The following is a 72,089-nucleotide window of genomic DNA, read 5'->3' as shown; positions in this document are numbered from 1 at the left end:
TTGTGGAAGAAAATACTCAAATTTAGCTGAAAAATAAAGTTGAGTCCGAGATTTATCGGGCCATATGAGATTATCGAGTGAGTTAGACCAGTTTCTTATCGGCTAGCATTGCCGTCTGAGTTAGAAAAGATTCATAACGTGTTTCATGTATCGATGCTATGAAGGTACAGATCTGATCCTTCGCATGTTATTTCCCTGACAGAAGTGAGATTCAGTCAGATTTATCGTACAGTGAAGAACCGATCCAAATTCTAGCTCGTGAGATCAAATAGCTGAGAAATAAAAGAATAGCATTAGTAAAAGTGTTATGGCATCGACACAGGGCAGAAGAAGTTATGTGGGAACCCGAGGATGCTATGAGAAAGCAATATCCAAAACTATTCACTGGTAAGATTTTTAGGGATGAAAATCCTTAAGGGGGAGAGTTGTAACAGCCCGGTTTTAGCTAAATCAAAACAGTGGTTTCGAAACCAGAAATCCAAGGTTAGAAAATTATTTTAATATTTTTTAGTGCTTACAGCATGTGAATTTATATGTGTGAAAATTTCGTGAACTAATTTTATCGTTTAATAGCTCAATTTGAGAAAAATGACTTAATCGCGTAAAATGAAAAAGTTGCATTCTATATGATAAAGGTGTCTATTTACTATGGCTTATTAAATATGAAGTCCTTATGCTGTTAATAGACCATTGATAATGGGAATGGACATAAATTGTCTTATATTTGATGTTTTAAAAGGGCTTTAATCAAGATTAAATTAGTAATTTGGTTATTAATGTTATTATTAATAAAAGAAAACCAAAATTTGGCTTCATTATCAGCAGATTCCACCGAAAATCAAGAGAAAATAAAATATTAAGCCTCATTAGGGTTCGAAATTTGTGTGGCTTAATTGAGGTATGTTTTGAGCTCGGTTTTTTGATGATTTCTATGTTTCTGTGATCGTTGCTTCGGGTTCTAGCTAGCCCACTCCCAAATTTTTGACTTGGTTGATAATTTTGGAAGTTTCCATTGATGAATTCATGTGTTTTATGATGTTTGATGATGAATTATGAAAGGTTGGTGCTTTATATACATATTTTGTAAAGTTTCATGAGTAAAAATGCATATTAGGGATTAAAGTGAGAAAGTGTAAATTGAGGGGTTAAATTGTGAAATAAATGAATGTTTTGGGCAGCTAGGGGTCCCTAGGAAATTCGGCTAGCATGTAATTGGATTAAAATGTTAAAGTTTAGAAAGCACAAATTGGCTTAAAATATATGTTTATGGATGAAATTGAAAGATTATGTGATTAAACGAGTTGAATTCTTATAATATAGATCAAGAAAAGAGGAACCCAGACTTAGATTGAGGCAAGAACAAAGTACTCGACTAATCGACTAGTTTCATCATTTTTACGTCCAAGGTAAAGTCGTACGTGTTAAACATTGTTACAATTATGTTTTAATGCTTTAATATTGCAAAAATTATATATGTGAAACGATCATTGCGTACAATGACGAATCGACTATGTTTGACAATTAGTGTGCATTTCGAAATAGTTTTAGTTATATAAAGCACTTAGTTGCGTGTCAAAATAGTTTCGGCCATATAAAGCACTTAGTGTGCGAACTAAAATATCTTCGGCTATATGTGGCACTTAGTGTGGTAAATTGAAATAGCTTCAGCTATGAAAGGAACTTAGTGTGCGAGATTATAATAGCTTCGGTTATGCTTTGGCACTTTGTGTAACACCCCTTACCCGTATCCAAGGCCGAAACAGGGTACGAGGCATTACCAGACTTAACCATACACATAGACAAAAACCGTGCCATAAAATTTCATTTAATTCAAAACTTTTCGAACACATGCATAGACTCATATTTAAAGCCATATAACATGGCATAAATGAGCATTTACACATCCATAATCATGCAATAACATGTCATTCACTTTAAACATATTTGCTTACCATCCTGTATATAATATACATTCTTATATTAACTAGAACTAGACATGCTAAATCTTTTTCTCATTTTATACCATCATAATGTAGTTACCAATTTGTCCATTAAACATCCATATTCAAGGAAACATTACTCATTTTCCATTTAATTCATGATCCACTAGCCTGCATTTAACTTACCTGATGTATTACCAATCATGTATAACAAACAAAGCTAACTATATCATCACATCAAAACATAGGACATGGCATGATTAATTAAACTTATAAACCATAATGGATAAGGACCACATCTCATGATCATATATGATAACTCAATGCAGACTGATACGTATGGTCAAAGTCATAATAATAATACATATCACGAACCAACTTCCTATACATGCCACTCACTTGATATTTATAATATTTGAATTAATTCTCCCAAAAATGATAGTTTGATAGTGTGATTTTGACTCTGACGATCTCCAACCCTGAGCCGACCTACCAATACTAAAGAAATGGAAAGGATTGGTAAGCTTTACGCTTAGTAAGTCCATATGAAATTCATAAGCAATTACTAACATGCTTTTCAAGATAAAATACTATAATTGTACAATTACACATGTTCAGGTTAAGTTGTTTTATCGAGTTACAGTTACTAAATCATTCATATCTGGAGTTACAAAACTCCAAATTTAGTTTTGTTAATTTTTCTTGAACCTAGACTCATATACCTTTCTTCCATAAAATGTCCAGAATTTTTTGTTTATCCAATTAGTACAGTTTATTCATTAAAATTTCCCCTGTTTTGCTGTCTAACAGTTCTGACCTCTCTTCACTAAAAATTATTTATCTCATATTTCGGGACTCAAATGATGTTCCCGTCCATTCCTCCTGAAAATATACTAATTTAGTATTCTATTCATATAAACTATAACTCATAATTATTTGTTTACAATTTTTAACGATTTTTCCAAGTCAAAATAGGGGATCTCGAATTCATTCTGACACTGTCTCACAAAAATTAGAATATCATATAATATAGAACTCTTTTGTTCCCCTTGTTTCTTTTATATGAAAATAGACTCATTAATATTTAATTTCATAATTTGTTTGAAATTTAATTCAACTTACACAATTTTTGGTGAATTTTCAAATTCACGCAACTGCTGCTATCCAATACTATTTTACTACTAAAATTCACTCTTATATAATTTCACTTAATTCATTTTGTCTTGTCGAAGTTCACTCAAATATCGAGCACATTGCTCAAAATTTTCATAAACATATACCTGCACTTATTCATCATATAATCATGTTCACATGTATATTTACTTAGTCGATTTTCCCGTTGAACTCTTCGGAATATTAACTCATACTCAGTTGCCTGCACATGTTTTCACACTTGTAGACAAGGCTATCTGGTATGCATAGTAGCCTGCACTTAGTACTACACATGTGACCAATTATCCGGTACACGTAGTAGCCTGCACTTAGTACTACACACGTGACCTAACCATCTGATACACGTAGTAGCCTGCCCTTAGTACTACACACGTGATCGAAGTTATCGGGTACGCATAGTAGCCTGCACTTAGTACTACACATGCGACCAATTATCTGGTACACGTAGTAGCCTACACTTAGTGCTACACACGTGACCTCACAATAGATCATTCGTATCATTTCTATTCCGAAGGCTCAACCGGGAAATTCCTCACTTTCCAACATGTTACAAATTTATTCATAGTCCTTTTTCAATTTGCAATTTACAACAAATAATCATTCTATAGGCAGCCACATTTCATATGATAACAAAATATAATAAAATAAAAAGAATCGATAAATTATTTACGTACAAACTTTTCGAAATATCATTAGGTACAGCCCACGTAATAGTAATTTAACATTCAGTTCATGTAACAATAATTTGCCATTCAATTTCACATGACACAACAAGCATCACATTTTCCATATCATAAACACCATCCATCAACTTCTCCTAAACATATTAAATCATACAATTTATGCCATAAAAATAGAAAATTACAATTCAAGTATGGTATTGCATTATTATTAACACACGAACTTACCTCATATACGAAAATGACCATTTTTACCATTTTGTCCACAACTTGGTATTTTGCCAATTTTAGCCCGACTTTCAATTTTCCTTACTCTATTAGTACAAATATAGCCTAATTAGGACTCAAATTATTCAAATTGACCCAAAATCATATTTTGGAAAAATTATAATTTTGCCCCTAAACTTTGTCAAATTTACATTTTTGCCCCTAGGCTCGTTAATTAAACTTCATCCTATTTTCTTATGTTTTATGACATGTTGATCATTTTTCCCTTCTATAGAAACATCAAATTCACACTCTAACATGTACTTATGAACATTAGGTATTTTTACCGATTATGTCGTTCTACTCGTTTTCACGTAAAATTGCTTAGTAAAAGTTGTTGAACACAATTTCAAGCTTCATATTATACCATAAAATACCAAAATAGGCACATTTCACCTATGAGTATTTTTCCAAATATAAACCCTAGGTTAAATTATTGCTAGAATAAGCTTAACCAAGTTACCGGGATTGCAAAAATGTAAAGAACTTTAAAAAACGGGGCTAAGGAGTACTTACAATCGAGCTTGGGAGTTTGAACAAACCTTAACCATGGCTGCTACTGGTAGAAACAGTTGAATGAAGAAGATGATAGCTAATTTGGCTTATTTCCCTTTTTAATTCTTTTAATTATTAGTTTACCAAAATACCCCTAACTTAAAAATATTTTATTACACCCATTTCATGTCACCACCAATTAACCAATGGTCACCGTTTAAGGACACTCAATTTAAAATTTCATAACAATTGGATACCTCTAATATGTAGAACTCAACTTTTACACTTTTTATGATTTAGTCCTTTTAACTAAATTAAGTGCCTGAATGTCAAAATTTTCAAACGAAATTTTCACGAAATTATTCCATGAAATCGTAGACCATAAAAATATAATAAAAAAATAAAATTTTCATCATTGGATTTGTGGTCCTGAAACCACTGTTCCGACTAGGCCCAAAATCAGGGTGTTACACTCTGTGTGCGAGATATCGAGTATTCGACAATATCACGAGAAGGTATGAGTTCGATATGAATTTGTGCAGATATGTACATATAAAGCATGAATTTCAAAAAGAAGGAATCATAAATTTTACATATAGTATAAGAACAAGAATGTGAAAGGTTTGTTAATAATCATGAGTTATATGTTATTATGTTTGGATTGATGAATGATATATTTGTGATTAGATAAGTTTATATCATACGAACTTACTAAGCTTTAAAGATTACTTCGTGTGCTCTTTCCATGTTTTATAGATTATCAAAGCTATCTCAGACATCAGGGATCATAGGGAACCATCATCACACTATCGAGTACTTGTTGGTATATTTTGGATGCGTGTGTCTCAGCCGTGTGCAACACACAGTCATGGTACATGGCCGTGTGTCCCCTGGGGTGTCCTCTCGAATTAAGGTAGTATACCCTACAGTTTTGACATGGCCTAGACACACGGGTGTGTCTATTGGCCGTGTGTGGCACATAGGCTGGCATATGGGGGTGTGGTCGACCGTGTGACCCAAGTCAGTAACCTCTCTAATTTTCCCACGGCCATGGCACACGGGTGTGTCTCCGTGTAACACCCCTCACTCGTATCTGTTATCAGGATAGGGTTAAAGGTATTACCGAAACTTTACATTTAAAACATACTGAGTTGACTCACCAGGTTTAGCTCAGATCTGAAACTTTCAGGCATTCACATCTTTCCCTTAAATGGGCCTTCAAGGCCTTAAATATACATAGAGATAGTTTGGGATAGGACCGGGAATATTTAATAACTTTAATTTTTTTTCCTTATTTAGAAGTGTCACACGCCCGTGTATGAGCGGCCGTGTGGTCACCCACGCCCATGTGGACTAGGTCACATCCATGCCTTTAACCCGTGGGCAACACTGACTTTTAGGCATGGCCAAGACACATGCCCGTGGGATCACTCCGTGTCCAAAACTTGGGCATTCTATTAAGTTAACACGGCCCAGACAGATGCCTCAGTGTCTTACCCGTGTGCTAATTTGACTTAAAGTTTTAGGTGTAGGGGACACACAGTCATACCACATGCCCATGGGGATGGACCATGTGTCACACACATCTAACCATGTGGACCTTAATAGGCTATTTTCCAAGCCTTTAGTCACCCCTTTCTACTTATTTTTCTTAGTAGATACCAAATTCAAAGTAAAACATGATTAATACACTTGTAAATGATCTTCATGAAGTTAGTTGTATGGAAACCTCATATCATTGGTTTCATACAAAAAGTTTATTTCCCATCTAGTATTTATGGGTTCTTATGTTATTGTAGCACATTTAAAATTTGCCTCGTTTTTGAACTCATTGCCAATTGTAGCAACCCATAAAATAAGAACATAAACATGCATATAAAGGCAGGTCATAGCCTACTTCCAAATATGCCAATTTTCATGGCCTTATACAAAAAGATGAATACATCTTTACATGCCTTTATTTGGCAATTCAAATGACACATATGACAAAATACTGAAGCCCTATACATGCCATTAACAAAGTAGAAGTGTCTTTATACCAAAGCTTGACTAGTTGATAGTGTGTTGCTTCTCCAACCGTCTTCCAATCCTTATGAGTCCTCGAGCTCTGTAAAACGGGGAAAAGATAGGGGATAAGGATTTTCATGCTTAGTAAGCTCGAATAACCAGGAAGTAAACCTACCGAGTAATTAGCATACATCCAACTTAAATCAGGAAACAATCAATTATGAAATGATTTCATGATTTCCTATCACATGCACTCAATCCATAAGTTAGTCACATAACAAAACATCATGTAATTTATATAGATGAGCTCATCATTCATCATCTTATTGACATACATCATATTAATCTTGTTGAGTTTCTAGGAAATCTCGATGGAATATCCATTATTCGTCAATTCTTACGAATGATCATTTCACATTTATGCACTCCCGCGAACCTCACATCTCATGGCAGGATTACCAATCCAGGCTAAATCCCTCATATCATAAACTCATAAGGTGATGTCGGGATTACAGTCTAGGCTAAATCCCTTATAGCGACCTGAATTACCAGTCCAGGCTAAATTCAGACCCTAATAGGGTTACCCTTACGGGCTAAATCCTCAATGCACATATATTGTTTGGGAGGCTCGATCATTTAAGGAACACCCGTCTGGGCTAGATCCTTTCCATACTCGAGATCACAGATTACCCGTCCGGGCTAAATCCTTACTACAACACATGCAAGATCTCGTTACACATATCAATGAGGGTTTATCCATCGAATTCCCTTTGTCAACCTCATCCGAGACATTTTTCACATATTACCATCAAATATGCATTTCCATGATATTTCATGCTAATAATAAATGCAATCATAATGCATTCACAAATCATTCAATTATGCATATAAGAGTTTTACTTTAAGTTATCCGAACTTACCTGGTATTCTTTTCGGGATTGTGTTTCGATTATTCCGAAACCTTACGTTTACCACGATCGACCTCTGAAATTTGTTCCTTGGGGTCTAGAACATTTGAAGTTTAATATCTACCCCGGTCCAAATGACTGTTTTGCCCCTAACCTTTGACATTTTTACGATATAGTCCCTAGGCTCGTATAATGAAACACATGCACTTTCTATCTTACCCAAGTCTAGCTAAACACTTTTCCTTCTTATGGTAGCCCACATTACGCATTATTTTCTCATTTCTACCACACCTTTACAACTTTTGCAAAATAGTCCCTATACGGGTTTTTCATGAAAATCAACTAGGAAAAGATGTTTAATACACATTCATCTTCCATATTCCTCCATAATCCATCAAAATACAAGCAACTCATGCATGGGTAAATTTTTAAACATGAACCCTAGCATGAAATATGGGTAGAAATGGAGAGAGCAAGTTACAGGGATTTCAAAAATACATAGAGCATGAAAAATGGGTCTTGGGAGAACTTACTATTGAGCTTGGAAAGCTTGAAACCCTAGCTATGGAGAACCCCAAATTTTCGGCTGGATGAAGGAGAAAATGGTTGATTTTGGCTTGATTTTTCCCATTTTAATTCATTAAAATGACAAATAACCAAAATACCCTTATGCCCCTTTCTTTAAAATTTCATCCATACAAGCCCATTTTTGTCCAAAAATTTAGAATTTGGGCAAATTTTTCTCCAAAACCTTCTAATTTATAACCTAAAGCAATTTCATACAAATTGCTTCTAGAATCCAAGTTTTGAAATTTATTCAATTTAGTTCTTAATTTCCAATTGGACACCTTATACTTAGAATTTCTTCATAAAACTTTAACACATGCATATACTCATATTCTAGGCCTCATAATAATCATAAATTATATATTTTGATGTTAGATTTGTGGTCCCAAAACCATTATTCTAACTAGGCCCTATTTCAGGATGTTACATTTCTCCCCCCTTAGGGACTTTCGTCCTCGAAAGTCTTACCAGAAAACAGATTTGGATATTGACTTCTCATTGTTTATTCCGGCTCCTATGTGGCCTCTTCTACACCATGTCGATGGCATAAAACTTTTACAAGAGCCATATCTTTATTTCTCAACTGTTTAACTTCATGAGACAATATCTTAACCGGTTCCTCTCCATAAGTCATGTCTGGTCGAATTTCAATCTCAGTCGGTGAAATCACATGAGAGGGGTCTGACCGGTATCTTTTTAACAAGGATACATGGAACACGTCATGAATCTTTTCCAGTTTGGCTGGCAACGCCAAATGATAGGCTAATGGTCCAACTCTTTCAGTAATCTCGTACGGTCCGATAAATCATGGACTCAGTTTACCTTTCCGACCAAATCTCAATACTTTTTTCCATGGGGATACTTTCAAGAATACTCTATCTCCAACTTGAAATTCAATTTCCCTTCTTTTTAGATCAGTATAGTACTTTTGCCTACCTGATGCCGCTTTTAAACAATCGCGTATCACTTTAACTTTTTCTTCAGTTTCTTTGATCAGATCAACTCCATGAATTTGATTTTTCTTGAGTTCTGTCCAGTACAATAGAGTTCGACACTTCCTACCATACAAGGCCTCATAAAGTGCCATCGTCAAACTTGTTTGGAAACTATTATTGTAGGCAAATTCTACCAATGGCAGGTATTTTTCCCAAGTATCCTGAAATTCGAAGATGCAACAACGCAACATGTCCTCGAGAATCTGAATCATCCGCTCAGACTGACGATCGGTTTAAGGATGAAAAGCTGTGCTAAAACTCAACTTCTTACCTAAGGCTTTTTGTAACTTCTTCCAAAATCTTGAAGTGAACCTCGGGTTTCTATCTGAAATAATCAACAGTGGTACTCCATACAGTATTACTATCTCAGAAATGTACAAATCGGCCAATCTATCGAGAGAATAATCCATCCTTACTGGAATGAAATGAGCTGACTTTGTCAATTTATCCACTATAACCCATATGGTATCTTTCTTTTTTTGGGGTCATAGGTAATCCTGTCATGAAGTCCATGGTAACTCTCTCCCACTTCCATATGGGGACCATTACAGGCTGTAACAAACCTGAAGGCACTTGATGTTCAGCTTTAACTTGTAGACTTACCAGGCATTTTGATACAAATTCAGAAACATCTATTTTCATACCGTTCCACCAGTATATCTTCTTTAAATCGTTGTACATCTTGGTACTTCTGGGGTGAACAGACAAACAAATGTTATGTCCTTCTTACAAAATCTTCCGAATAAGTTCATTGTCTTTGGGTACACAAACCCTATCTCTGAACATCAAACATCCATCGGGACTGATTCAGAAATCTGACTCAACACCAGACTCGCATTGAGTCCTTTTTGCCTGCAAGTCGTCATCATTAAGCTAAGCATCATGAATTTCCTGCAGAAATGTCGGCCTAGCCTCCAGCTCAGTCAAAATTGAACCATCATCAAGCAATTTCAAACGAGTATCCATGGCTCTCATAGTAGACAGGGATTTTCTACTCAATGCATCAGCGACCACATTCGCCTTTCCCGGGTGATAGTCAATATTCAGATCATAATCCTTAATTAATTCTAGCCATCTCCTTTGTCTCAAATTTAATTCTTTCTGAGTCATCAAGTATTTCAAACTCTTGTGGTCCATGAATATATGGCAAGTCTCGCCATACAAATAATGCCCCCAAATTTTTAAGGCAAAAACAATAGCGGCAAGCTCTAGGTCGTGGGTTGGATAATTCTTCTCGTGGGGCTTCAATTGCCGTGAAGCATAGGCTATCACCTTGTCATCTTGTATAAACACACAACCCAATCCATTTAAGGATGCATCACTATAGACCACAAATTCCTTTCCCAATTCAGGTAGCACTAAAATAGGAGCTTCGGTCAGCAATGTCTTTAACTTCTCAAAACTTTGCTGGCACTTCTCTATCCATTCAAAAGTTAACGTCTTTCTGTAGTAGCTTCATCATCGGAGTCACTATCATGGAATATCCTTTTACAAATCTTCGATAGTAACCGGCTAAGCCCAAAAATCTTCTAACCTCGGTTACATTCTTAGGCGATTTCCATTCGATAATTGCAGAAATCTTACTTGGATCAACTCGGATGCCTTCACCCGAAACTATATGACCCAAAAATCTAACTTCCTGGAGCCAAAACTCACTCTTGCTAAACTTAGCATATAGTTGCTTTTCCCGTAAGGTCTGCATCACAATTCTCAGGTGTTTCGCATGCTCTGTCTCATCTTTAGAGTAGATCAAAATGTCGTCAATAAATACAATGACGAACTTGTCCAAATATGGCCGAAAGATCCAATTCATTAGATCCATAAACAAAGTCGGTGTATTTGTCAACCTAAAAGGCATGACAAGAAATTTATAATGGCCATACCTCGTTCTGAAAGCTGTCTTGGGTACATCTTAGTCTTTAACTCGTAGCTGCTAATAGCCAGACTTTAAGTCTATCTTAGAGAATACGATGGCTCCTCTCAACTGGTCAAACAAATCATCGATCCTTGGCAAAGGATACTTATTCTTGATAGTCACCTTGTTCAGTTGCTGATAATCAATACATAACCTCATCGAACCATCTTTCTTCTTTATGAACAACAAGAGGGCACCCCAAGGTGAAAAACTTGGCCTAGCAAATCCTTTATCCGTCAGCTCTTGCAACTGTGCTTTGAACTCCTTCAGCTCGGTGGGTGGCTTTCTATACGAGGCAATAGAAATGGGAGTCATCCCTGGCACCAATTCAATACCAAACTCTATCTCCTTTTCAGGAGGCGATCCGAGTAATTCCTCTGGAAACACATCTGAATACTTACATACTGTTGGCATAGATTCAATCTTCAATTTAGCTTCCTTAGTGTTCAACACAAATGCAAGGTAAGCTTCGTATCCTTTCCTCATATATCTTTAGGCAACCATTGCCGTGATTATAACCGGCGACGAACCCAAATCTCTTAATTCGACCTGTAGAATCTTACCATCTGGGCATTTCAATTTAATATACTTACTACCACAATTTACAATTACATCATGTAAGGCTAACCAATCCATGCCCAGTATCACATCGAACTCGTCAAATGGTAACAACATAAGGTTAGCCAGAAAAGAATGACCATGAATCGTTAAAGGACAATTCTTACAGGTTTTATCAACCAGGACTGATTTGCCTAATGGGTTCGACACTCTAATGATAAATTTCGTAAGTTCAACGGGTATGTTCATATTAGACACCAATCTCAAGTAGATATATGAATGCGTCGACCCTGGCTCAATTAAAGCAACAACACTTGTATCAAAAAGACAGAAAGTACACGTAATAACATCAGGAGCAGCGGCTTTCTCTCGAGCACATATCGCATAAGTTGTTGCCGGGGTCGAACCTCTAATTTTGCAGCGTCTTTAGTCACGACTCGACTGCCACTAGCACTCCCAGGGTATCTCGGAGGTCTATCTCGTAGAATGGGAGCACCCGACTTTGGAGCTATTTCCTCATCTTTTTTAGCTAGTTTTGGGCAGTCTCTAAGGAACTGATCAAGGGAACCACATCTGAAACACGCGCCGCTCTTCATTTGGCACTCTCCAAAGTGAAATTTGTTGCAGCTCTTACACTTCGATTTTTGATCATCTACACTCCCCACACTAGTCACCATCAGGGAGGAAGACTTTTGACCTCGTCGTGTAGAGCTTCTCGATCTACCCAAATATCCCACTGACAAAATGGTGCGTTCATGCAGGCTCCTGGCCTTCTTCATGGAGAACGAGAGTGTTTTACCACTAGACCTCTTGCTTGCAACTCCAGGCTCTCTCTTAGCTTGTTTTCTTTCATTATTAAGTTCCTCGGCCTTCTTGGCTCGATCGGCCAATGCGACAAACTCCCGTATTTATAAGATCCCAATTAACAATTTGATGTCCTCATTCAGGCCTTCCTCGAAGTGTTTACACATTTCCGATTCAGTTTGGACCATTCAGTCGCGTACTGACTTAGTCGTACGAACTCTCTCTCATATTCCGCTACAGTCTTGTTACCTTGTTTGAGTTCCAGGAACTGCTTTCGATTCGAGTCCAAAAAACGTTGGCTAATGTATTTCTTCTTAAATTCTGCTTGGAAGAAATCCCAAGTAATATTTTCTTTTGGCACTACCGAAATACGGTCTTCCACCAATTGTATGCAGTGTCCTTCAAAAGGAACACAACACACTTCAAACATTCTTCGGGTGTGCATGACAAATCGTCTAGCACCCGCGTAGTATTTTCGAGCCAGAACTCGGCTCTTTCAGCATCATCATCAACTTTTGCTCTAAATTCCTCAGCCCTATACTTTCTAAGCTTATCTACAGGGACCTTACTGACTCTTACCGGTGCCATACCTCGTGGCACATCCTCATCAGGTTGGTTAGGGGGCAGGGGAGGTCTTGTTATATTGGGGCGATTTCTTAGATAATCCCCAAACCATTCATCCATCATATAAAAAAAAAACCAGCTCGGGCCTCTTCTCGGCCTTCTGATATCAGCCTTCTACTACTACTAGATACAGCTTGTTGTACGAAAGCTGGAGCATGGCTCTCGGCTCCCTCAGACTCATCTTGTGCTTGATTGGAAGACATTCACTATATTCAAAATACTGTAAACAATTTGGAGACGTCACACTATCAACATTCAAATAATGGCATGTATAGCAAACTTTAACATCCTCTACGGTAGTCCTAGAACCGACTAAATCGTAGCTCTGATACCAATAAATGTAACACCACACACCCGTATCCATTATCAGGATAGGGTTCGAGATATTTCTGAAACTTTACATTTAAAACATACTGAATCGACACACCAGGTTTAGCTCAGATCTGAAACTTTCAGGCATTCACATCTTACCCCTTAAATGGGCCTTCAAGGCCCTAAATATTCATAGAGATAGTTTGGGATAGGACCGGAAACATTTAATAACTTTAAAAAAAATTCATTATTTAGAAGTGTCACAGGCTCGTGTATGAGGGGCCGTGTGGTCACCCACACCCGTGTGGCCTAGGGCACGTCCATGCCTTTAACCCGTGGGCAACACTGACTTTTAGGCATGGCCAAGACACACGCCCGTGGGATCACCCCGTGTCCAAAACTTGAGCATTCAGTTCAATTAACACGGCCCAGACACACGCCTGTGTGTCCTACCCTTGTGCTAACTTGACTTAAAGTTTTAGGTGCAGGGGACACATGGCCATACCACACGCCCATGGGGATGGACCGTGTGTCACACACGGCCTAGACACACGCCCGTGTATCTAACCATGTGGACCTTAATAGGATATTTCCCAAGCCTTAAGTCACCCCTTTCTACTTATTTTTCTTAGTAGATACCAAATTCAAAGTAAAACATGGTTAATACACTTGTAAATGATCTTCATGAAGTTAGTTGTATGGAAACCTCATATCATTGGTTTCATACAAAAAGTTTATTTCCCATCTAGTATTTATGGGTTCTTATGTTATTGTAGCACATTTAAAATTTGCCTCGTTTTTGAACTCATTGCCAATTGTAGCAACCCATAAAATAAGAACATAAACATGCATATAAAGGCAGGTCATAGCCTACTTCCAAATATGCCAATTTTCATGGCCTTATACAAAAAGATGAATACATCTTTACATGCCTTTATTTGGCAATTCAAATGACACATATGACAAAATACTGAAGCCCTATACATGCCATTAACAAAGTAGAAGTGTCTTTATACCAAAGCTTGACTAGTTGATAGAGTGTTGCTTCTCCAACCGTCTTCCAATCCTTATGAGTCCTCGAGCTCTGTAAAACGGGGAAAAGATAGGGGATAAGCATTTTCATGCTTAGTAAGCTCGAATAACCGGGAAGTAAACTTACCGAGTAATTAGCATACATCCAACTTAAATCAGGAAACAATCAATTATGAAATGATTTCATGATTTCCTATCACATGCACTCAATCCATAAGTTAGTCACATAACAAAACATCATGTAATTTATATAAATGAGCTCATCATTCATCATCTTATTGACATACATTATATTAATCCCGTTAAGTTTCTAGGAAATCTCGATGGAATATCCATTATCCGTCAATTCTTACGAATGATCATTTCACATATATGCACTCTCGTGAAACTCACATCTCATGGCAGGATTACCAATCCAAGCTAAATCCCCCATATCATAAACTCATAAGGTGATGTCGATATTACCAGTCTAGACTAAATCACTTATAGCGACAAACTCCCTTAATGAGCTTGGATCTGAATTACCAATCTAGGCTAAATTCAAACCCTAATAGGGATACCCGTCTGGGCTAAATCCTCAATGCACATATATTCTTCGGGAGGCTCGATCATTCAAGGAACACCCGTCTAGGCTAGATCCTTTCCAAACTCGAGCTCACGGATTACCCGTCCAGGCTAAATCCTTACTGCAACACATGCAGGATCTCTTTACACATATCAATGAGGGTTTATCCATCGAATTCCCTTTGTCAACCTCATCCGAGACATTTTCACATATTACCATCAAATATGCATTTCCATGATATTTCATGCTAATAATGAATGCAATCATCATGCATTCACAAATCAATCAATTATGCATATTAGGGGTTTACTTTAAGTTATCCGAACTTACCTGCTTTTCTTTTCGGGATTGTGTTTCGATTATTCTGAAACCTTGTGTTTACCACGATCGACCTCCAGAATTTGTTCCTCGGGGTCTATAACAAAAAAAATTAACTCATTAATACCCCACATTATACATTTCAAGTTTAATATCTACCCTCGATCCAAATGACCGTTTTGCCCCTAACCTTTGACATTTTTACGATATAGTCCCTAGGTTCGTATAATGAAACACATGCACTTTCTATCTTACACAAGTCTAGTCGAACACTTTTCCTTCTAATGGTAGCCCACATTACCCATTATTTTCTCATTTCTACCACACATTTACATCTTTTGCAAAATAGTCCCTATAAGTGTTTTTCATGAAAATCAACTAGGAAAAGATGTTTAATATGCATTCATCTTCCATATTCCTCCATAATCCATCAGAATACAAGCAACTCATGCATGGGTAAATTTTTAAAAATGAACCCTAGCATGAAATATGGGTAGAAATGGAGAGAGCAAGCTACTGAATTTCAAAAATACATAGAGCATGAAAAATGAGGCTTGGGAACACTTACTATTGAGCTTGGAAAGCTTGAAACCCTAGCTATGGAGAACCCCAAATTTTCGGCTAGATGAAGGAACAAATGACTAATTTTGGCTTGATTTTTCCCATTTTAATTAATTAAAATTATAAATTACCAAAATACCCTTATGCCCCTTTCTTTAAAATTTCATCCATTTAAGCCTATTGTTGTCCAAAAATTTAGAATTTGGGTAAATTGCTCTCCAAGACCTTCTAATTCATAATCTAAAGAAATTTCATACAAATCGCTTCTAGAATCCAAGTTTTGCAATTTATTCAATTTAGTCCCTAATTTCCAATTGGACACCTTGTACTTCGAATTTCTTCATAAAACTTTAACACATGCATATACTCATATTCTAGGCCTCATAATAATCATAAATTAAATATTTTGATGTCGAATTTGTGGTCCCGAAACCACTATTCTGACTAGGCCCTATTTCGGGATGTTACACTCTGACCGTGTGGTACAAGTCAGTATGTATCCCTATTTTCACACGGCCTATGACATGGGTGTGTCTAGTAGCAGTGTGAGGCACACGGCCTGTTCACGAGTGTGTGACCGTTGAATGTTTGAAAATTTTAAGTGTTTCCTAAAGTTTGCAAATGTTATCGGTTTAGTCCCGAACCACTTCTAAGCATGTTTTAAGGTTTCGTAAAGCCTTATAAGGGAAAATGTGAATAAGATGAATGGATTTTAATTATTATTGCACAAAAGTGGTTGATCGGTAATGCCTTGTACTCCTATTCTAGCAACGGATACAGGTTAAGGGTGTTACACAACATATGCAGTGGCAGCAACAATCTTACTAGAGATATTAAAAAGTACGAGATGACTCAATGAGAAGCGCTTTTACAAAAATATTCAATGACTTGTTTATTTTTGTACCTTAGTTTCCAAATTTTATATTTGAACCATGGAGTCCAATATCAAGGAGGGAACGAAGCGATTCATGCAAAAACAAAGACGATGGAGCAAAAGATGAGTCGGATTCTGAGGAATCTACAAATAAATAAAAAGATGGGATCTTTACTTTATTTTATTTTCTTTCCTACGTTATTTAATGTTTTAGGATTAGGTTCTATTAGTTTTTTATTCTCGCACAATAAAACAAGAGGTTCAAATCATAAATAAAAATGAATAAGTTGCAAAGTACGAAGTGTGGCAATAGATATGTACATGTCTTGGATTGGATCTGAGAGAGCTTGACACGTAAGCAGTCAAATTGACTCACCTTCTATTTCTAGAATCATACCTAGTGTATAGTATCTATTCACTTCTAACAGTGAGGACCTTGTTCATCTTAAGTAGGGGGACCGAAAAATTGAAATTATTTTGTCTCAGAATAAAATTTTCTTTTAATTATGGTTAGGCTATATTTTGTTCAAGAATTTGAAATTTTATTAAGTACGCTAAACTTCAGTATGAATAAAGTTCTATTATTTCAATAATTGTATGCTAGCTGAATTATGACATAAATGATCTCTTGATGAAGTATGTAAATCATAACATAAAATTTTTAGTTCCTTAAGAAAGCTAGGAATGCAGAAAAGTTTAAGTCTCTAGAATTGACTTAGTAATTTATGCCTTCATATGTTGACATAAATGCTTATAAAAAGCCAAAGGAGGAAGCCCTGGGTGTGGAGATCCGGAGGCAACAATAGATGGTAGCGGCTAAGTAGAGACGAAAAGAGGAGACCAAAGGCGGTCTTTGTTAGCCATCATAAGACACTGTGCTGCTGGATTACGGATTGGTTTTGCAACAACCATCTTCCTAAGTTCTTCCATTATTTCTTAATATGTTATCCCATAAATTGAATTGATTGAAACGATATTGAATGTTATTTTGAAATTGAATTTTAATCACCAACCCATGAGCTAAATCTCATAGGGTTTGGATTACAAAATGAAAACTTTTATTCTCTTTAATCATTGAAGCATATATTCGATTTAATCTACTGTTTCATTCAATTGTTTTTATTTCCCAACTTGATGCGTACATTCCCCAGAAATAAATGAGTGTGCAGTATGCCCCTAAACTGAATCTAATTCTAAAATGGTTTGATTAGTTAGACTAAAATTGAATGATGCAAGTCAGTATTCAATCAAATATTTGCAGCAAACTCTAGATATAGAGAAAATTTTGTATTGAATGAAGACAAAACATTGCAGGGTACCGTTCTAAGGCCTATAGACACATGCCAGGTGGAAATATGAAAATATATAGACTTTTTCATGCCCTTTTAAACTCGAATTCATGTAGTTTCGTAATAATTCTTGTTGAAAAATATATAATAATTATAAAATAATTAAATTGCACTCAAATTTTTAACATATTTAATTTTAATTAATTTATAATAAATTTTCATAAATTTGATTTATTTTCGACAGATTTGCACAAAGGGTGAAAATTAGCTCGGTAGATATTGCTAGAAGCACCAAACCATGAAGTGATTTCTGAAGCATTGAGGCGAATTAATTTGTTAGCCTAAAATGGTCCAAATGATTAATATTATAATATAATTAATATTAATTATATCCAATTTATTTTGGGTAAAAAATTATTATTAATTATATTATGAAAGGAGGCCCAGTTGTGCTAAAATCGAAAGCCTGATCCAGCCGAGCAAATGGGCTGCTCAAAATCGTCCAACATGCTGACCCAATCAGCTCAAATTAGTTGATTATTTGACTTGAAAATCAGCCCTTAAAGTTCCCTTGAAATTGCATTCAAACCTCTCCACTTTTTGTGCTTTTAAAGATTCACCCCAAGTTAAATTTTGCAAGTTTGAAACATTCAAACTTGCCACATGTGTGGTAGCCAAGGGGGTATATGGCTGCTGATGTTTTGTTATTTTTAGCAGCCAATCCCACCTATAAATTCCCCCTTCACCTATTCATTTCAACACACCTTCATTCCTTACTTCTCTCTCAATTTCACTCACTTTTTTTTCTTTGTTTTCCATTTTTCTTTCTTATCCCTTCCTTGCCAATTTCCCTCTTGGAAAAGAGCCCTTCAACCACCTTGGGTAGTAGCATTCAAGTGCTTGTAGAAGTCTCGATTCAACAAGAACTAGTAGAGAAGAAGGAGTGGAGCAAACTACTCAGGCTTCGAAGAAACACAGGATTTGATTCTAGTTCCATATCCTTTAACTTTTCTTCTTGTTGTTATGAACATGTCTATGAATATTTGTTATGTTTTTATTCTAAATTTAATTAACATGGCTTAAATTTAATTGGTGTTAGGTTGATTGCATTTCATCCACTTAAGTTATTAAAATTATGTTTGTGTTGTTATAAGTCGTGGTAAATTGTTTGATTAAGTAAAACCATGATTATGTTATTCTTGCGTTACAATTGGAAGGTAACTAACAAATTAATTATTAATCATATTAAAATTGTAATTAATTGACACAATACTTAATCAATGCATGTTTAATCTTCTAAGGTAGCTGAGGGTTAAATTAGCGATAGTATTAAATAGTACATTAGCCTTGCATAACTTGCAAGATTATTTTGGTTAAACTGTTTCAATGTAGGAATATATTGTTACTTCACTTAATATTAATTGTTTGAATTGGAATAGTAATATGTTCAAGAGGTTATTAAATTTGTAAGTCTGTATGTGCTATAGTTAACAAATTACCAAGTTGTTGTGACTTTATTCGTAACAACATGAACATTTTTTAGTGATATTAAGTTAAGAAATGTAATTGGTCTAACACAATTATGTCATATTGATTAAACTTGTTTTTCAAAAATCATGCTTTGGAACTTTTAGCTTTTTTATTTTCTTAGTTTAAATCTAGTTTTATAAAACCTTTTTTCAAAAAAATAGATATTTCTTCACCAAAGTGTTTTTAATTCCATTTCATAAATATTTTCTTTCATAGTCCCTGTGGGTACGATAACTCAAATTTTACTTGTCTCTTTATTACTTGTTGTGATTGTGTACACTTGCACAGTTCCATCGTTCCACCAGGTAACTTAAGATCTAGCTTTCAAAAGAAGCAGGTCACTTTAGGTCTCTTCTAAGCAGTAGATTGAGTACGATTATGGTGAGGCATTACTAAAAGTAAGGGCTATAACACCCTGAATTTGGGCCTAGAAGTTTTGGGCCTTGAGCATGGGAGCGGTTGAAGGCAGCTTATAATATTCTGTTGTGCGTGAAAATTTCGTAGTTGAAGGCTTGTTTTAGTGGTTAAGTGTCTTTGAGAAGTGTTGGAGAAGTCCCGGTTCAAACACGGTCTCTAGCAAAAATTTTGGTTTAAGGTGAATCAAACCACAGGTGTAGTAGGTAGGCCTTAAGAATATTGTTGGAGAAATTGTGACACAAAAGCCTTGTGGCTTAGTCGCAAGTAGCGTGTGGAGCATTTAAGGGAGGCATGGGTTCGAATCCCATGGCAAGCAAAGAGCATTTATTTTGCTAACAGGGGGCGGCAAGAGTTGGTGTTGAATTTAAACTCTGATAATGGAGGGATCCCACATCGAGGAGCTAACATAAGAGTGGATGCGAAGCTGGTCGGCTTTAAATAGAAAGAACCATGAGGAGAGTAAAGGTACCTTTCTTGGCTGATCCCTTTCGCTTTATGGCGTGCTCGTTTGGGTTGGGCGTCGGCTAAGAGTGCTCGGAGAGTGGATTAACTCCAGTCTCCAATCAAGTGTGTATTTCTCACTACTCTAGCTGTAGGATGGCTACTTCGGGCCGCGATAGGCCGAAAGAGGCCATGTGGGCTTAATGGGCTTACGGGCCCAATTGGATAGGTTGTTTGATTGTGTAGTAAATATTGGACTAGGCTAGGTGAATCTCATATCTGTGGCTAGATTTGGGCTTTAAGGGCCACACAAGCGTGTGGGCCCATTTGGGCCGAGAAAGGGCTTTAGGCCCATTCGTATTGTTATCCCTGTTTAGAATACTTTAGTTTACCAAATTACCAAAATACCATTAGTTTACAAAATTACCAAAATACCCCTGGTTTGTAAAATTACTAGAATACCCTTGGTTTATAAAATCACCAAAATACCCCTGGTTTGTAAAATTACCAAAATACCCTTGGTTTACAAAATCACCAAAATACCCTTAGTTTGTAAAATTACTAGAATACCCCTGGTTTATAAAATCATCAAAATACCCCTGGTTTGTAAAATTACCAAAATACCCTTGGTTTACAAAATCATCAAAATACCCCTGGTTTGTAAAATTACCAAAATACCCTTGGTTTACAAAATTACCAAAATACCCCTGGTTTGTAAATTTACTAGAATACCCTTGGTTTATAAAATCACCAAAATACCCGTAGTTTATAAAATTACCAAAATACCCTTGGTTTACAAAATCACCAAAATACCCTTAGTTTGTAAAATTATCAAAATACCCTTGGTTTATAAAATCACCAAAATACCCCTGGTTTGTAAAATTACCAAAATACCCTTAGTTTACAAAATCACCAAAATACCCCTGTTTTGTAAAATTACCAAAATACCCTTGGTTTACAAAATTACCAACATACCCCTGGTTTGTAAATTTACTAGAATACCCTTGGTTTATAAAATCACCAAAATACTCCTGGTTTGTAAAATTACCAAAATACCCTTGGTTTACAAAATTACCAAAATACCCTTGGTTTGTAAAATTACTAGAATACCCTTGGTTTATAAAATCACCAAAATACCCTTGGTTTGTAAAATTACCAAAATACCCTTAGTTTACAAAATTACCAAAATACCCCTAGTTTGTAAAATTACTAGAATACCCTTAGTTTATAAAATCACCAAAATACCCCTGGTTTGTAAAATTACCAAAATACCATTGGTTTACAAAATTACCAAAATACCCCTGGTTTGTAAAATTACTAAAATGCCTTTTGTTTATAAAATTACAAAAATACCATTGGTTTGTAAAATTACCAAAATACCCCTTGTTTGTAAAATTATCAAAATACCCCTAGTTTGTAAAATTACCAAAATACCCCTGATTTGTGAAATTACTCCTCGACCTGTAAAATTATTGAAATACCCTCGACTTGTAAAATTACCAAAGTACCCTTGATTTACAGAATTACCATTTTACCCTTGATTTATAAAATTACCGAAATACCCTTGTAGGGTAGAAATGCTGAAATACCCTTGTAGGGTAGAAATACTGAAATACCCCTATAGGGTAGAAATATCGAAATACCCCTGTAGCGTAGAAATATCGAAATACCCCTGTAGCGTAGAAATACCAAAATACCCCTGTAGGGTAGAATTACTAAAATACCCCTGTAGGGTAGAATTACCGAAATACCCTTGTAGGGTAGAAATACCTAAATACTCCTGTAAGGTAGAATTACTGAGATACCCTTGTGGGGTAAAATGGTAATTTTACCCCTAGGGTGTTAAATGGCTGTTTTGCCCTTGTGGGCAAGTGACTGACTTGGACTGTGTGGTTGACGGATTTGATTGTGAATATATGTTGGTGATATGAATGACTTGACTGTGATTGTTTGATTCAAATATGGACATGATATTCTGATTCTGTATGTTGTATGCAATGACATGTATATCATTGCATGGGATATGGGTTATATTGATGGAGGAAGCGTTCGGCGACCTCATTTGAATCTGGTGGCTTCACCAAGATATATATCTGTTCTGGTGACTTCGTCACAATATCTAACAGCCTCGCCGCAATTTCTGTGGTGTGTAGCGGTTGGGTGGGTGGGTTGGTACGAGGGTGTATACGGTTGGATTGGGTTGGGATTGCATTCAGATTCTGATTTTGATTTTGTTACCTGATACTAATTCTGATTCTGATTCTATCACCTAATTCTGATTCTGATTCTAATTTTGATTCTAGTTCTGGTAATGTTTCTTATTCTGTAATGGGTTAAAGCCCATCTGGTACTGTCTGTTATAGCGGGCTAAGGCCCAATTGATACTGAAACTGTAAGTAAGGCTAGGGCCAGAATTTTAATTCTTTTATATGGCTGACTGTTCCTTTTTATAGTAGGGGATTTCACACTGAGTTTTTGTAAACTCACCCCATTTATTAACCTTTTAGGTAATTTCCAGCCTTAGACGGATCGGAACTGTGAGGGGCTCGGAGGAAGCCACACACACTGTTTATTTTATAGTTTTGATTATTACTTTTAAATGTTTTATGTGGGTTGTAGTAAAGCCATTGTAATTTTTTGGATTTCAAATTTGAAATTTTACTTATTGTTCTTATAATTGCAAGTATTAGAACACGGTTTTCCAAAGCAACTACTGTTGTTCAAAACATCACGTATCCGCAATTGTTTATAAATCAAGCCTCAGCAACTGCCAAGATTTTTACAAAGTTGTTAAGAATGTTATTCAGCTGAGGTTTCTAACAAGGTTTAAAAAGGGTATAAGTTTTTAAAAGGTTTTTAATGGAAACATGGTTTTCGAAAAACACTTCAATGTGACATGCCAGATTCTAGCCAAACTTCCAGGCCGGGTTTGGGGTGTTACAAGGGCAGATTCTTAGTAATCCCATCTTGCCAAATCAACATTGTAAACCTTCAAATTGTTGCCGCAGCATCTTTGCCATATTTATTCACTCGTGTTTTATTCAAGTAAATGGTCTTGTAATTTCCATTGCATTTTTAATCTTGCTTTGCCTTAACATTTTCTAATATTAGTCGGTATATATTTCACACTCATCTTTATTATTTTAGTTTACAATACGTACTTAACTCGACTTTGCCATAACATTAATCATTATCATAACTTGACCTCTTCTATACCTAATCCAATCCATGTGGGGACGATCTCACTTATCACTTTATTACTTGATTCGACGTGTATACTTGCACAATTCACATATCATATACAACTAATACAAAATCTAACATCCAAGTGTAATTTCCTCTTCACCTTTTTCGGTCAATCCTTACTTAAGACGGACACAAAAGCCTTCCTTACCCACTTTGGACATGCAGCTTAGTATAACCATTGCTATGGGTTCTTCCGATGTGAACCTTGCTCTCCATTCGTAGGCTTAATAATGCCATCCTAGAGTTCCACACTTCTAAGAATCAAGCGGGGTTGTTTCTAATCCTTTTGAAAGACTAACCAAAATAAGGCATAGACACCTTTAAGGCTACAACTCACTTGGTGGATGCAATACTTTAATTTTTTTGTATCTCTTCTTTAATAATTTTTTTCCTTAGCACTTGTACTTTCAATCAACGCATCTACTTATCCTTCCTTTATGTATCTTTTTCCTTATTTTTCTATGTTTATTCTTGTTTCTACCTGCCCATTTAGGTGAATACATCTACACCTATGACATAATAACTTAATTAAAAATAAGGACTTGAGGGACTAGGCCAAATCAACATCATGCACATAAAGGGTACTCCTTCCAATTTCTACATCCATAGGATCGACTAAATCGTGCTATAATACCACTAAATTTTTAACACCCTTACCTGACCCAATCATCAAATCTAAGTATAGAGTGCCACAATTAAATTGGGTTGGTGTACAAGTTTAGAACTCACTATTTTAAAATTAGACGGTATTACTTATTTATTTAAAAACTTTCACAACAGATACAATAATTTAAAATAAAAGTTCACTATCTCAATTTTGGATTCTTAGGGAACTAAATAATTAGTTAAATACATTTGAGCCCTAGGCAAAGTCTCCAAAGATACTCTTTTCTTATGTGCATGAAACCATAATAACTTTGATCTCAACCCAACACGAACTAACTTGGTCCCTCCTCATGTTCCTTAATCACTCGCGAGTCCTGCAAGTATAAGCCAAAGTTCTATAAGTTTAAGAGAACTTAGTGAGTTTCTTCACTAAATTGCTCCAAAAATAGTCCCACTTTGTAGTGGTGGTAAACGAAAATAAACGAATTGTAATTAACTCCCTGATTGTTTCGGGAAAATCATGAAGTGGAGGTTTTTGATTCTTTCCTTGAACTTATCTATGGGTGAATAGATCATTAAGCGACCTTCCCCCGGTTAATCCTAGTAGCATTTGACTAGCTTGTGTCGTTTCTTAGATGTCTCGTCATTTCTGCAGACTCTGTCCTTACTTGACATATATTCATTCTTTCATTTATTCCAGGTGTGGATTCTTCTTTCCACCACTTACTTAATAGGTAGTCCTCAAGCCTACCCTCCTAATGATCCATTCGATTATGACCACTGCCTTGGCAAAAATTCCATGGCTGATTAGTCCTTGGTGGACTCATTTTTCTTACCGTACTCCTGGAGGACTTGCTAACATTCCATCTACCGGTTATTTAATGAGACCCATGACTCTCTGGTGGACGAAGTCAACTTGGTTTGACTTGTGGTTGGATTCCTTCCTTGTAACCCACCTTGTTTACGATACTTTGCCTTCAACTGTAACATGCCCATCAACTGTGGAACACTTTGACCTACAATACCCAATAAATTGTCATATGTGTTCATGATTTCTCTTATATGTTGGCTCCCTATGGAATAAGCCATTTGGTTGGTACCTCTTCAATAGTTTCCCCTTAAAGAGGAATAATCTTAACAGACATATCTATAACTTGAAGGGTCCCTTTTCGCAACTCTCTCTCTTTTAATGGTTCTAACTAACCCCTATTTTCTTTATAAACTAACCAGTGTACTTTTGATAATTCTTCAGCCTATAGGGTTTCTCTGAGTGCCCTCTAGCATTTCTTAATGACAGATCCCTATATGAAATTCTAGGGTAAACCTTCTTTTGTTTGTCTGAAAACTAGAAACCATGGGCACGCCATTTCCCACGATTGAGTCTTGCAAGATTACTACCTATATGGCCTACCATCTTTCATGATTACTGTTTTGGCGGACTACTTCCTTTCCTATTTATTTTTCCTCGTTCAGCAGATTCATTACTAATCTGCTAGCTAACCATTGTTTCGTCAACACTTACACTTTTCTTTCACTTCCCTTTTTCCTTTATCTCTGTGATTACCCCTAGTTATTATCTTGGTGCACTATCTCATTTTTATTGTCTTGGCGGACTACCCCGTGTTTATTGTCTCGGCAGACTACCCCGTTTTTACTTTATCAATGGACCACCCTGTGTTTACTATCTTAGTAGATTATAGAGGTGGTCATATTTGCGCTATGGTCTTACACGTTACACATATTTTGAGGTGCCGCCCCATAAGACCTTACCGCTATTGTGGTGTTGCCCTATAGAGCCTATTAACAACCATCGCGGTGTTACTCTATGGAACCTTATAACTGTCAATATCGATTCATCTCATATCTACCTTGATGTATAAACATAGAACCCTCTCCTTCCTGTGCAAGGCCCGGAGCTTCGTACATCATAATTTCCACTTAACAACACTGTATTACAACATCTATAAGGAATTCCATTTTCCCTATTCCTCTGTCCATTCCTCTATTTCACCATTTGTAACCTTAATGATCAAACACTGCAGTGTCCCCTCCGTAGGGCCTGAAGCTTCGTACATCACGGTTTACTCATAGCAATATTTTTTTCGGTATCTAACAGAAATTCACTTTCCTAAATCCTAACTTCATCTATCCCGTCAATACTTTCCCTTCGCACCCCACAATTTATAAGCATAACCACGCAAGCACATACATACGAGCACAAAAACTTAATAACTAGAGTACACTAGACACAAATATGTGTGACCACAACTATTTTATGCATATCAATATACTTACGAATACTCAATTACCTACTTGACCATGTACAAACATATCACTCACAAACAACAGAGATCATGCATCATCAAAGAACTCATTCTGGATTCAAATTAGATTTATGTCAATCATACCACATTGTAGATATGGAGTATAAAAACTTATCTGGTGCTTATAAAAACTTATCTGATACTTCTTTCCCTTTTTAGCTTAGCTTTTTCGAATGCCATAGTTTCCATTATCATGACAACTAAGCATGACAACAAAATTCATGAGTTGAAATTTTGTATTTTCAACTTAAAACTTATTTTTTCTGAAACATGCAAAACCTCTATAGTGGTTTCTAGAAATTGTTAACTTCATTCTCTCAGTTTTATATATATAGAAGGACTAAGTACCTTACCATACCAGATTCTCCACTTTTCCAACTTAAACCTCTTAATCATCACCCCATGCAGAGCTTCCATAGTTATATCTATAATACCCCAAACCCAACAGAGTTGGTTCAACTTGAATTTGGCATGTCACATTAGTCACCGGAGTGACTCTCCATTTACTCCTAACCTAACCTCTAACACACCACAGATTTACATAATGAAAATGTGCTAAGTTATCACAATGCACTTGCAATGTCATAATAACATGTACGAAACATAAGACATGTGAGCACATAAAATCTGTGTAAAGAGAAAGGGTTCACATGTTAACAAACAAAAAAGGCTTCAGGGTTCAAATGAAGTAATAAATAGATATTTTTAGGGTTCACATATTCGAACAAAAATACATAAGTACTTATAACTCAATATTAAGGCATACTAAAAAACATAGGTTTGTATACTTCATATAGCATAGGTTCACATGTAATATGGGCTTCACAACAATAAATGTCATACATTTACGCGTTTGCATACTTTAGTTGGGTTCACTAACAAGTAAGGTTTTCAATAATAAGGGTTCGCATGAAAATCAAGGTTGCAAACTCATAAGGGTCACATGCATAGATATCTTGCATAAATTTTGGCTCGTATAAAGGTGTTAATTCATACTTTGTCTGAATTTATGGAGCACAACAGGGCCTGAACAAAGGGAAGGATAAAAAAACTTTAGCTCTTTATTCATACTAAAGGAATTCAAAAAAATAAAAAAAATAAGTATTTAACTCTATGATGCATGAAAACAAAAATAAAAAATAAATAAACTTACGAAAAAATTGGGTCTAATAAAAATAGCAAAGTCATTGGGCACAATATCACTAATCCAAAGAAAATAACCACATCATCTTTTTCCAGTGTTTTTTGGTACCTATCCTGATTAGCCTTGCTTGGATCAATCACCTCGCAACTGCCTTTTGCAAACTACTTACCTCTGAAGTAAGAGAGGAGTGGGTGAGCTGTAACAGCCCGATTTAGACCCTAATCGAATTGGTGATTTCGGGACCACGAATACGAGTAAAAAAAATATATTTAAATATTATATTCTATGTTTATTTTTTGTGAATTTGTATTTGTGAAATTTTCGTGATTTAATTTTGTCGTTTAGGTATCCGATTAAATAAAAGGACTTAATCGCATAAATTGAAAACTTGATAGTTTAAAGCATAAGGACCAAATTGTTAGTGGCTTTCTAAGTTGGGGTATTTATGTTGTAAATATCCCATTAATACTTTGGTAGGATGGTATAGGACATATTATATGGTTTTTATATTATATCACTAAGGATATATATGTAATTAAACTTAAAAATATAATAAGTTATAATATAATAAAACAAGAAAGACATGTTCATATTTTATTCACCATTTCCGAAATTAAAACAAAAGAAAAGAGAAAATAAACCTAGGGTTCGACTCTTTCAAGCTTGATTCAAAGTAAGTTCTAGCTAGGTTTTTGAAAATTTTTACGTTTTAGAGATCGTTGCTTCGAGTACTACAAAACCCATGCTTGAATTTTTTATTTTGGTGAATATTTTGAGTTATGTCATTGTAGATATCTTGTGATTTTTTTTTGTTTGATGATGAAATATGAAAGATATGTTCTAGGCTAACATGTTTTGTATTGGAGTTTTTGATGATTTTGAGTAATTAGGACTAAATTACAAAAATAATAATTTGAGGGACTAGAATGTGAAATAAATGAAATATATGGACTTGCATAAACACTAGGAACATTCGGCCTAACATGGGTATTTTGAGATTTTGCATATTTTGTGTTTTGTGCAATAGGGACTAAATTGTAAAAATTGTAAATGTTAAGGGTAAAATGGTAATTTGACCATTTATGTGTTTTTGGACTAAATTGAATGAAAATATGTTTGAATGAGCTTAATTTGAATATTTTTAGATCAAGCACCAAAGAAATCGGATTTGGATCGGGGAAAAATGAAAGTTGTCGACTAGCTGCCCGGTTCTATTTTACGTTGTCCGTGGTAAGTTTATAAGCAAATAGATGTGTTTAACTGTAGTTAAATGTTAATATTGTATGCTGGTATGAAATGTGTGAACATATATAAGCTATGGTCGGATATGATTAAGTTTGGCTATTATATCTCCGAATTGGTTTTGACCGAGTTACAACGTCCGAAAGCCCCGTATAAAACTTAGGAATAGTTAGGATACATATGTCATGACATAGGATTCCTATATATGTGTACGAGTAAGACCATGGCATCGATATATGATTCCTATATGTGTTTACGAGTAAGACCCTGTCTGGGACAGTGGCATCGATATGTGACTACATGTAAGACCATGTCTGGGACGTTGGCATTGTATGACTTGTGTGCTTATCCGAGTGTCCTATCCAATTCCAAATGGTTCATCGGGCTACGATAAGGTGTGAACGTACATGTTGAATAAGCTAAATGACCAGGTATGGAATTGGTTATTATCACTTGTGATAAGGTAAGTAAGTACTTAATGTTTGATACAAATGACTTATGAGGTAAATATAAAATGTGTATAATTATATAAGTATGTTCGGTCTTGATAGATATATTGTGATTGTCTTTGAAATGATATATGATATGTGTATAGATGTAACCATTTGTATTAGGCCATTTAGGCAATATGTACATGATGATATATTATGATGCTCGAGTTTGTGTTTATGAGTATAAGTATATTTGATTATATAATGATATATTGGCTTTGTAAGTGAAATATGAATTACTTATATTAGTTATATGAGTATTTGACCAAGGTGGGAATTTTGTATAAAAACAAAAATATTATTTATGAAATTGGTAGTTTGAGACTAAGAATATTTATGCTAGTATAATTCGGTTTAGTTTAAAATGAGTTGGTTATATCACTAGATTGTTTTTTTTTCTTATAGCTTACTAAGCTATAATAGCTTACTGTGTGTATATTTGTTTATGTTTTATAAATTTTGGATTCAAGTTACAAGCTCGGGGATCGTTAGTAAAGTCTATCACACTATCGACTGTTTTTGGTATTTTATAAGTTGCATTTTGGAATTATGGCATGTATAGGCTGGATTTCGTTTGAAATAATGAACTTTGGTTATGTATAAGGCCATGCAAAAATGACTTAATTTCTATGCTAGATCTTGGTTTTGGCATATTTTTGGTTTTAGTCCATTTGGTTATTATGCTATGTGTCATGAATGAATATCTTTTGTGTTATGTGATTGTACATTAAAGTTGGCTAATGATTTTGGATGAGGCATTAAGAAATCGATCATAAGTATATTTGACCATCTTGGTTGTGTTTCATACTAATATGAATTATATAGAAGAATTTGATTACTATGTTTAGTCTTAATTTGTCATGTCTTTGATTGAAACATATTAATGAGCTTGATTGTTGATAAAATGATAATGGAAGTCCTATATACGTATGTAATTTTGGGTAATGAGGTTCGGCTATGATAATATGAACTAGGTATATTAGTCAGTTTTTGATGGAATTATGTAATGTGATAATTAAAGTGATGGGTGAATGTATGCTAGTTTAATAGATTCAGTTGCTAAGTCGTAGGTATTGCATGTGTTGCATGATCATTTTGGTTGGTTGTTTTAGTATGTATATAATGCTAAGTATAATCTTTATTTTAGGGTAAGTTGCGCATTGTATATATTTGTATGATGTTATATATACATATTTGGCCATATGGTTCATTATGAATGTAATTGAGTTAATGTAGATTATAATTTATTAGGTAAAGAGGAAGACATATGCATGATGCAAATTTTAGTGTTCATTTATAAATCAAGTTGAGACATGCGTATATGACATTTGGTCTTGTAATATTAATTAAGTTTTTATGTTTCTTGTATGCATGTAAGGTGTTCATATTTATGGGTGCTTTTTACCTATGTATATGGCTATATGAATTTACTTGATTAAGTGCAAGTTGAGAATGTGTATAATGATATACATATATTAGCCGATTAAACCAATAAATGAAGTGAGTTGATTTATAACCTAATACTTGTTTTTAATGGTATTAATATGTAAAACATATAAGATTCATATAGATTACTATGTTAATGCCACATAAATGAAATTGTTGATGTATATTATATTTTATATTGTTACATGTGAACGATATGTCTATTTATATATACATATGATATAAAATGTCCAATTTTAAAAGTTGTATTAGTTTATGAAAATAATTTTATTAACTTTCGAGACTTGTTTATATGAATAATTAAATATTTATATTTAATTGTTTGGGGTCATATTTTATTCTGTAATGCCTTATGACTCTATTCCGGTAACGGATACGAGTTAGGGGTGTTACATTTGATTGGTATCAGAACTATGATTTAGTCGGTTCTAGGACTAATGTAACGTGTGCGAGTCTAGCTATAAATGCCATATTATATACTGTGATAGTGTGATGACTTCTGACATTTGAAAATATGTTTTCATATAGTAAATGGATCCCGAAAGAGCTATAGCTGATGATGTCGAGAATGTAGCACCTACTCCCATGCATGGGACAGCGTCGGTTGATTCTCTACTGACTTTGAGTAATCAAGAAAGTGAGGCTAAGCAAGCCTTCTACCAAATGATGAATGACTGGTTTGCTCAATATATCCAGACTAACCCAGCTACACAACAACCTCCACCCCCGATTAATCTATCTTCGATGCCTCCTGTACCTCAAGTAAGTGATCCGCGGAGATTATATAAGCCACCTGTTGATAAAATCAGAAAACATGAGGCCGAAGAGTTTAAAGCTACTGATGATGATGATGATGAGTGGGCTAAGCTCTGGCTTGATAATACTATTCATGTGTTTGATGAGCTATCCTGTACCCTAGATAAATGTTTGAAATTTGCCATATCTTTGCTTCGAGACACATCATATCACTGGTGGAATACCCTAGTATCAGTGGTCTCGAGAGAGCGGGTGACCTGGGAATTCTTTCAAACTAAGTTTCGTAAGAAATATATTAGCCAGAGATTTATTGATCAGAAGCAAAAAGAATTTCTAGAGCTAAAACAGGGTCGGATGACCGTGACAAAGTATGAGCAAAAATTCGTGAGACTCAGCCAGTATGCCTGAGAGTGTGTAGAATAATGTGTAAAAGTTTCGAAGACGGACTGAATGAAGACATTAAATTGTTAGTTGGCATACTTGAGATAAAAGAGTTTATGGTACTTGTTGAGCGAGCCTGCAAAGCTGAAGAGCTCGGGAAAGAGAAAAAGAAAGATAATTTTGAAGCTAGAGACTCGCATAAGAGATCATTCAATAAGTCAGTTCAGCCAATACCAAAGAATTTTCGAGATGATTTCAACCGTTCAAAAGCCACTTCGGGATATTCTCGACGAGACCAGAACAGATCACCAGTGAGTTCAAGAGCTACCTCAGTAGCTAGTGTGAGTAATGTGAGATCAAATCAAGCCGAGTATAAATATTGTGGTAAACGACATCCCGGTAGTTTCAGATTGCATGATCGAGCCTGTTTTAAATGTGGACCGACAGATCATTATATTAGAGATTGCCCAGGGTTAGCTGAAGAAAATCCAGTGTAGAACACGAGATCGGGTAATACTACGGCTCAAGGTAGACCATCGAGAAATGCGGGTAATGCGAGTGGCAGTCAGAGAGGAATTAAAGATACAACAGTCAGATCTGAGGCTTGTGCACCTGCCAGAGCCTATGCTATTCGTGCGCGAGAAGAGGCTTCATCCCTAGATGTTATTATTGGTACATTTACTCTCTATGATACTAATGTAATTGCATTGATTGATCCTGGTTCTACTCATTCTTATATTTGTGAAACTTTAGTATTCAGCAAAACTTTGCCTGTTGAGTCTACTGAGTTTGTGATTAGAGTGTCAAACCCCTTAGGCCGGTGTGTTATGGTTGACAAAGTGTGTAAGAATAGTCCCTTCATGGTTCGAGATCTGTGCTTTCCAGCTGATTTGATGTTTCTTCCATTTGATCAGTTCGACATAATTCTGGGTATAGACTGTTTGACATTAGATGATGTTGTTGTGAACTGTAAGAGAAACACCATTGATCTAAACAGTCAGAATGATGAGGTGATTCAGATTGAATCTAGTGATTTGTATGGTTTACCAGCGGTAATTTCTTCGATGCTAGCTTAGAAATATGTGAGAAAAGGGTGTGAAGCTTATTTTGCCTACGTGCTTGACAGTAAAGTGGCTGAAAGAAACATTGAATCAGTACCAGTTGTATGTGAGTATCCAGATGTATTTCCTAAAGAATTACTGGGTTTACAACCTATTTGGGAGGTGGAGTTTGGTATTGAGTTAATGCCTGGGATGACTCCGATATCCATAGCTCCATATAGAATGGCACCTATAGAATTAAAAGAATTGAAAACTCAGTTGCAAAGGTTGACAGACAGAGGTTTCACGCGACTGAGTTTCTCTCCTTGGGGTGTACCTGTGTTGTTTGTGAAAAAGAAAGACGGAACTATGAGAATGTGCATCGATTATAGACAACTTAATAAGCTGACTATAAACAATAAGTATCTGCTGCAATGGATTGATGATCCGTTTGATCAACTGAAAGGGACTACAGTGTTTTCGAAGATAGATTTGAGATCAGGCTACTATTAATTGTGAGTTAAAGACTCTGACGTGCCAAAGAGTACTTTTTGAACGAGCTATGGACATTACGGGTTCTTGGTTATGCCTTTTGGACTTACTAATGCACCTGCTATTTTCATGGATTTGATGAATCGAATCTTCAGACCGTATCTGGATCGGTTCGTGGTTGTGTTTATAGATGACATTTTGATCTACTCTCGTGGTGAAGTTGAACATGCCAAACATTTGAGACTTGTGTTACAAACTTTGCGAGATAAGCAATTGTATGCGAAATTCAGTAAATGTGAGTTCTGGTTAAGTGAAGTCAGTTTTCTGGGCCATGTGGTATTAGCATCGGGTATTCGGGTTGATTCGAGCAAAATTTTAGCTATACTTGATTAGAAACCTCCGAATAATGTTTTTGAAGTCCGAAGCTTTCGCGACTTGCTAGTTATTATAGACAGTTCGTGAAAGGTTTCTCTATGATTGCAGCCCCAATGATGAAGCTATTGTAGAAAGATGTTAAGTTTGAGTGGTTAGAGAAGTGCTAGAAAAGCTTTGATTAGTTGAAAGCCCTTTTGACCAAAGCTCCAGTATTAGTTCAGCCAGAATCAAGTAAAGAATTTTTTATTTGTAGTGACGCATCTTTAAATGGTTTGGGTTGTGTTTTGATGCAGGAAGGCAAAGTTATAGCTTATGCCTCGAGACAGTTGAAGCCACATGAAAAGAATTATCCAACACATGACCTGGAATTGGTAGCCATTGTGTTCGCATTGAAAATTTGGCATCATTATCTGTTTAGTGAGAAATGTCATGTTTATTCTGATCACAAAAATATGAAATACTTGATGACTTAGAAAGATCCGAATTTGAGACAACGCCGATGGTTAGAATTACTAAAAGACTATGAGCTGTGATTGACTACCACCCGGGAAAGGCTAATGTTGTTGCTGATGCTTTAAGCCGAAAATCACTGTTTGCTTTGCGTGCAATGAATGCGCATATGGCTATGTCTGATGATGGTTCGATAATAGCTGAATTGAAAGCAAGACCGTTATTTGTTCAAAAAATTTGTGATGCCAAGAAGGTTGATAATGAGTTGATGGAAAAACGAGCTCAATGTGATTTAAATGTTGATTCAGAGTTTCGAGTTGATGCTGATGCCTATTTGAGATTTCAAAACCGATGACTATTTGAGATTTCAAAACCGAATATGTGTCCCGAGGAATTCAGAGTTGATTCAGATGATTTTGAATGAAGCTCACAACAGTCGGTTATCTGTTCACCCAGGTAGTACAAAGATGTATAATGATCTGAAACAGCTTTATTAGTGGCATGGTATGAAACGAGACATTTCTAACTTTGTTTCAAAATGCTTAATTTGTCAACAAGTAAAAGCCAAGCATCAGGTACCTTCTGGATTGCTTCAGCCGATCATGATACCTAAGTGGAAATGGGACAGAGTTATTATGGACTTTGTATCCGGAAAGATGCAATGTGGGTTATTATGGATAGATTGACTAAATCGGCTCATTTTGTTCCGATACGTACAGACTACTTTCTGGATAAGTAGGCTAAATTGTATGTTTCTCAGATTGTGAGATTACATGGTGTGCTGATATCTATTGTTTCAGATAGGGATCTGAGATTTACATCGTGATTTTGGAAGAAATTGCAAGATGCACTAGGTACGAAATTACATTTCAGTATTGCTTTCCATCAGCAAATAGATGGCCAGTCTGAGCGAATCATTCAGATACTTGAGGATATGTTAAGATGTTGCATTCTCGAGTTCGAAGGTACATGGGAATGATACCCACCTTTGATTGAATTTGCGTATAACAACAGCTTTCAATTGAGTGTCAAAATGGCACCTTATGATGCTTTGTATGGTCGTAAATGTCATACGCCATTGTACTGGACTGAGCTCAGTGAAAATAAGATACATGGGGTCAGTTTGATCAAAGAAACCGAACAGAAAGTGAAAGTGATCCGTGAAAGTCTAAAAGCAGCATCAGATTGTCAGAAATCATATGCGGACTTGAAATGTAAAGAAATAGAGTTCCAGATCGGAGATAAAGTTTCCTTGAAAGTCTCATTGTGGAAGAAAATACTCAGATTTGGTCGCAAAGGCAAATTGAGTCCGAGGTTTATTGGGCTGTATGAGGTAATAGAGCGTATCGGGCCAGTTGCTTACAGACTATTGTTGCCACCTGAGTTAGAAAAGATTCACAATGTATTCCATGTTTTGATGCTTTGTAGATATCGATCTGATCCTTCACATGTGATTAGTCCGTCTGAGGTTGAGATTAAGCCCGATATGACGTACGAGGAAGAACCAATTCATATTCTAGCTCGTGAGATTAAAAAGTTACCAAAAAAGAAAATTCTGTTAGTTAAAGTACTATGGTGTAAACACGGGGTTAAAGAAGCAACGTGGGAGCCAGAAGATGCAATGAGAGAACACTATCCGAACCAATTCACCGGTAAGATTTTCGGGGACGAAAATCCCTAAGGGGGAGAGTTCTAACATCCCGATTAGACCCTAATCAGAATGGTGGTTTTGGGACCATGAATTCGAGTCAGAAAAATATTTAAAAACTATATTCTGTGTTTATTTTGTGTGAATTTATATCTGTGAAATTTTCGTGATTTAATTTTGTCGTTTAGGTATCCGATTAAATTAAAGGACTTAATCGCGTAAATTGAAAACTTGATAGTTTAAAGCATAAGGGCCAAATTGTTAGTGGCTTTCTAAGTTGGGGTATTTATGTTGTAAATATCCCATTAATACTTTGGTAAGACGGTATAAGACATATATTATATGGTTTTTATATTATATCATTAAGGATATATATGTAATTAAACTTAAAAATATAATAAGTTATAATATAATAAAATAAGAAAGACATGTTCATATTTTATTCACCATTGCCAAAATTAAAACAAAAGAAAAGAGAAAATAAACCTAGGGTTCGGCTCTTTCAAGCTTGATTCAAGGTAAGTTCTAGCTCGATTTTTGATAATTTTTACGTTTTTGAGATTGTTGCTTCGAGTACTACAAAACCCATTCTTGAATTTTTGTTTTGGTGAATATTTTGAGTTATGCCATTGTTGAGAGCTTGTGATTTTTGTTGTTTGATGATGAAATATGAAAGATGTGTTTTAGATTAACATGTTTTGTATTGGAGTTTTTGATGATTTTGAGTAATTAGGACTAAATTGCAAAAATAATAATTTGAGGGACTAGAATGTAAAATACATGAAATATATGGACTTGTATGAACACTAGGAACATTCAGCCTCACATGGATATTTTGAGATTTTGCATATTTTGTGTTTTGTGCAATAGGGACTAAATTGTAAAAATTGTAAATGTTAGGGGTAAAATGGTAATTTGCCCATTTATGTGTTTTTGGACTAAATTGAATGAAAATATGTTTGAATGAGCTTAATTTGAATATGTTTAGATCAAGAACCAAAGAAATCGGATTTGGATCGGGGAAAAACAAAAGTTGTCGACTAGTTGCCCTGTTTCATTTTACGTTGTCTGAGGTAAGTTTATAAGCAAATAGACGTATTTAATTGTAGTTAAATGTTAATATTATATGCTGGTATGAAGTGTGTGAACATATAAAAGCTATGGTCGAATATGATTAAGCTTGGCTATTATATCTCCGAATTGGTTTCGACCGAGTTACGACGTCCGAAAGCCCCGTATGAAACTTAGGAATAGTTAGGATACATATGTCATGACATAGGATTCCTATATGTGTACGAGTAAGACCATGGCATCGATATGTTATTCCGATATGTGTTTACGAGTAAGACCCTGTCTAGGACAGTGTCAGCGATATGTGACTACATGTAAGACCACGTCTGGGAGGTTGGATTGTACGACTTTTGTGTTTATCCGAGTGTCCTATCCAATTCCAAATGGTTCATCGGGCTGCGATAAGTTGTGAAAGTACATGTTGAATAAGCTAAACGACCAGGTATGGAATAGGTTATTATCACTTGTGATAAGGTAAGTAAGTAATTAATGTTTGATACAAATGACTTATGCAGTAAATATATAATGTGTATAATTATAAAAGTGTGTTCTATCTTGATAGATATATTTTGATTGTCTTCGAAATGATATGTGATATGTGTATAGATGTAACCATGTGTATTCAGCCATTTAGGCAATGTGTACATGATGATATATTATGATGCTCGAGTTTGTGTTTATGAGTATAATTATATTTGATTATATAATGATATATTGGCTTTGTAAGTGAAATGTGAATTACTTATATTGGTGATATGAATATTCGGCCAAGGAGGGAATTTTGTATAAAAACAAAAATATCATTTATGAAATTGATTGTTTGAGACTAAGCATATTTATGCTAGTATAATTCGGTTTAGTTTAAAATGAGTTGGTTATATCACTAGATTTTTTATTTGCTTATGGCTTCCTAAGCTATAATAGCTTACTCTGTGTATATTTGTTTCTGTTTTATAAATTTTGGATTCTAGTTACAAGCTCGGGGATCGTTAGTAAAGTCTATCACACTATAAACCACTTTTGGTATTTTATAAGTTGCATTTTGGAACTATGACATGTATGGGTTGGATTTCGTTTGAAATAATGAACTTTGGTTATGTATAAGGCCATACGAAAATGGCTTAATTTCTATGCTAGATCTTGGTTTTGGCATATTTGTGGTTTTAGTCCATTTGATTATTATGCTATGTGTCATGAATGAATATCTTTTGTGTTATGTGATTGTACATTGAAGTTGGCTAATGATTTTGGATGAGGCATGAAGAAATCGATCATAAGTATATTTGACTACCTTGGTTGGGTTTCATACTAATATGAATTATATAGATGAATTTGATTACTATGTTTAGTCTTAATTTGTCATGTCTTTGATTGAAACATATTAATAAGCTTGATTGTTGATAAAGTGATAATGGAAGTCCTATATACCTATGTAATTTTGAGTAATGAGGTTCAGCTATGATACTATGAACTAGGTATATTAGTCAGTTTTTGATGGGATTATGTAATGTGATAATTAAAGTGATGGGTGAATGTATGCTAGTTTAATAGATTCGGTTGCTAAGTGGTAGGTATTGCATGTGTTGCATGAGCATTTTGGTTGGTTGTTTTAGTATGTATTTAATGCTAAGTATAATCTTTATTTTAGGGTAAGTTGCACATTGTATATATTTGTATGATGTTATATATATATATATATATATATATATTTGGCCATATGGTTCATTATGAATGTAATTGAGTTAATGTAGATTATAAATTATTAGGTAAAGAGGAAGACATATGCATAGTGCAAATTTTGGTGTTCATTTATGAATCAAGTTAAGACATGCGTATATGACATTTGGTCTTGTAATATTAATTAAGTTTTTATGTGTCTTGTATGCATGTAAGGTGTTCATATTTATGGGTGCTTTTTACCTATGTATATGGCTACATGAATTTACTAATCAGGTGCAAGTTGAGAATGTGTATAATGATATGCATATATTAGCCGATTAAACCAATAAATGAAGTGGGTTGCTTTATAACCTAATACTTGCTTTTAATGTATTAATATGTAAAACATATGAGATTCATATAGATTACTATGTTAATGCCGCATATATGAAATTGTTGATGTATATTATATTTTATACTGTTACATGTGAGCGGTATGTCTATTTATATATAGATATGATATGAAATGTCCAAATTTAAAAGTTGTATTAGTTTATGAAAATAATTTTATTAACTTTCGAGACTTGTTTATATGAATAATTAAATATTTATATTTAATTGTTTGGAATCATATTTTATTCTGTAATGCCTTATGACTATATTCCGGCGACGAATACTAGTTAAGGGTGTTACATGAGCTCATTGAGATCTCAGTGAATATACAGTAAACATCAAAGTATGCTTAAAATATGGAGTTAAAACAAAACTTAGTTTGAAAATCGTTTCACAAGCTGGGCTTACCGTGAAGGTGTGAGACCCAACTCGCAGTTACCTACTTGTCATAAAAACATATAAGTTTGTAAAATAGTTTCACATGTACTAATTGGAAATTATACTTAAAAACTTGTCTTGTTTTAGTAAGAAAGCATAAAACATATTCATGTACTTGTCATGTCCTTGAGCTTGTTCTTGTTCTTATACTTGTAACTTTTCGCCTGTCGAAGCTCTAGTGTTCGAATATTGTTCATAGAATTAAGGCATATAGGGTAAGTTCTGAGTTAGTATGTATTAAATTTGACCAAGCACATGAGCCTATGGTTGTTCCTTTGGGCAAAGTTTGCATTTGGTGAGCTTGGTGGTTTGGCAAACACTTCTAGAGAGTATACGCCACCCCAACTGTTAGACAAAACAATAAGCCTTTAGTGATAAGACCTTAATTTGAAAAGAATCGTATGATTTATTATTATTTTATTATATTGGTTGAACAATCTGATGAGATAAATGAGAATTTGGTTAGTATAGAAACTAAGTTTTTTTAACTTGTTATACCCACATTTATGAAGAGAGAGAAATGCTTAATAATAAGGAACGAGGGGTTTGGAGGGAAATTGGATTTATTCATTAAGTTTTTCCTTTCGTGTATATTTGTATAAAGTAAGCTTTGGCTTTCTATGTAAATTTTATGCTTTCTTTGGTAACCATATTTTCTTCCCAAACTTCCTTTGAAATTTTCTCTTAGAAAATCCTATACCTAAGATGTTATTGAAGATTCTTGATTCGCTGTATTCAAGCAACTCCATTGTATCTTAGTACCTGGTAAATATCGATGAAAGTCAGGTATTTTCATAGTCATTTACAGTGCCTTAGGGTTTCACGCTTAAGGGTCAGTTTAAGGGGTAAAGGAGGAAACTTTCAGATTCTGGGTTTTCTAATTCATGTTCTTGTGTACTTGTTTAGTTTTCTAGTGCAATGAATTGATAAGTTTAACTATTTATTCTATAGCTCAATATACTCCTAAGGGCTCTCATAAAAAGGGCAAAGGTCCTTTTATTTGAACATTCCTGCATTTTCTAGTGATTTTCTTCTTGCTTTCATGTGTGTGTATAATGTTCTCATTTATGTTTGATTGAGGTAAGCACTTTTATCCTATAATATAATATGTTTGTGTATGAGTAATAAAGGTTTGCGGTTATAAGTTTAAGTTACTTGTCTGTGTAAATAGAGTAAGGGGCTTTCTTCATGTTTGAGTCACCACCCATTGTTTTTGGAATGAACAATATGAAATGATTTATGAAAACAAAATCATGGAAATGCCTTCAATAAAATGAGCATTCAACTGGCAGATCCTGATACATGAAAAGGGATCATGTAGCCTTTTGTAGGGCAAGAGTTATTGCAAACCAGATTAGCAAATCATGGTGAAATGAATGAAATGAATGCTAAAGTTTGATCATGGACTTGGGTGTGGCTAGCATGAAGAAGGTTGTCTGGATGGTTGCATGGACGTAGTGTACGTGCTAAAGGATTATTGTCTATAGTAAAGTCTATTTGTGTATGGTATTCGCCAATGAGCGAGCTGTATGACTTGTTGAGTTGGAAAGGTTTATTAGTATTATATATAGATATTGAGATGTTTGCTCTAGAACTCACTAAGTTCTTTGAACTTATTTAGTTACCTTTCCTTCTTAGGATAGTTGATGAAGAAAATGACTTTTTGAAGACAATGCTAGTGGACATCTATTTTGGGAGATTTCTAAGTTTTTTGTATCATGCATGGCATGGGGGTGATGTCTAGATAGTGTCATTTCGAAGAATGAATTTTGTAATTTAAAGTTATTCTTTTGAAATCGTTAATTCAATGAAACATCAGTAAAATGATTATGTTTTTTTTTTGCAAAGTATCGAATTATTTATCTTGAATGATTAATATTTGTCTGATTATATGTATATGTATACAACACTGTAGTTAAATATAGGTTTACGCCAAATATGGTTTTAAGATCTTCTAGTGGAGCTTCTATGTTTTTCATTTTCCTTGGAAATGTATATGTTTATTTTAAATGTATCTTTATGAAGACAACGCCTGTACAAGTTTAAAAGAAAAGATTTTAAGGTAGTGACACTCCAATCATGGGTCTTCCTTAAGGATTGAGTTTGGGCCGTTACAATACTAATCATAAAACTTTTTTCTTATACTTGTCATATATGTATAGTTGGATAAGCGGAGCTCCTTATAATGCCTCACTTGTGACTCAAAAAGTCCTTAACATGTCTCCTAAGTGTAGCATAAACCCAAACACTCTCATGTACACCAACATGTCCCTTTCAATGGAGCATAGCTCGACATTCCTGTACCTCTCCACATATCCTAGGGCATTAACACCCAAATAAAAAAACTTATAGGTGAGTAATCACAATCTTTTGGCATACCAATATATCCAACGTAGGGCTCAGCCAAGGAGCTCACAAAAACACAGTTTGTAAAATCAAGCTTTTAAAACATATCTTTAAAATATTTAAAAGATAAGCTCACGTATAAGCGCACATAAAACATATCTTTAAAAACATAGCAACATATTTTGGAAACAGAGTTTATAGAAAAGCTTACTCTTGGAACTTTTTTTTTTTACAAAAAATCCCTAAGGTCCTAAAAACACAATGGTTCATACACAAATGACGATCCCTAAATACTCATCGATTAGCTGAGAATTTAAACAAGTTTTACTTTTCCTCTATCCTTACTGACAGATGGTTAGGCTGGTTCACAACATACATAAATGTACACAAATTACTTAACAAATAAAACAAAAAATTCAAACTTATGAGTGAACCTAGTTTCCTATACTTAATCCTAGTAGAACAAAGGCTTACCTTTGTTTTTATGAACTTTGGTTTAGAATAGAGACTTCACAAAAAGAATACTTGATGAGAGAACTCTCTATAAGAAGGGCTTAATTTGTTGAAGCTAAGTCTTTTAGTACTCTTAGTGTACCCTACTTGACTTAGGAAAAGCTTATGTGCATGGATAGTTTCCTAATTGGAAAGCAAGTCAACTTCTTAAGTTAAGTGTAACTCTTCTTGACTGGTGAACCCCAGTTCACTAAACAAACTGGTGAACCCCAACGCGCCAAATAAACTAGCTGTAACACCCCTCGCCCGCATCCGACGCCAGGACGGGGTTCGAGGTGCTACCTGACTTTTACTAACACTTCCATACTAAACAGGGCCATGAAATCTCAAATAATTAAAAACTTTTCTTTTCACATGCAATTTGTCCCTTATGCGAGCTTACGAGGCCCAATACATGCATTCGGGGCGGTTCGGGACCCAATCGAGAACTCATGAAAACTTAGAAAAATCTCTTGCGTTAAGGCTTCAAACGCCCATGTGCTCAGCCGTGTGGCGAAATAGTCTAATTATCAAGCCTTTTGTCACTCTCACACCACATGCATAGATACATACTTATCCAATAACATACAACGTGGCATAAATGAGCTCTTAAACATCTACAAACATGATATGCTCAAGTTATTTTCTTATGTAATAAATATTATAGAATTTGCCCATATCATTACCACATACTAGACATAACTATCATTACATCACAAACCATTCATGAAGCATTATTAACTATTTACCAATCACTTAATCCTGCATTAGTTACTAGCTCATCAATGAATCTCAATTCAATCTCTAGGCATACATGTTGTAAGCCACATCACAAGAAATAATAACATAAATGCATAAGAATAATCATATGGGCCCATAACGTCATTAGCCGACATAGGCCAATTTACATGACTAATACTACCTTAATAACAAGCCAATGCCTTTGGCTAAATCATAATATTACATACTCACATTAAAACCCTATACATGCCATAGACTCGAATCACTTGAGTTTACTTACTCCGATAACGTTAACTCGATAGGGTGATAATATCTCTGACGGCCTCCAACCCGAGCTAACCTGGAACTCTAGAAAACATGGGAAAGAAGGGGGTAAGCTTTCGCTTAGTAAGTTCATATGAAAACAATAAGCAACTCATTAACTTGTTTTATCAATGTTTACAACATATTTTCAAGTTTACTATAAGCTGTCTTTCTGAGCAATGGTCACTAAATTATTTATATCTAGAGCTACGAAACTCCGAATTAAGTTCTGTTAATTTTCCCTGAAACTAGACTTATTTTCCTTTCTTCCATAAAATTTCCAGAATTTTTGGTTAAGCCAAATAGTACATTTTATTAGTTAAAGTATCCCCTATTTCAGGGTATGACCACTCTGACCCCTGTGCACTACAAACCGAATTTCTCCCTGTACAAACTTCCAACGACCATGCTGTTTATTTACCATAAAAATAGACTCAATAAGGAATCCATTCATGTAAGGTATAACTCTTAATAATTTTTGTACAATTTTTGGTGAATTTCTAAATTTAGAACAGGGGATCTCGAATTCATTCAGACCCTGTTTTACAAGAATTCAAATATCAAACAATATGGAATTCTTTTTCTTCCTCTGTTTCTTTCATGTGAAAATAGACTCATTAAGCTTTAATCTCATATTTTATTCTGCCTCTAACTCATTTTCCACTATTTTTAGTGTATTTTCAAAGTTACACTACTGCAGTAACTCAAATCTATCAAGGCTAAATTACTCATTCATGATCTTACCACCTTATCGTTGTTGTATCTATTTTCAACCCGAGGGTTAAGTACATACCTGTCCAAAATGTCCATTTCACAATACTTACCAATACGTCACCTACATCTTAAGTGTTCGTCCATTCCACTAGAAATTTTTACCCGTTGAACACATCGAATATAACTTCGGATACATGGATAATTTGCACATAAGTGCCATATTTGTAGCCAAGCTACCATGTAACCCGCCCATAAGTGAACTCGGACTCAACTCAACGAGCTCGCCATTCGCATCCATAAGTGAACTCGGACTCAACTCAACGAGTTCGGATGGCTAGTTACATCTCACGAACTCGGACTCAACTCAACGAGTTCGGACATTCCACATCCATAAGTGAACTCGGACTCAACTCAACGAGTTCGGATGCTCAACCATTCTAGTGACATGTCACTTGTATCCTAATCTATTCCTAAGGTTCAAACGGATTTTCCTCGAACACGTCTCCTTGCCATCTTCCGTAAAATACCGAAACCAATACTCGGTAGCACTTTATATTTAACAAATAATACACTTAATTTGCATTTTATTCGAAAATAACCACAAAGCATATATTTCATGATAAGAATCAGCATATCCTATATTTAACATCAATAATTTAAAAATAATAATTATGCTACGTTATTTACACATGAACTTACCTCGATACCACAAATGTGAAAAGGACATACTCGTCCATAAATCGATTTCTTTCCGTTCTAGGTCCAAGTCTCAATTTTCATCATCTATAACATCACATTTAGCCTACCAATCAGACACAATATTCATATGGGTCTAAAAATCATATTTTTACAAATTTTTATTTTGACCCCTAAACTTTTGCATATTTGCACTTTTGCCCCAATGCTCGTAAAATAATTTTTATTCAATTTCTATAAGGTTTAAGACATGCTGAACATTTTTCTCTTCTATGGAAACTCCAAATTTTCACTAATTCACACACTTATGACCAATTTGTAACTTTCACAATTTAACCCCTTTTTGACATTTTTACCGAAATTCATTGAATAAAACTCATATTTAACACATCAAACATTCATTATCCACTATAAACCATCAAAACACAACCATATCATGTATGGGTAAATTTTTAAACTCTAATTTCTCTTCAATCAATTGGTAGAAATAGAAAATTTAAGCTTCAGGGATCTCAAAAATACGAAAATCATTAAAAACGGGACAAAAACCGTACCTATATAAGCCATAGAAGCTTGGCTGAATGGAGCTCATCCATGGCTGCCATTTTCAGTTCTTTCCCACGGTTGAAGAAGAAAGAATGGAAAAAAAATGATAGCTTTTATCATTTTTGTCTTATTAGATTATTTTAATTAATTTACAAAATTACCTTTTTTATTTCAACCAAATTTCAAAAATACCAAACAAATATCCATTCACTAACTTATTAAGGGAATAATTGTCACATAAGGACTTTCAATTTAAAACTCATAACAATTAGGCACCTCATATATAAAGAACTCAACTTTTGCACTTTTTACAATTTAGTCCTTTTGACTAAATTGAGTGCTCAAACGTCAAAATTTTCGAATGAAATTTTTACGAAATATTTTCATAAATTTATAGACTATAAAAATATAATAAAAATATTTTATTTTTCTCGTCGGGTTTGTGGTCCCGAAACCACTTGTTCGACTAGACCCAAAATCGGCTATTACATTTCTTCCCTTTAGGGATTTTCGTCCCCAAAATCTTACCGTAAAAAGTTGTTCTCTACTTTCACGAGTCACTTATATCTTTTTCTCACAACTTACAAAACAACTCCACACAAGCTCATACTCAAGATTTCCTATAGCTTTTCCATAGTTGAGGTATAAACCTCGAGCTCAATTTTAAACACCGGAGACCGACATTGTTGGAACTATAAACTCGAAACATACAACTCAGTCACATCTGTTGAATAATATATTTGTACATACTAAAATAATCATGCACTTCCATCATCAATCTTTCACAATTCAACTTGCATCTCTCCTTTTCCGGAAATGAGAGACATCCCGATCTGAAATTCATAACATCCTTTCTCATTTTCTTCCCATCGTCATCATGACAATAATAATCTCGAATACATTTGATATTCAGCTTTACCCTATAGACAATTCGACATCCTTTGAACGAATAAACAAGATATCTTTGTGAACTCAGACTCAATTCTCTGATACCCGAGTTTCTCGATCAAAATCTTACTCAATTAATAGTAATAGAAACCAAATCAAATCCTCCTGCAATTCCAAATTAAAAGTCGAATCATCTTTGTACTTGTTTAATTTACCACTTATAGCCACATTTCTATACTCGATCATCAACTGCTTAGAAACTTTACTAACATGAATCAAATGATTCCAACTTCATAGATGTGGTCTTTTATTAATCAGATAACTATATTTATAACATCTCTCGAACAAGAGAAATCCAACTAATATGTTTCCATAACATACTTTCAAGAATAAAACCCCATCATTTCGATCGTATTTACTACTTACCAAGGAACACGTAACGGTATTCTCGAACCGAGAATAAACTTAAATGCACATAACTCAGATTTCCATCATTTCTGACTGTACGACTACTTACCAAGGAACACGTAACGGTATTCTCGAACCAGAGAATAAACTTAAATGCACATAACTCAGATTTACTTCTGCAGAATAACCATTCTTTACCCCAGAAATTTTAAAGAAATCTTGACACTGAAATCCCCACACTTCTATGATCAAGCCAGAAGCTTAATCATAACAGATTCTGATATCGTAAGTCAAAGATTACTCGTAAAGATAAACCAAGCTTGATAATTCTCAAACAAGAACAATAGAAAAGCCAATATAAGAAATTCCAAGATATAAAGATTATACCGAAATCGAGAATATAATCCGTAAGAAAATAATAAAGATGATCCAAAAAATCCTCGAGAGAAACCGTAAGAAACTACATCAGTATGCTTTAGAATTTCTCATAATAGAGATAATATAATTCTCGCATATATAAACCATAATCAATAGAACATCGAATAATCTTACATAGATTTTTATCACAACTTCATTCCAAAGATATCGAATAGAAATCAAGAGATGGGGAAATGTAGATCATAACTAATCGGACCAATAGAGCTTTTTATCTAATATCACACTCACTAGCATCCTCGTATGATAGAATTTCCATTCGAAAGGGATAACTATACGTATTCCCGAATTGAGGAAAACATAGAATACTCGAAGAGAAAGATAGCCATCACTTTTATTTGATTGAATCCGACATACTCAAACATCGATTGCAAGTCCAACATTACTCCTCTAACTAATTACGCTCTTCACTAATCTCATACTATTCCATTATTATACTTTTTAGTTTCACTTTTGCAAGCTTATGCAACATATCTCTCGAGAATCTCATCGATAACTCTATTCGTAAGGGGGCAAAGATTGTAAAGCCTCTAAACTTTTGACTCTCAAGCAAATACGTATTCAACAACAATATAGCTTTACGCATATTGATTCAAACATTTCAAATTTCCAACTTGTTATAAACACATTTTCACATATCTCAGTAATACATGTAACTTTATTTCATGTGAATATTAGCTAAACATAAGTGAATTTATCATAACTCAAACTTTCATTTCTTTTCTCAAATTACCCTTAATGTTTTATTAAATTCCATATTTAGTCTTAATCACTTGCCAATATTTATCAAATTGGAGAACGTCTTATGGTTTTGAGTACATCGCTACTTGATGCCATAGTTCAACTATGGTCTTGTACTAGCTCTCATCCATCTCGTAATTACGCCGTGTCCCGCATGTGTCTTACATCGACACATGTAACCGTGCTGATGCATGTCCTGACATGTCTTACACTAGCACATCTCGTAGTCGACGATGTCCCGACATGTCGACATCGGCTATCATCTCGAGGCCGATGCATGTCCTGCACATGTCTTACACTAGCCCTCGTCTCAATGCTGATGCCATGTCTCATACATGGTCTTACACTGGCACACAAATCTCATGTATTGACATGGTCCAACCATAGTCTTTTCCGTCAATTCATTAGTGAACGATCGTACTCATTCCCTGCGTTCCACCCAATTTGATCTTTCATTACAACTTTCATGCTATTGTGACATTTATGATTACAGAATCGAGATTATAAAGCATAACATTATTGCATATTGACTTCATCAATCTAGACATAAATGTCAACCTCATGTATATATTGATTATTAATCATGCAATAAAAGCATTCATACATACATTCTGTCATTTCAAGAAAATTTCTTTCTTTTCCTAAACACTTGGCCAAATCAAGTTGGATATTTAACATCGTATGAATACTAACATGCATAAAAGCGTTTTTCACAACTTAACTGTGTTTTACTCCACTATTTCACATTCTTTATCTCAAGAGTATCATAAAATGAAAACTAGTTCATATAAAAAAAAATCATGGATTTCTTTTCATACCTTTCCAAATTTTCAGCATATCATAAGCATGATTCAATAATCTCAACTTTACTCTTATCTCTATCAAGATTTGCTCGGTTGGAACTCATTCCTGTCTTAATCAACAGTTTTGTTAGGGCCGAGAGATATCACACTATCACGAGTAATATTATGGCATGTATAGCTAGACTCTCTTACGCTAGGTTAGTCCGAGAACCGACTAAACCATGCTCTGATACCACTAAATGTAACACCCCTCGCCCACATCCGACGCCGGGCCGGGTTCGAGGTGCTACGACTTTACTAACACTTCCATACTAAACAGGCCATGAAATCTCAAATAATTAAAACTTTTCTTTTCACATGCAATTTGTCCCTTATGTGAGCTTACGAGGCCCAATACATGCATTCAGGCGGTTCGGGACCCAATCGAGAACTCATGAAAACTTAGAAAAATCTCTTGCGTTAAGGCTTCAACGCCCATCCGCTTCGTAGCCGTGTGGCCGAAATAGTCTAATTATCAAGCCTTTTGTCACTCTCACACCACATGCATAGATACATACTTATCCAATAACATACAACGTGGCATAAATGAGCTCTTAAACATCTACAAACATGATATGCTCAAGTTATTTTCTTATGTAATAAATATTATAGAATTTGCCCATATCATTACCACATACTAGACATAACTATCATTACATCACAAACCATTCATGGAGCATTATTAACTATTTACCAATCACTTAATCCTGCATTAGTTACTAGCTCATCAATGAATCTCAATTCAATCTCTAGGCATACATGTTGTAAGCCACATCACAAGAAATAATAACATAAATGCATAAGAATAATCATATGGGCCCATAACGTCATTAGCCGACATAGGCCAATTTACATGACTAATACTACCTTAATAACAAGCCAATGCCTTTGGCTAAATCATAATATTACATACTCACATTAAAACCCTATACATGCCATAGACTCGAATCACTTGAGTTTACTTACTGGGATAACGTTAACTCGATAGGGTGATAATATCTCCGACGACCTCCAACCCGAGCTAACCTGGAACTCTAGAAAACATGGGAAAGAAGGGGTAAGCTTTAAGTTAGTAAGTTCATATGAAAACAATAAGCAACTCATTAACTTGTTTTATCAATGTTTACAACATATTTTCAAGTTTACTATAAGCTATCTTTCTGAGCAATGGTCACTAAATTATTTATATCTGGAGCTAAGAAACTCCGAATTAAGTTACGTTAATTTTCCCTGAAACTAGACTTATTTTCCTTTCTTCCATAAAATTTCCAGAATTTTTGGTTAAGCCAAATAGTACATTTTATTAGTTAAAGTATCCCCTGTTTCAGGGTATGACCACTCTAACCCCTGTGCACTACAAACCGAATTTCTCCCTGTACAAACTTCCAACGACCATGCTGTTTATTTACCATAAAAATAGACTCAATAAGTAATCCATTCATGTAAACTATAACTCTTAATAATTTTTGTACAATTTTTAGTGAATTTCTAAAGTTAGAACAGGGGATCTCGAATTCATTCAGACCCTGTTTTACAAGAATTCAAATATCAAACAATATGGAATTCTTTTTCTTCCTCTGTTTCTTTCATGTGAAAATAGACTCATTAAGCTTTAATCAAATATTTTATTCTGCCTCTAACTCATTTTCCACTATTTTTAGTGTATTTTCAAAGTTACACTACTGCAGTAACTCAAATCTATCAAGGCTAAATTACTCATTCATGATCTTACCACCTTATCGTTGTTGTATCTATTTTCAACCCGAGGGTTAAGTACATACCTGTCCAAAATGTCCATTTCACAATACTTACCAATACGTCACCTACATCTTAAGTGTTCGTCCATTCCACTAGAAATTTTTACCCGTTGAACACATCGGAATATAACTCGGATACATGGATAATTTGCACATAAGTGCCATATTTGTAGCCAAGCTACCATGTAACCCGCCCATAAGTGAACTCGGACTCAACTCAACGAGCTCGGCCATTCGCATCCATAAGTGAACTCGGACTCAACTCAACGAGTTCGGATGGCTAGTTACATCTCACGAACTCGGACTCAACTCAACGAGTTCGGACATTCCACATCCATAAGTGAACTCGGACTCAACTCAACGAGTTCGGATGCTCAACCATTCTAGTGACATGTCACTTGTATCCTAATCTATTCCTAAGGTTCAAACGGGATTTTCCTCGAACACGTCTCCTTGCCATCTTCCGTAAAATACCGAAACCAATACTCGGTAGCACTTTATATTTAACAAATAATACACTTAATTTGCATTTTATTCGAAAATAACCACAAAGCATATATTTCATGATATGAATCAGCATATCCTATATTTAACATCAATAATTTAAAAATAATAATGATGCTACGTTATTTACACATGAACTTACCTCGATACCACAAATGTGAAAAGGACATACTCGTCCATAAATCGATTTCTTTCCGTTCTAGGTCCAAGTCTCAATTTTCATCATCTATAACATCACATTTAGCCTACCAATCAGACACAATATTCATATGGGTCTAAAAATCATATTTTTACAAATTTTTATTTTGACCCCTAAACTTTTGCATATTTGCACTTTTGCCCCAATGCTCGTAAAATAATTTTTATTCAATTTCTATAAGGTTTAAGACATGCTGAACATTTTTCTCTTCTATGGAAACTCCAAATTTTCACTAATTCACACACTTATGACCAATTTGTAACTTTCACAATTTAACCCCTTTTTGACATTTTTACCGAAATTCATTGAATAAAACTCATATTTAACACATCAAACATTCATTATCCACTATAAACCATCAAAACACAACCATATCATGTATGGGTAAATTTTTAAACTCTAATTTCTCTTCAATCAATTGGTAGAAATAGAAAATTTAAGCTTCGGGGATCTCAAAAATACGAAAATCATTAAAAACGGGACAAAAACCGTACCTATATAAGCCATAGAAGCTTGGCTGAATGGAGCTCATCCATGGCTGCCATTTTCAGTTCTTTCCCATGGTTGAAGAAGAAAGAATGTGTGACATCCCAAAATTGACCCTAGTCGGGATGTGGTTTCGGGACCACAAAACTGAGGCATAAAAATAATTTATAATTTATTTTGGTGCCTATAATATGTGTTAATTCATGTGTGACATTTTTGATGTTTCGATTTAGAGTTATAAATGTGAATTTCACTAGAAAGGGCCTAGTAGTAAACATTGAAAGTATGATGGGGAAATGTGGGATGACTAGTTGATAATACATGCAAAAATAAGGATTTGCATGTCAAATTTCCCCTAACATGAAGTGGCCGCCATGACAAGGAATCATGGGCTAAACATGTCATGAAACATGTTTTGTTGGTGCACTAGGGAGAAACAATAAACAAATGAGTATGGGTAATAAAGAAAGAAAAAAAAAATGTGTGTGAGTGAAACCCCCCTTGCCGTGCATTGTGGAAGAGAAAAGAAAAATTTTGTTCATCCATTTTCTCTTCTTTGGCCGAAAATACTAAGGAAAAAGGGAGGATTTTGCTTCATGCTTGGTTTAGAAGAGAACTAGAAGGGATTTGGCTATACTTGCATCAAGATTAAGGTATGTTTGAGGTTGTGTCATGAGATTCATGCTTGTTTTGGTTGCTAACTTGATGTGCATGTTAGCCATGGTTCAAATCCTTGTTATGCCATGGAAATGGTATTTGGCCAAGGTGGATTTTGTGTTAATGCCATTGCATGTTAAATATGAAGCTTGTTAATGGTGTACGTGATGGGGATTGATGGCTCTTGGACTTTCTTTTTAGTATTTTGAGTGAGACATTAAGTTCTTTGCTTAATCATGACCAAAATGATGGTGTTGTGATGTATTCGGTCATGGTATATCCATAAGTATGATTCATGCATGTTGCATGGTAGGTAAGATTTGAGCTTTGAATATGTGTTTGCACATGATGAATTGGTATGACATATATACTATTTCAAGGTATATATTTGCTTGGGATGATGTTTTCGGTTATGTAGTACATGAGAGATGTGTATTGAGCTACAATATGTAATCGTTAGTTAGTAAAATGCATGCTGTTTTGTGTGGTATTAAGTGCATAATCGGCCTCAACATGGACATGCATATTCGCCACATGAGGGGAAATTGGTGTGCATGCATTCGGTTAGAGGCAAGCATATTGATGCCTATTCTTGGCTTAGAAAATTCGCTAAGAGGAATACTAACTAAGGTGTTGAGTTCGATTCATGATTTTGTACATATGCGACTTTGATGCCTAATGAGTAGATATTTATATATTGGCTAGGCATCTTGAATTCCTCTTCCGATGCTCAAATGATAAAACCAATTTATTTGTTAAATTTAGCTCAAGAAGCTAGAGGTGGAGAATCAAGCAAAGGCAAAGGAAAGATAATCGAGTAGTCGATTGGAAATCGTTTCATCCAATATAAGGTAAGTCATTAAGCATATATTTGGTGTTGATGTAAATGACCATAATATATACACAATTGTGTTTAAATGAATTGATGTGTAAATGGAAATGTATGTGTATGGAATGATGCCATTGTTGAATGTATAAAGGCAGCAAAATGCATAAGGTATTGGTCTCGGCACTAAGTGTGCGGGTATAAATGGACACGGTGACAAGATTGGCACTAAGTGTGCGGGTTTAAAATTGTACAGCACTAAGTGTGCGAGTTTGATTATATAGCACTAAGTGTGCGAGCTGAAAATTATATAGCACTAAGTGTGCGAGCTGAAAATATATAGCACTAAGTGTGCGGATTCACTATATGCTCTTGTATTACAATTGGCACTGAGTGTGCGACATTGTCGAGTTAATCCGGACAGCGGATCGGGTAAGTACCTCGAGCTCATGATGAATAGAGAATACGTTCATGCTTGGGGATGAATTGGTAAGCCTTAAATCTATGTGATGATTGAAATTGTATGGTTGTGCTGGAAAATGAGTTAATGTGTAAAATGCTTGATTATCTTGTTGTGTAGAATATGAAATGTGGATGTATGACTTGGTGCGAGATTGGACCGAAGGTCCGAGGTATTATGGTATAGATTCGATATGGATGAGTACCTAGCCTCGTTTGTTGTACATGTTGTAGTGATCAGATCGGTGGATTGATGAATGCTTATGACTTACTGAGTTGTAAACTCACTCGGTGTTTTTTTCTTGTCACCCATTTTAGGTCTCTCGGATTCGTATTGCTTGCGTGATCGGGACCGTCGTTGAAGTCATCACACCGCTGAAATCTTGTGGTATTGTTTTCGTTGTTGAAGAACATTTGGCATGTATAGGCTATTATATTTTGTCGAATTGTGGGTTGTAAACTTTAAGCCATGTGAAAATGGCCTATGTGGTCGTCGAGTGGGATGCTAGAACCTATAGCCACGAGTCTTAGAAACTCTAATTTTGATAAGGTGGCCACAATTTGTGTCATGTATGATGGATGATTAAGGCCAAGGAAAGATTCATGAAATTGGCATAGTCTACTGCAGTAACTGTTGCGGACAGCAGCAGTGAGATGAGATTGAAAAATCACTAAAAATAGTAGAAGTAGAATTAAATAGTGAGTAAATTATGAAATTGAACCTTGATGAATCTATTTTCATATGGATGAAACGAAACGACCATATGAGCAGTATACTGAGAAATATTAAAGTTCTCGTGAGACAGGGCCAGAACGGTTTCTGGGTCCCCTGACGCGACTTTGAAAATTTACCATAAATTATCCAGAAAGAATTAGGAGTCATGCCTTATATGTACAGATTCCATTTTGAGTCTAGTTTCATTAGAAACAAACGGCACCAGTATTAAAGCCCTGTACAGAGAGATATTCAAGTTGTAACGCGCAAAGGTCAGAGCAGTCGATCCCTGTAACATGGGTGACTTTAACTAATAAACTGTACCAATTGGCCCGACCAAAATTCTAGAAATAAATCCATGGATGGGTATGTGAGTCTAAATTTAGGTAAAATTTACGAAACCAGTTTCCGAGTTTTGAAACTCGAGATATGATTTTAAGGCGACGGTGACGCAGTTTTCCAGCCTGACTGGAAATGACAAATTGGTTGGTACCTTGAGAGGATTTGGCCGTTAACCTCTCGTGTCCGACACCAGCGACGGTCACGAGTTAGGGGTGTTACAATTTTATTGGTATCAGAGCTATGGTTTAGTCGGTTCTAGGACTACCATAGCGCGTGTGAGTCTAGCTATACATGCCAAATTGTTAGTGCTTTGAATAATGTGATGACTTGACGGTTGAAATTTTTGTTTTAAATAGCAATGGAACCCGGATAGAGACCCTTGGCGGATGACGTTGAAGGTGTAGCGGCTGCTCCGCACAAGGGACACCGCTGTTGAGCCTCACCATCCGCGAATAATCAAAATGAAGGCGAAACAAGCCTTCTTCACCATGATGAATGAGTGGGTCGCGCAATATGCCGAACCGACCCATTGTCCAACCATTCCCGAATTTAAATACTCCACCCCAAGAGCCCGTAATGCCATCGATTCATCGATCCTGTGAGGCTGAGTAAACCACCGTGGACTTGATTAGGAAGCGTGGGGCGAGGAGTTTAAGGCCATAGTTACCGACGATGCCGAAAGGGCCGAGTTCGGCTTGATAACACCATTAGAGTGTTTGATGAATTGTCATGCACACGATGAATGTCTCAAGTGTGCTATATCTTTGTTGCGAGACTCACCTACTATTGGTGGAGGACCTTGATTTCCATAGTCCCAAAGGAACAAGTTACTTGGGATTTCTTTCAAACGAATTTCGGAAGAAATATATTAGTCAACGGTTCATTGATCGAAGCGTAAGGAGTTCTTGGAACTCAAGCAAGGCCGTATGATCAGATGTCTGAATCTGAACATGAGTTCGTAAGACTTAGTCGGTATGCTCGGGAGTGTGTGGCTGATGAGGTTGCGATGTGCAAAAGATTTGAAGAAGGATTGAATGAAGAGTTAAAGTTACTAGTGGGAATTTTGGAGATAAAGGAGTTCGTGACACTAGTCGAACGAGCACGTAAGGCGGAAGAACTTGGGAAGGAGAAGAAGAAGGCTGAATTTGAAGCAAGAGATTACCGTAAAAGATCGACGAGTAAAGCTCGTTCTCGGCTGTAAAGAGGTTCGGGGAGGACACCAAGAAGTCGAGGACGATCAAGGGAATTTCCATTAGAGCGACCATTGACGGACTCGAGCTACTTGATAGCTAGTGTGGGCAATAATCGTCAAGAGAGACAGAATGCCCCCAATGTGGAAGACGACACCTAGGTGAATGTTGGGGTAAGTCTGTTAATAGGGCTGTTATGGATGCGGTTCAAGGACCACTTCATTAGAGATTGCACGAGCTAGATGAGAGGAATAAGGCGCAAGGTGCAAGACCTAGTGGAACGACGGTGGAGGTAGGCCCCGAGAATCTCTGGAGGTAGGGGTGGTAATCGAGAGGAGCCTCTAATACGGCTGTCCGATCCGAGACCCGTACTCTGCTAGAGCATATGCCATCCGCAAGACGAGAGGAGGCATCCTCCTGACGTTATCACTGGTACTTTTACTCTCTTTGATACTAGTGTGATTGCATTGATTGACCCGGCTCTACTCATTCATATGTATGTGAAACCTTAGCATCGATAAGACTCTACCGTTGAGTCTCTCGAGTTCATAATTCGAGTGTCAAACCCTTTGGGTCGATCGTGCTCGTTGATAAAGTGTGCAAGAGATGCCCCTAATAATTCGAGAATCTGTTTCCGGCCGATCGATGCTTCTACCATTTAATGAATTCGATGTTATTCTTGGTATGGATTGGTGACCGTACATGATGCAATGGTGGATGCAAAAGGAAAACCATTGATTTGAGGAGTGCAAATAATGAGGTAGTCCGAGTCGAGTCTCTTGATTTAAAAGGAGCGCCAATGATAATATCTTCTATGACCGCTCGGAGGTATGTGAAAAGGGTGTGAAACATACCTTGCGTATGTGTTTGGAAGTAAAGAGACGGAAAGGAAACTTCGGATCGGTACGGTGGTTTGTGAGTATTGGATGTTTTTCACGAGGAGTTACTGGAATTGCCACCGGTTCGAGAAGTGGAATTCGATCGAAGTTGTACCGGTACTACGCCGATTTCAATAGCCCCGTGTCGTATGGCATTAACGGAATTAAAGGAATTGAAGGTTCAATTGCAAGAATTGACGGATAGAGGTTTCGCTCGACCGAGTTTTTCTCCATGGGCGCTTTTGTATTGTTTGTGAAGAAGAAGGACGGAACCATGAGGTTGTGCATCGACTATCGTCAACTCAATAAAGTGACGATAAAGAATAAATATCCATTGCCACGAATTGACGATTTGTTTGATCAATTAAAGGGAGCCTCGGTGTTTTCAAAGATAGATTTGAGGTCGGGTACTATCGGTTGAGGTCCGAGAATCGGACATACCCAAAACCGCTTTTAGAGCGAGGTACGGTCACTATGAATTCTTGGTGATGCCGTTTGGGCTCACTAATGCCCTGCGGTGTTTATGGATTTAATGAATAGAATTTTCAGGCCATACTTGGATCGGTTCGTAGTTGTATTTATCGATGACATTTTGGTCTATTCGAGAGATGAAATCGAGCATCTTTGAACACTTGAGGCTAGTGTTGCAAATTTTACGAGATAAGCGATTATACGCAAAGTTCAAGAAATGTGAATTTTGGTTGAAAGAGGTTAGCTTTTTGGGGCACGTGGTGTCCGCATCGGTATCGGGTGGACCGAACAAAATTCAGCCATAGTCGATTGGAAACCACCAAGGAATGTTACCGAAGTTAGGAGCTTTTTGGGGCTTGCGGTTATTACCGACGATTTGTAAAGGTTTCTCGACGATAGCCACGCCAATGACGGCTACTCCAAAAGGATGTTAAGTTCGAATGGACGGAGAAATGTCGAAAAGTTTCGATCAATGAAAGCTTATTTGATGAAGCCCCAATTCTAGTGCAACCCGAATCGGGCAAAGAGTTTGTCATTTATAGTGGCGCATCCCTACTTGGGTTGGGTTGCGTATTGATGCAAGAAGGGCGAGTTGTGGCCTATCGTCGAGGCAATTAAAGCCACATGAGAAAATTATCCGACCCATGATCTCGAATTGGTCGCCATCGTATTCGCCTTAAAGATATGGCGACATTACTTATTTGGTGAGAAGTGCCATGTGTATTCGGATCACAAAAGTCTCAAATATTTGATGACCCAAAGAGACTTAAATCTGCGACAAAGGCGATGGCTCGAGTTGTTAAAAGATTATGAGCTCGTCATTGATTATCACCCGGGAAGGGCTAATGTGGTTCTGCGGATGCCTTAAGCCGAAATCACTATTTGCTTTATGAAGCGATGAATGTACACTTGTCTATCCTACCCGACAATGTGTTAGTAGCTGAATTGAAAGCCAAACCATTATTGATACGTCAAATTCGTGAAGCTCAGAAAGTCGACGATGAGTTGGTTGCAAAACGGGATGAGTGTGTTCGAACAAGGACTCGAATTTCAAATCGATGATGACGATTGTTTGAGGTTCGAAGTCGTCATGTGTCCCAAAGAATTGGAACTTATTCCAATAATTTTGAACGAAGCCCTTTGTAGCCGAATGGCAATCCACCCGGAGTACGAAGATGTACAACGATTTGAAACGTCGGTTTTGGTGGCATGGTATGAAGCGGGACATCTCCGACTTTGTTTGAGATGTTTAATATGTCAACAAGTGAAAGCGGAACATCAAGTGCCTTGAGATTGCTTCACCGATCACGATACCCGAGTGGAAATGGGATCGAGTCACAATGGACTTTGTGTCCGGCCGCCATTGTCGACTAATAAGAAGGATGCGATTTGGGTTGTTGTTGATAGACCGACTAAGTCGGCTCACTTTATCCCCGTGCGTCGGATTTTTCATTGGATAAACTAGCTGAATTGTACGTTTCTCAGTTGTGAGATTACACGGGTACCGATTTCTATTGTGTCGGATAGAGATCCGAGATTTACCTCGCGATTTTGGAAGAAATTTCAAGAAGCTTTGGGTACCAAGTTGCATTTCAAAGACCGCCTTTCACCCCCAAACCGATGGTCAATCCGAGCGGATAATTCAAATACTCGAGGATATGTTGAGATGTTGTATCCTTGAGTTTAGTGGTTCATGGGAACAGTATCGCCTTTGATTGAATTCGCACAACAATAGCTTTCAATCAAGTATTAAGATGGCGCCTTACGAGGCTTTATACGGTCGTAAATGCCGTACCCTATTATTCTGGACTGAACTTAGTGAAGGTAAATTCTTCGGGGTTGATTTGGTTAAGGATGCCGAGCAAAAAGTTCGAGTGATTCGTGAAAGTTTGAAGGCTGCTACGGATCGCCAAAAGTCGTATCTTGGTTTGAAAAAGGAAAGACATTGAATATCGGGTTGGAGACAAGGTATTTCTCAAAGTCTCACCGGAAGAAGGTGCTTAGATTTGGCCATAAGGGCAAATTGAGTCCGAGGTTCATCGGTCCGTATGAAGTATCTGAACGAGTTGGGCGATGGCGTATCGATTAATTTTACCCCCGAGCTCGAAAAGATTCACAACATTTTCCATGTTTCGATGCTTGACGATATAGGTCGACCCGACACACGTAATTACTCCATCCGAGGTCGAGGTTCACCTAATTTGAGTTATGAAGAAGAGCGGTTCGCATTCGATGCGTGAAGTAAAAGAGCTACTGAAACAAGAAAATCCCATTAGTGAAGGTGTTGTGGCATAAACACGAATTGAAGAAGCCACTTGGGAACTTGAGGACTCTATGAGAGAGCGATACCGAGCCTATTTACGGTAAGATTTTCGGGACGAAAATTTCTAAGTGGGGAGAGTTGTGACATCCCAAAATTGACCCTAGTCGGGATGTGGTTTGGGACCACAAAACCGAGGCATAAAAATAATTTATAATTTATTTTGGTGCCTATAATATGTGTTAATTCATGTGTGACATTTTTGATGTTTCGATTTAGAGTTATAAATGTGAATTTCACTAGAAAGGGCCTAGTAGTAAACATTGAAAGTATGATGGGGAAATGTGGGATGACTAGTTGATAATACATGCAAAAATAAGGGATTTGCATGTCAAATTTCCCCCCCTAACATGAAGTGGCCGGCCATGACAAGGAATCATGGGCTAAACATGTCATGAAACATGTTTTGTTGGTGCACTAGGGAGAAACAATAAACAAATGAGTATGGGTAATAAAGAAAGAAAAAAAAAATGTGTGTGTGTGAGTGAAACCCCCCCCCCTTGCCGTGCATTGTGGAAGAGAAAAGAAAATTTTGTTCATCCATTTTCTCTTCTTTGGCCGAAAATACTAAGGAAAAAGGGAGGATTTTTGCTTCATGCTTGGTTTAGAAGAGAACTAGAAGGGGATTTGGCTATACTTGCATCAAGATTAAGGTATGTTTGAGGTTGTGTCATGAGATTCATGCTTGTTTTGGTTGCTAACTTGATGTGCATGTTAGCCACGGTTCAAATCCTTGTTATGCCATGGAAATGGTATTTGGCCAAGGTGGATTTTGTGTTAATGCCATTGCATGTTAAATATGAAGCTTGTTAATGGTGTACGTGATGGGGATTGATGGCTCTTGGACTTTCTTTTTAGTATTTTTGAGTGAGACATTAAGTTCTTTGCTTAATCATGACCAAAATGATGGTGTTGTGATGTATTCGGTCATGGTATATCCACAAGTATGATTCATGCATGTTGCATGGTAGGTAAGATTTGAGCTTTGAATATGTGTTTGCACATGATGAATTGGTATGACATATATACTATTTCAAGGTATATATTTGCTTGGGATGATGTTTTCGGTTATGTAGTACATGAGAGATGTGTATTGAGCTACAATATGTAATCGTTAGTTAGTAAAATGCATGCTGTTTTGTGTGGTATTAAGTGCATAATCGGCCTCAACATGGACATGCAAATTCGGCCACATGAGGGGAAATTGGTGTGCATGCATTCGGTTAGAGGCAAGCATATTGATGCCTATTCTTGGCTTAGAAAATTCGCTAAGAGGAATACTAACTAAGGTGTTGAGTTCGATTCATGATTTTGTACATATGCGACTTTGATGCCTAATGAGTAGATATTTATATATTGGCTAGGCATCTTGAATTCCTCTTCCGATGCTCAAATGATAAAACCAATTTATTTGTTAAATTTAGCTCAAGAAGCTAGAGGTGGAGAATCAAGCAAAGGCAAAGGAAAGATAATCGAGTAGTCGATTGGAAATCGTTTCATCCAATATAAGGTAAGTCATTAAGCATATATTTGGTGTTGATGTAAATGACCATAATATATACACAATTGTGTTTAAATGAATTGATGTGTAAATGGAAATGTATGTGTATGGAATGATGCCATTGTTGAATGTATAAAGGCAGCAAAATGCATAAGGTATTGGTCTCGGCACTAAGTGTGCGGGTATAAATGGACACGGTGACAAGATTGGCACTAAGTGTGCGGGTTTAAAATTGTACAGCACTAAGTGTGCGAGTTTGATTATATAGCACTAAGTGTGCGAGCTGAAAATTATATAGCACTAAGTGTGCGAGCTGAAAATATATAGCACTAAGTGTGCGGATTCACTATATGCTCTTGTATTACAATTGGCACTGAGTGTGCGACATTGTCGAGTTAATCCGGACAGCGGATCGGGTAAGTACCTCGAGCTCATGATGAATAGAGAATACGTTCATGCTTGGGGATGAATTGGTAAGCCTTAAATCTATGTGATGATTGAAATTGTATGGTTGTGCTGGAAAATGAGTTAATGTGTAAAATGCTTGATTATCTTGTTGTGTAGAATATGAAATGTGGATGTATGACTTGATGCAGATTGGACCGAAAGGTCCGAGGTATTATGGTATAGATTCGATATGGATGAGTACCTAGCCTCGTTTGCTGTACATGTTGTAGTGATCAGATCGGTGGATTGATGAATGCTTATGACTTACTGAGTTGTAAACTCACTCGGTGTTTTTTCTTGTCACCCATTTTAGGTCTCTCGGATTCGTATTGCTTGCGTGATCGGGACCGTCGTTGAAGTCATCACACCGCTGAAATCTTGTGGTATTGTTTTCGTTGTTGAAGAACATTTGGCATGTATAGGCTATTATATTTTGTCGAATTGTGGGTTGTAAACTTTAAGCCATGTGAAAATGGCCTATGTGGTCGTCGAGTGGGATGCTAGAACCTATAGCCACGAGTCTTAGAAACTCTAATTTTGATAAGGTGGCCACAATTTGTGTCATGTATGATGGATGATTAAGGCCAAGGAAAGATTCATGAAATTGGCATAGTCTACTGCAGTAACTGTTGCGGACAGCAGCAGTGAGATGAGATTGAAAAATCACTAAAAATAGTAGAAGTAGAATTAAATAGTGAGTAAATTATGAAATTGAACCTTGATGAATCTATTTTCATATGGATGAAACGAAACGACCATATGAGCAGTATACTGAGAAATATTAAAGTTCTCGTGAGACAGGGCCAGAACGGTTTCTGGGTCCCCTGACGCGACTTTGAAAATTTACCATAAATTATCCAGAAAGAATTAGGAGTCATGCCTTATATGTACAGATTCCATTTTGAGTCTAGTTTCATTAGAAACAAACGGCACCAGTATTAAAGCCCTGTACAGAGAGATATTCAAGTTGTAACGCGCAAAGGTCAGAGCAGTCGATCCCTGTAACATGGGTGACTTTAACTAATAAACTGTACCAATTGGCCCGACCAAAATTCTAGAAATAAATCCATGGATGGGTATGTGAGTCTAAATTTAGGTAAAATTTACGAAACCAGTTTCCGAGTTTTGAAACTCGAGATATGATTTTAAGGCGACGGTGACGCAGTTTTCCAGCCTGACTGGAAATGACAAATTGGTTGGTACCTTGAGAGGATTTGGCGTTAACCTCTCGTGTCCGACACCAGCGACGGTCACGAGTTAGGGTGTTACAATTTTATTGGTATCAGAGCTATGGTTTAGTCGGTTCTAGGACTACCATAGCGCGTGTGAATCTAGCTATACATGCCAAATTGTTAGTGCTGAATAATGTGATGACTTGACGGTTGAAATTTTTGTTTTAAATAGCAATGGAACCGGGATAGAGACCCTTGGCGGATGACGTTGAAGGTGTAGCGGCTGCTCCGCACAAGGGACACCGCCTGTTGAGCCTCGATCATCCGCGAATAATCAAAATGAAGGGCGAAACAAGCCTTCTTCACCATGATGAATGAGTGGGTCGCATAATATGCCCGAACCGACCCGCTGTCCAACCATTCCCGAATTTAAATACTCCACCCCAAGAGCCCGTAATGCCATCAGTTACTGATCCTGTGAGGCTGAGTAAACCACCTGTGGACTTGATTAGGAAGCGTGGGGCCGAGGAGTTTAAGGCCATAGTTACCGACGATGCCGAAAGGGCCGAGTTCTGGCTTGATAACACCATTAGAGTGTTTGATGAATTGTCATGCACACCCGATGAATGTCTTAAGTGTGCTATATCTTTGTTGCGAGACTCAGCCTACTATTGGTGGAGGACCTTGATTTCCATAGTCCCAAAGGAACAAGTTACTTGGGATTTCTTTCAAACGGAATTTCGGAAGAAATATATTAGTCAACGGTTCATTGATCAGAAGCGTAAGGAGTTCTTGGAACTCAAGCAAGGCCGTATGACCGTATCTGAATACGAACATGAGTTCGTAAGACTTAGTCGGTATGCTCGGGAGTGTGTGGCTGATGAGGTTGCGATGTGCAAAAGATTTGAAGAAGGATTGAATGAAGAGTTAAAGTTACTAGTGGGAATTTTGGAGATAAAGGAGTTCGTGACACTAGTCGAACGAGCCTGTAAAGGCGGAAGAACTTGGGAAGGAGAAGAAGAAGGCTGAATTTGAAGCAAGAGATTACCGTAAAAGATCGACGAGTAAAGCTCCGTTCTCGGCTGTAAAGAGGTTCAGGGAGGACACCAGTAAGTCGAGGACGACTGCGGGAATTTCCATTAGAGCGACCATTGACGGACTCGAGCTACTTGAGTAGCTAGTGTGGGCAATAATCGTCAAGAGAGACCTGAATGCCCCCAATGTGGAAGACGACACCTAGGTGAATGTTGGGGTAAGTCTGTTAATAGGGCCCTGTTAGGGATCCGGTTCAAGGACCACTTCATTAGAGATTGCACGGAGCTAGATGAGAGGAATAAGGCGCAAGGTGCAAGACCTAGTGGAACGACGGTGGAGGTAGGCCCCGAGAATCTCTGGAGGTAGGGGTGGTAATCGAGAGGAGCCTCTAATACGGCTGTCCGATCCGAGACCCGTACTCTGCTAGAGCATATGCCATCCGCGCACGAGAGGAGGCATCCTCCCCGACGTTATCACGGTACTTTTACTCTCTTTGATACTAGTGTGATTGCATTGATTGACCCGGCTCTACTCATTCATATGTATGTGAAACCTTAGCATCCAAAGAAGACTCTACCGTTGAGTCTCTCGAGTTCATAATTCGAGTGTCAAACCCTTTGGGTCGACACGCTTCGTTGATAAAGTGTGCAAGAGATGCCCCTAATAATTCGAGAATCTGTTTCCGGCCGATCGATGCTTCTACCATTTAATGAATTGATGTTATTCTTGGTATGGATTGGTGACCGTACATGATGCGATGGTGGATCGCAAAGGAAAACCATTGATTTGAGGAGTGCAAATAATGAGGTAGTCCGAGTCGAGTCTCTTGATTTAAAAGGAGCGCCAATGATAATATCTTCTATGACCGCTCGGAGGTATGTGAAAAGGGGTGTGAAACATACCTTGCGTATGTGTTTGGAAGTAAAGAGACGGAAAGGAAACTCGGATCGGTACCGTGGTTTGTGAGTATTCGGATGTTTTTCCGAGGAGTTACTGGGAATTGCCACCGGTTCGAGAAGTGGAATTGACATCGAAGTTGTACCGGTACTACGCCGATTTCAATAGCCCCGTATCGTATGGCATTAACGGAATTAAAGGAATTGAAGGTTCAATTGCAAGAATTGACGGATAGAGGTTTATTTCGACCGAGTTTTTCTCCATAGGGCGCTTTGTATTGTTTGTGAAGAAGAAGGACGGAACCATGAGGTTGTGCATCGACTATCGTCAACTCAATAAAGTGACGATAAAGAATAAATATCCATTGCCACGAATTGACGATTTGTTTGATCAATTAAAGGGAGCCTCGGTGTTTTCAAAGATAGATTTGAGGTCGGGTACTATCGGTTGAGGGTCCGAGAATCGGACATACCCAAAACCGCTTTTAGAGCGAGTACGGTCACTCTGAATTCTTGGTGATGCCGTTTGGGCTCACTAATGCCCTGCGGTGTTTATGGATTTAATGAATAGAATTTTCAGGCCATACTTGGATCGGTTCGTAGTTGTATTTATCGATGACATTTTGGTCTATTCGAGAGATGAAATGAGCATCTTTGAACACTTGAGGCTAGTGTTGCAAATTTTACGAGATAAGCGATTATCATAAAGTTCAAGAATGTGAATTTTGGTTGAAAGAGGTTAGCTTTTGGGGCACGTGGTGTCCGCATCGGTATCGGGTGGACCCGAACAAAATTCGCCATAGTCGATTGGAAACCACCAAGGAATGTTACCGAAGTTAGGAGCTTTTGGGGCTTGCGGTTATTACCGACGATTTGTAAAGGTTTCTCGACGATAGCCACGCCAATGACGGTTACTCCAAAAGGATGTTAAGTTGAATGGACGAGAAATGTCGAAAAGTTTCGATCAACTGAAAGCTTATTTGATGAAGCCCCAATTCTAGTGCAACCGAATCGGGCAAAGAGTTTGTCATTTATAGTGACGCATCCCTACTTGGGTTGGGTTGCGTATTGATGCAAGAAGGGCGAGTTGTGGCCTATGCGTCGAGGCAATTAAAGCCACATGAGAAAAATTATCCGACCCATGATCTCGAATTGGCTGCCATCGTATTCGCCTTAAAGATATGGCGACATTACTTATTTGGTGAGAAGTGCCATGTGTATTCGGATCACAAAAGTCTCAAATATTTGATGACCCAAAGAGACTTAAATCTGCGACAAAGCGATGGCTCGAGTTGTTAAAAGATTATGAGCTCGTCATTGATTATCACCCGGGAAGGGCTAATGTGGTTGCGGATGCCTTAAGCCGGAAATCACTATTTGCTTTGCGAGCGATGAATGTACACTTGTCTATCCTACCCGACAATGTGTTAGTAGCTGAATTGAAAGCCAAACCATTATTGATCGTCAAATTCGTGAAGCTCGAGAAAGTCGACGATGAGTTGGTTGCAAAACGGGATGAGTGTGTTCCGAACAAGGACTCGGAATTTCAAATCGATGATGACGATTGTTTGAGGTTCAGATATGTAATGCGTTAGTTAGTAAAATGCATGCTGTTTTTGTGTGGTATTAAGTGCATAATCGGCCTCAACATGGACATGCATATTCGGCCACATGAGGGGAAATTGGTGTGCATGCATTCGGTTAGAGGCAAGCATATTGATGCCTATTCTTGGCTTAGAAAATTCGCTAAGAGGAATACTAACTAAGGTGTTGAGTTCGATTCATGATTTTGTACATATCGACTTTGATGCCTAATGAGTAGATATTTATATATTGGCTAGGCATCTTGAATTCCTCTTCCGATGCTCAAATGATAAAACCAATTTATTTGTTAAATTTAGCTCAAGAAGCTAGAGGTGGAGAATCAAGCAAAGGCAAAGGAAAGATAATCGAGTAGTCGATTGGAAATCGTTTCATCCAATATAAGGTAAGTCATTAAGCATATATTTGGTGTTGATGTAAATGACCATAATATATACACAATTGTGTTTAAATGAATTGATGTGTAAATGGAAATGTATGTGTATGGAATGATGCCATTGTTGAATGTATAAAGGCAGCAAAATGCATAAGGTATTGGTCTCGGCACTAAGTGTGCGGGTATAAATGGACACGGTGACAAGATTGGCACTAAGTGTGCGGGTTTAAAATTGTACAGCACTAAGTGTGCGAGTTTGATTATATAGCACTAAGTGTGCGAGCTGAAAATTATATAGCACTAAGTGTGCGAGCTGAAAATATATAGCACTAAGTGTGCGGATTCACTATATGCTCTTGTATTACAATTGGCACTGAGTGTGCGACATTGTCGAGTTAATCCGGACAGCGGATCGGGTAAGTACCTCGAGCTCATGATGAATAGAGAATACGTTCATGCTTGGGGATGAATTGGTAAGCCTTAAATCTATGTGATGATTGAAATTGTATGGTTGTGCTGGAAAATGAGTTAATGTGTAAAAATGCTTGATTATCTTGTTGTGTAGAATATGAAATGTGGATGTATGACTTGGTATGCGAGATTGGACCGAAAGGTCCGAGGTATTATGGTATAGATTCGATATGGATGAGTACCTAGCCTCGTTTGTGTACATGTTGTAGTGATGTGTCGGTGGATTGATGAATGCTTATGACTTACTGAGTTGTAAACTCACTCGGTTTTTTTCTTGTCACCCATTTTAGGTCTCTCGGATTCGTATTGCTTGCGTGATCGGGACCGTCGTTGAAGTCATCACACCGGCTGAAATCTTGTGGTATTGTTTTCGTTGTTGAAGAACATTTGGCATGTATAGGCTATTATATTTTGTCGAATTGTGGGTTGTAAACTTTAAGCCATGTGAAAATGGCCTATGTGGTCGTCGAGTGGGATGCTAGAACCTATAGCCACGAGTCTTAGAAACTCTAATTTTGATAAGGTGGCCACAATTTGTGTCATGTATGATGGATGATTAAGGCCAAGGAAAGATTCATGAAATTGGCATAGTCTACTGCAGTAACTGTTGCGGACAGCAGCAGTGAGATGAGATTGAAAAATCACTAAAAATAGTAGAAGTAGAATTAAATAGTGAGTAAATTATGAAATTGAACCTTGATGAATCTATTTTCATATGGATGAAACGAAACGACCATATGAGCAGTATACTGAGAAATATTAAAGTTCTCGTGAGACAGGGCCAGAACGGTTTCTGGGTCCCCTGACGCGACTTTGAAAATTTACCATAAATTATCCAGAAAGAATTAGGAGTCATGCCTTATATGTACAGATTCCATTTTGAGTCTAGTTTCATTAGAAACAAACGGAACTAGTATTAAAGCCCTGTACAGAGAGATATTCAAGTTGTAACGCGCAAAGGTCAGAGCAGTCGATCCCTGTAACATGGGTGACTTTAACTAATAAACTGTACCAATTGGCCTGACCAAAAATTCTAGAAATAAATCCATGGATGGGTATGTGAGTCTAAATTCAGGTAAAATTTACGAAACCAGTTTCCGAGTTTTGAAACTCGAGATATGATTTTTAAGGCGACGGTGACGCAGTTTTCCAGCCTGACTGGAAATGACAAATTGGTTGGTACCTTGAGAGGATTTGGCCGTTAACCTCTCGTGTCCGACACCGGCGACGGTCACGAGTTAGGGGTGTTACAGAATGGAAAAAAAATGATAGCTTTTATCATTTTTGTCTTATTAGATTATTTTAATTAATTTACAAAATTACCCTTTTTATTTCAACCAAATTTCAAAAATACCAAACAAATATCCATTCACTAACTTATTAAAGGAATAATTGTCACATAAGGACTTTCAATTTAAAACTCATAACAATTAGGCACCTCATATATAAAGAACTCAACTTTTGCACTTTTTACAATTTAGTCCTTTTGACTAAATTGGGTGCTCAGACGTCAAAATTTTCGAATGAAATTTTTACGAAATATTTTCATAAATTTATAGACTATAAAAATATAATAAAAATATTTTTTTTCTCGTCGGGTTTGTGGTCCCGAAACCACCGTTCCGACTAGACCCAAAATCGGGCTATTACACTAGCGAACCCCCTGCTTGCGAAGTAAAAACTTCCAGGCCTTATCTTGAGATGTTTCAACTTTCCCCTACTTGAGGCATTTCATCTTGGAAATGATTTCTACTAAACAGTTGAGGATACTGCCATTTATTGCTTCTTTTGTCTCCCATGTAGCTTCACTAGTATTATGGTTTCGCCACAAAACATTAACCAAAGGAATCTTCTTATTTCGCAGAACTTTCTCCTTGTGAGCCACAATCTTTACTGGTTCCTCATCATATGTTAGATCAGGTCACACCTCAATTTGATCTGCCTGAAACAATATGGGATAGATCTACATGATAATTTATTAACATAGACACATGCAATACATCATGAATTTGATCAAGTTCGCAGGGAATCTTAGGAAGATAAGCTACTAGACTAATCTTTTCAGCCACTTCATAGGGACCAATGAACCTCAGACTTAGCTTTCCTTTATGCCCAAAACTTAGGACTTTCATCCATGGTGAGACCTTAAGAAACACATGTTCGACCACTTGGTACTCAACATCTCACAATTTCAAATTAGTATAAGACTTCTGTCTGTCTAACGCAGCCTTCAACTTTTCACATATCATTTTCACCTTGCCTATGTATCACGAACCAACTTAGGTCCAACCATTCACTTCTCATCCATCTTGGCCCTACACAAAGGTGTTAGACTTTCGTGCAGCGCTTTGAAGGGTGCCATTTGCATGCTTGCTTGATAACTATTTTTGTACACGAATTCTACAAAGGTAAGTAATGTTCCTAGGTCTCTACAAACTCTAACATATAGCTTACAAACATATCTTCCAACACATGTATCATTCTCTCAGATTGGCCATCTGTTTGAAGATGATATGTAGTACTGAATTTAAGCTTTGATCCTAAAGCTTCTTATAAACTCTTCCAAAATCCTGAGGTGAACCTAGGATCCTAATCGAAAATAATAGAAATTGGTACATCGTGAAGTCTCACTATCTCGGTGATGTATATCCCTACGAGCCTTTGCAAAGTGTAGCTTGTGCGAAAAGCTAATAAATGTACACTCTTGGTAAGGCGACTCACAATCCCCCAAATAGCATTTTTTTTGTCAAAGTTAGTGGCAATCCTGGTAAAAAATCCATGGTGATCCTATCACACTTCTGCTTTGGAATTTTGAGTGGTTATAGTAGTCCTGATGGATACTGACACTCTGCTTTCACCTTTTGAAAAATTAAGCACTTCACCACAAATTTTGTAACAACTCACTTCAATCTAAGCCACCAATACAACTCGCAATGGTCTTGATACATCTTGTTACTTCTAGGGTGAATTGCATAGGGACTATTGTGAGCCTCACTAAGGATCACATATTGAAGCTCCTCATCATTTGGTACGCAAAATCTTCCACAAAAATAGAGTACTCCTTCATCATTTAGTACGAAGTCCCCTTGCACTCCTTGTTCCACTTGGTGAACCCTCTTCGCCAATTCCTCGTCTATAGGTTGTTTCTATTTAATTAGTTGTGATAAGGTTATCCTTGCAGTTCTGTGAGCAATTCTCCATCACTCGTTATGCTCAATTGCACAAACATAGCACGCAACTTGCATATTGACTTCCAACTTAGTGTATTAGCTACCACATTTGCCTTACCAGGGTCATACTCTATCACACAGTCGTAGTCCTTCAACAACTCTATCCACCTTCTCTGTCACAAGTTTAGTTCCTTTTGTGTGAGTAAACACTTGAGGCTTTTATGATTTGTATAAATAGTACATCTCTCGCCGTATAATTAGTGTCGCCAAATCTTGAGTGCAAACACCATAGTTGCTAACTCCATATCGTAGGTGGGATAGTTTTGCTCATGGATCATCAATTGCTTGGAAACATGAGCTACGACCTTCCCTTCCTGTATCAGCACTCATCTTAGCCATATGTGTGAGGCATCATTGTAGACCATAAAACCCTTTCCTGATTCTAGTTCAATTAACACAGGTGTTTTGGTGAGTATCACCTTAAGTTTGTTGAAGCTTTGCTACCTTTCTTCTGTCCATGTAAACTCTTCATTTTTCTAGAGTAACTTTGTTAAGGGTGATGCTATGGTGGTGAACCCCTCAACAAACTTACGATAGTACCTTATAAGCCCCAGAAGGCTTTGTACTTTTGTAACACTCTTTGAGGATCTCCACTCAACAATTGCTTCGATCTGTTTTAGGTTTACGTGATCCCCTTCTGCTAAAACCACGTGCTCCAAAAAAGTCAATTTCCTTAAGCCAAATTTGCACTTCCTAAACTTTACAAAACTTGTTTTCTTTCTTGTAGAATTTGCAACACATTTCACAAATAAGCGTCATGCTCTTCTTCAGTTCGCAAATACAACAAGATATCTGGAAACACTAAAATACAACTTTTTCAACACATTTTGAGCTCTAATTCATTCAAATTTTTAATAAATTTTATTGAAATTAATACTTTAATTATAAAATAATTAATTTGGAATTAAATTATTAACTTATTGAATTTTAATTATTTTTATAATAAATTTACACAAATTTTTCTTCTTTTAGATAGTTATGCACAAAGGATAAAAATTGGCTCGGTAAACTCTTTGGCAGGCTTGAACCATTGTGGTGATTCTTTGCATCAAATGGACAAGAAAGAGGCTAATTAATTTTTCAAACAATAGACAGTCTAATAATGAATATAATACATGTTATAATTAATTTTAATTCACTTCTTGTTGGGTTAAAATTATTAATTATAACATGAACTAGAAAAGGAGGCCCAATTGTGCTAATAAAAGAAGATTGATCCAACAAGAGAAATGGTAGCCCAAAACCGTCCAATAAGCTGACCCAATTAGGTTTTTATTTGATTTTTTTAATTTCAAAACAACCCTCAAAGTTTCTTTAAACTCCATTCAAACCCTTCCACTTTTCCTACCTTTGAATATTTTCCCCAAGCTAATAGCAAAGTTTGAATTATTCAAACTTGCTCCTTTTGTGGCCGGCCAAGGAAGAGTGTATGGCTGCTAAGTATTTGCTATTTTTAGCAGCCACTCCCACCTATAAATACCCCATTTGTTACCTCATTCAACACACCATTCATTCCCAAACATCTCTCTTTCTTTCACTCACTTTCTCTCTTCCATTCCTTTTCTTGTATCCCCATTTCCCTTGCCGATTTCCCTCTTAAAAAAGATCCTTCTTCCACCTTGGAATAGCAACATTCAACTATTCATAGAGGCCTAGGTTCAACAAAATGAGCAGAGAAGAAGCAGAGCGCACTAGTCAAGCTTCAGAGAAATCCTAAATTTTCTTCCTAGTTCCTGTCTCTTTAATTTTATTGTTTATGTTGTGATTATGAATATGAATAATTGTTGTGTTTTTTTTTCTTGTTCTAATTAAAATGGATTAAATTTAATTCATGTTAGATTGATTGCATTCTATCCTATTAAATTATTAAATCATGTGTGTGTTGTTATAAGCTTTGGTAAGTTGTTCAATTAAATAAAACCATACTTA

At 36.4% G+C, this 72,089-nt stretch overlaps 2 long non-coding RNA genes across 2 annotated transcripts; both read right to left on the bottom strand.

Moving 5' to 3' along the window:
• Window positions 1-43,046: 43,046 nt before the first annotated feature.
• On the bottom strand, window positions 43,047-45,437 carry LOC128285588 (uncharacterized). Its single transcript, XR_008276072.1, has 3 exons — window positions 45,321-45,437; window positions 44,770-44,853; window positions 43,047-43,401 (listed from the first exon to the last, which is right to left on the bottom strand). It is a non-coding gene; the product is annotated as an uncharacterized LOC128285588 (long non-coding RNA).
• Window positions 45,438-49,305: 3,868 nt separating this feature from the next.
• On the bottom strand, window positions 49,306-51,656 carry LOC128285654 (uncharacterized). The gene is made up of 3 exons (XR_008276168.1): window positions 51,581-51,656; window positions 51,030-51,113; window positions 49,306-49,660 (listed from the first exon to the last, which is right to left on the bottom strand). It is a non-coding gene; the product is annotated as an uncharacterized LOC128285654 (long non-coding RNA).
• Between the last annotated feature and the right edge of the window lie 20,433 nt (window positions 51,657-72,089).

The sequence above is a fragment of the Gossypium arboreum genome, chromosome 12 (genome assembly GCF_025698485.1).
Source record: "Gossypium arboreum isolate Shixiya-1 chromosome 12, ASM2569848v2, whole genome shotgun sequence".
NCBI classification, from domain to species: domain Eukaryota; kingdom Viridiplantae; phylum Streptophyta; class Magnoliopsida; order Malvales; family Malvaceae; genus Gossypium; species Gossypium arboreum.
This window is presented reverse-complemented; position numbering and strand designations above follow the sequence as displayed.